Raw genomic sequence first — 72,089 nt, forward strand, 5'->3', positions numbered from 1 at the left:
TATAACCTTAATTAAAACTTGAAGTCTAGACATAACAAAGTTTGATGTAAATCATAACTATATTGATAAATTATCAACCAAAACAATAAATTTATAAAATTAATAAACCTGTCAAATTGTAAAAATAACTTTTAAAACTTAATAAGTTAAGATTAATAATATTATATAAATTAATAAATATATAATTTAATTAATGTAATAAGTATTATTTATTGTTTGATAAAGAGTACAAGTAATTAAATAAAAAATAAAAAATAAAAACATTTATATACGAATTAATATATATGTAGATTAAATTTAAACATCATAATGTATATATAATATAAAATAAGAATTAAGTATAATTTAAAATAACATAAAAAATTACAAGTAATACTTTATAATACAATAAGTACATAATTAATGTCTAATCTTATTTAAAAAGTAACCAAACCATATGTTTGCTTCTAATTATTGCCATTGCTTTTGTAGCCTCCTTAATTGAGGATAAATAAAAAAACCGATTTCAACTTTTCACTATCAGGAGAAAATTATAGGGGAAAGTAAAATTTAAAATTAGATGGTCAAGATTAAACCAATCGTCTTGCATCGATTTTAAAGAATATGTAGTGTCGATCAAAGAATGACGTTTTAAAACTTCAATATACGACGCCTTTGACGTAAAGATACAATTGCTAATAACTAGCAATTGCATCTTAGGGTGCAATAAGTAAGCCAAAGAGAAAATCTAGTATATTTTTTCTAAATATAAAAGTGAGAATCATATATAATTAGTTTGAAACAATATCTCAATCACAAATATAATCATGCCTCGTTACTACAAATCTTAATGTTAAATCATATTAGAAGCATCGAGTCATATTTCTAACCCTAAACTAAATAATTACTTAAACTGTAAACACAACCCTAACTTTAATCAACACAAAAAATCATTTTCAACATCCTAACCCTAACCAAAGTTCAACATCAACCATATTCCTAAATTCTCAATCTAACTTTAAGCCCAATGCTAATCAAAATGATAAACTTGATTATAATAGTAAACATTATGTAATGACTTACCCTAACCATATTTATAATCAAAATAATCAAAGACCCTACTTACAACTTTCAGCCTAACTCTAACTTTAACCCTAAACCAAACTTAAATATTAAATCCCAAGCCTTAAAAAAATCACAACCCATAATCTAAAACCAAACTATCCCTATCCTTAACCATGGTGACTTAAATATTAAACCCCAGGCCTTTAAAAAATCGTAACCCATAAAACTAAAACTGAACCTATCCTTAACCATGGTGTGAACCTAAACTCATATCCTATTTTTAATTGTAAACATCAATCCTAATCTTAGTCATAATTACAACCATGATATCAAAATTAAACCTAATCACAATTCTAGTTCTAAATCTTGATCTCATAATTGGTAATAGTAATGATGATGTAAACCTTAGCCCTCCTAACAATAATTTTAATCCTAGACCCTATAAAATGCTCTTGTCTCATCTTTGAACTTTAGAACCCTGATTAGACTAAAATGTGAAGTCTGAAAACCATAACTATGTTGCTAATTATTTGAAAATTCTATTAATATCAAACAAAATAATAAATTTATAAAATTAGCAAACATGTAAAATCAAAATTAAATTTGAAGTAAAATTAAAATATCAATAATATTATATAAATTAGAATAATTACAATTTAACAATAATCTTAATTCTAAATAAAGTTTGATGTAAATCATAACTATATTGATTAATTATCAACCAAAATAATAATTTATAAAATAAATAAACATGTCAAATTGTAAAAATAGCTTTTAAAACTAGATAAGTTAAAATCAATTATATTATATAAATTAATAAAATTACAATTTAATTGATGTAATAAGTATTATATATTGTTTGATAAAAAGTATAAGTAATTAAATAAAAAATAAAATAAAATAATAATAACATTTATATATGAATTAATAGATATGTAAATTAAATTTAAACTTCATTATGTATATATAATATAAAATAAGAATTAAGTATAATTAAAAATAACATAAAAAATTACAAGTAATAATTTATAATACAATAAGTACATAATTAATATTTAATCTTATTGTACTTGCTGTTGGCTAGTACTATTGCATTTAGTATTGAAGACTAGTGAATTAGTTTTGAACATGTCTACCAATTGTACTCAAGTATTATTACCTCATTTTATTTTTTCTAAAGTTTAAATGTTTTTCATCAATTAAATATATTAATTAAAATAATTTCTCTCCACTATGATTGGTTGAAGGCATTCGGTGTTATAAGAGCCCTTTTTTCGGAGCTCCCTCCATATTGCGTTTTTAAGGGCAACATTTTCAGAATTTAATGATAAATACAAATTCTAATAAAACATTATTGCTTTGATATGAAAACTTACACATTTGAAACTAGCATAAATAAACTAATTGATTTGTTTAATCTTTAACTTCTAAATTTTATCTTTTAAGAATTAATATTTTTGAGAGAATATTCAAGTATTTATTATTTCAAATCTTTTTTTATATTTTCTAAATTTTCAACAACTTCCAATTTGTCTTTCTTTATCAATATTTTCTCATAAAAAAAATTAATAACCATAAACATGAAAGAAATGACAATATTTTTAAAATTTGAGTTTGAAAATTTTGACATTATTACCTAACCTAAATATTTAAGAATTACCAAGCATTCTCTATTTAACAAAATAACAAATAACAAAATACAAAAGAAATTCGATAAAGAAATTCGGTATATAACGAGTGCAATTAACATAATACAAATGAAATTTTCACATATAAAAAACTTTACCATGTGAAATAATTTTTTTAACTTTCAATTTATTTTTATTTAAGTTAAAATTTAACATGGTATGCATTGTATTTTATATAATATTTTACTATGATATATTCTAACTATACAACAATACATTATTCTAATGACAAGTACATGCCACTATGTGACACTTGTTTAAAAAGTAATGAAACCATATGTTTGCTTCTAATTACGACTTTACCATCCATTATTAGATTTCTACAATTCATTTGTAAAATATAAAATATTTTCTAATTTGATTGTGTGTATTTTTTACCAACAACATTTCGAATAAAAAATTTGAAATTACATGATCAAGATTAAACGAAGACAATTTGAAATTACATGATCAAGATCAAATCAATCGTCTTGTATCAATTTTTAAATATGCAACATTAATTGAACAATGAAGTTTTAAAACTTTAGTATAGGACGATGTAATAAAGTCTTTGTTGTTATTGTTAGTTCTTGCCAAGGTAGGAATACTTATGCATTCATGTCAATCCAAATATGACATTAACACTAACCAATCAAATTCAAGAATTTCAAATATTATGTAAGATTTCAAATGTTTATATCTTTTTCTAATTTTTCATTATTTTAATTCCATTCTATTGGTCCATACTATTTTTGGTGGGGGAAAAAATTAATTTTCTTCAACAAAAAATACAAATATTTTCTAACAACTTCATCTTGCATTAATAAATGTATTAATTATAACTTTATCTTTTCCACATTTGTGACAAGTTGATAAGATTTTATTTTTTCAATCATTTTATCTTCCACCTCACACAACATGTCTAATCAATATGAATTATCACAATCTATTAAATATTTTTAATTTTATATTTTAAATATATTTATTATTAATTTTACATTGATGTTTATTTTTGACTATTTGATATAACTTGTTCCTAAAACATAAGTTCAAATTATATATATATATATATATATATATATATATATATATATATATATAATTTCAATATGTTATATCTTTGTATTTGAATTTATTATTTTTTTAAAACTTTGCTCTTTTCATAAAAGTAGTTAAATTATAGGCAAGAGTCTACAACACAAAGGCAAATTGTGAGCCTCTTATCGAAGAGGTCTTGGGTTCGAATCCACCCGTGGTTAATAAAATAATAATTAATAATAATACATAATAATTAATCTAAGAAGTTAAATTATTACTATTATTTTACTTTTATAAAAATAAATTAAATAATATTATTTTTTAATTATATTTTATAATAGTGTTTGTAATATGTATAATTGATAAGTGTTACAATTTTTAAATTATATTATTTATTATTATTAATATTTTTTATTTAAACAATTTATCATTTAGTTTAAATACATTTAAAACTTAAATATATATTTTAATATTAAATTAATAATTATATTTTATATCAAAAAAATACTAAAAAAAAATTCACAAAATAGAAATAAGTCAATTTTAAAAGATATATAAATTATTATTAGGTTTTTATAAACTATGTATTAAAATTAAATAGTTATATTTTATTTCTTATTTACTACATCATATTTATTCATCAACATCAAATTTATATGTATTACATCTATTTATTATTTACAAATGTACATATTAAATTATATAGATATTATTTCATAATTAAATTTAATTATTTTTATGAAAATTTTGGATATACAAAACATTAAATAGTAAATTTTATCTCTCTTCCTCTTCCTCCTCTATATTATCTATCATTTTTTCCTTTGCATACATGTTTATGTTGTTATTGTTGTATACTGTTATTTATCTCTCTATATCTTTATCCTAGTTTTTGTCCAGTGCTAATAATTAAAAATAGTGTGACTTCCATTTGATAATCAAGATGAGAATAATACATAGTTGGGGGAGTTATTCCAACTACTTATGATTGTCTAGTAGCATGCATGGTATGCTTAAACATATAATGTGATACTCCAAATGCTTCATCACTTCTTCAAGTTCTATAATTCAAATATTGGTATGGATATCTTTCCTCATTGCACATAATTTAAGTTGTCAATGTAGAAGGTGCAAATTTGTTTGAAGCATATGTATTGATCAGAGTATGATATTAAGTACTTAGTGCCATATTGAAGACTTTGGCCTCTTATTCTTGGGCTTAAATGCCCCAAAGATATAATAATATAACACGAGAACTTAACAACAAAATATGAGTCATCCTATCATATCACAAGCGCATTTCTAGGACGAAAATTTAACAACAAAATATGAGCAATCCTATCAAATCACAAGTGCATTTCTAAGAAAAAATTAATGCATTCATAATGTTAATTTAGATTGTCACTCATCTACACCTCTACAACCATTATGTGTTAAGAAGGAACTATGACAAATTGCGTCTCTTGTTACTGTTGTTATACTTTTAAAAAAGCTTATTGGAGAAATAGTGCACAATATATACCATTATATATATATATATATATGGAGATGGAAATCTCCGAGTAAACCCTAGGAGAGACGTGTAGAAGGTGTGTGTTTTGAACTCTGTTTTCGGGGCTCAGAGCGGGAGGAGCGAAAATCGAGCTCCAGGCTACCGGCAGGAAATAATGGTAATCTAATCTTTGTTTCCTCAGAAAAGAAAGAATGCGGGTGTTCATTTAACTTTTTATGCTTTTCCTTCTGAAACCCGGTGATATTCGGCTGCAAACAGGGTATTGATTTGGTAGCGGGAGGGAAGAGCAAAAAGACCAAACGCACCGCTCCGAAGAGTGATGATATTTACCTCAAGCTTCTCGTGAAGGTATTTTATTTGTTTTAAAAGCTGTTTTCTCCATTAATTCATCTGTCGAGCTTTTTATTTCTGATTTTGTTGCGTAATTCCTACACTCAATTCTGTTTTGTTCGATGATTTGGAACATTGAGCAGCTTTACAGGTTTCTAGTGAGAAGAACCAGTAGCAACTTCAATGCGGTGGTTTTGAAGAGGTTGTTTATGAGCAAGATTCACAAGGCACCTTTGTCTCTCTCTCGCCTTGTGCGTTATATGGAGGGGAAGGTTAGTAGTATCTGTACGTTTTTAATATGTTTTTCTAATTTTATATGCAGGAATCGGTTAAAATCAGAGTTTTCATTGATCGTTTATAGTCGAAGTAAATTTAGGGTTTATCTTTCTGGTGACGTTTTGTGGTGTGAGTGAATGTGTTAAACCCGGATTTGGTATTTACACAGTTATTATTGGGGCAATCGAGATTGCTTCAAGAAAATTGGGAAACAAATGCTGGATTTGACCAACAATCATGTGAAGACATAGTAGGATAAAGCGTCAGTATACCTTTTTAATGAGCCTTATGTACATAAACTTCAACACGGTAGAGAGTACTATCTTTGAAACAAGATATATTTGTTGTGCTTTATGTACAGGATTAGATCAAAAGTGGGTGTTAGACTAAGAGGTTGAAGCAGAAAATTTATCTAATCCGGACCTGCATGTTTACGGTGCATCCAATTCTATCTTTCAATCATCTAGTTGCTGTGTAACCGGTGCCTCTGATGAAAGCCTCTTATGGTAGATCACTCGACCTTTCAATTGAGACCAAAAGTTATGCTGTAGGTGTTTTAGTTCAAGCACGTTTCTTGTTGACCTATTGCTACTAGAGGTAGATTGTGCAAGTAGGTGATTTAGTTTAATTTGTCAGCCATCAAGGATTTTTATTCGACCATTTCCAATTTTTGAGAACTGTATCTACTTGGACAAAGTGCAAACACCATTGTTGAGCTAGTGTCCATTTAATGTTAATTTCAATTGCAAATATGCAAGTAATTGGTAAACTAGTTGAATGAGCAAGGCCCTCATTATATGGTTTACAAAAGAGATGTTATTAGAAATATTTTAATAATGAATGAATAAAAGACTATTAGAAGCATTCTAATATTTGCAAGATACACAATATTAACCATTGAAAGAATAATTAATGAGATAAACAGAGATAATATTCTAATGACCTCCCTTAATGGTAGTGAAATTTGGGGGCTCACACCTCCCCACTAAACCTTGAAGTACTCGTCCCCAAGACGTCCGTGCATTGGGTATTTGATTACCCAAGTACCCCCACCTTTGACATACTGCAACCACGCTGCCACTGGGGAGGATACTTGAATTTCTATGTTGAATGTTACTATTGGATATGTACTATGTTGAATGTTTAGTTGTTCTTGTTCGTGTTGCAATTTTGCTATGTTCAAGTATGTCAATTTGGTATGTTATACCGAAACATCATGTCATAACAAGTTTTCCAAGTTCTATATGTATAGTATACAACACCCCTTGCCTTACTGCTGCTGTCTCAAAATTGAGGCCCTTTGAACCCCCAACCCAGAAACTCATCTAAATGTACAGATGTCTCGATCTATTCCAGTGTCGGTGTTACACTGCTTAATGGTCAATCTGTCAACTACACTAAGGAGTCCCATGAACTTTGCAATTTTATTTGGAAGGAGTGACTTGGTGAGTATAGATAGTTTGGTTTGCTGTAGGAACATATTGCAAATCCACGGATCCATCTTCAACCAACTGTCGGATGAAGTGATTTTGGTTAGCTCATGGTAAATCGAATTTTTGACAAGTTTGGGCACCCCTTGATTGTTGCAAAAGAGGGGCGACGATATTGTTTGAGACATGGATGTCTTAAAGCATTCTATGATGGCAAATTGCCTCAACCAATTTTGACTGTTCCTCAATATTCAACTTTTGTTGAGAAAAGAGATATTGCCTATTGCTTTTTACAGGTCCAAGTGATAAGATCAATTCCCAAACTGAATACTACACTAACAAATTTATATGGAGGAAGTGACTTGGTGATAATATCGAGAGACTAGTTTGTTGTAGGAACATACTGCAAATCTGTGGATCCCTCTTCAACCAATTGGCGGATGAAGTGACAGTGAATGTCAATATGCTTGGTTAGGTCATGGAAGATTAGATCTTTTGACATGTTTGAGCACCTTTGATTGTCTTATAAGAGGGTGACAATCCTTTTGAGACATATGGATGTCAGAAAGCATTCTATGATGCCAAATTGCCTTACAACCAACTTTGATTGTTCCTTAATAATTAGCTTCATTAAGGAAAGGTATACTACCTATTGCTTCTTATTGGTCCAAGTGATAGCATCAATGCCCAAATTGGATACATACCTAAAATTGGGCTTTTTGTAATCATCAAAGCCTTCCCCAATCAGAGTTAGTGTAACCATTGAGTTGAGGTTGGTTGGTTTGCCCATAGAGGATACTAAAGTTTGGTGTGCTCTTGACATACCACAACATGTTCTCCGGTGTGATTGGAAGTAAGCGCTGCCATAAAGCGATATATGTAACTTAGGACAAAGCTAAGATCAAGTCTAGTGGTGGTGAGAGTCTACTAGTTGCTTAAGTACATATTCATTCTTAATAGGAGTACTTGATTGGGTTGACAACTAGGTGTAGATGAAAGTTTGTAGTTTTGTATTCTAAATTTGTTAAGCAAAGCCTGAGCATACTTAAATCGAGAGATAAAAATGCCATGTGATTATTGCTAAACCTTTACATGTAGGAAATTGTGTAGAAGCCTAAGGTCAGTGATATCAAAAAATTGACATAAATTATGCTTGATTTCTTGAATCAAATGTTGCGAATTTCTAGTGATGATCAAAACATCAACATAAACAACTAGAAGGATGATGTCACTACCAATAGTCTTGACATATTGATTGGAGTCAGAAAGACTCGTAGAAATCTTGATTTATGAGGTTCTTATTGATTTTCATGTACCATGCTCAAGGCTACAAGTGCTTATACAAATTTGAGTACATGGTGTTCTTTACTAGCAACTTTGAATTTAGGAGGTTGCATCATGTATACCTCTTCATGTAAATCGCCATTGTGGAAGGCACTTTTGATGTCCCTTTGATGGACCTTTGTGGCATACTAAGCTACCATGGTTAGGATTAATTTGATAGTGCTCATCTTTGTTGTCAAGGTAGAGGTCTTCTCATAACCAAACACTTAACATTGAGAGAAGCCTTTGGCAACAAGACTAGCCTTTTACTTATCTAAAATACCAACTACCCTGCATTTGACTTTGTAGATCCATTTGCATTCGATGGGTTTCTTTTCTAAAGGAAGATATGAAAGGACCTAAGTGTTATTTTTCAAGAGACTAGGATGTTCAGTTTTTATAGCTTCTTCCAATTCAATATCGCTTTTGCCTCAGTGTGTCTTTGACGCTCATACATACTGTGAGTGTTGGCAATGAGAGCAAAATTTACACAGTTGAAAGGTTTGATCCTACTTTCCAGCAATTCGACCTTTGATGAGCTCATTACCATGAAGATCGCTAGTGGAATTATCATGATAAATTTATAAACAAAAGAACATGGAAATTTAACTACTGAAATGTAAGTAAATAAGAAATTTAAAGAATGTAAAATATCATAGGAAAAATCCTCAACGAGGGAAACAACCCTGCCCCTAGAAGTGTATTCTTTATTAAGATTCTCAAAACAAGATTACAAAACCTCTATACCTCTCTATCTCTTAAATACACAATGACCATATATATTGATCAATGTTTTATGTATTCATCCATAATATCTATATCTAGAAATAACAATACTTATGAAAAATATAAAATCCAATTGCTATGAACACTCTTACAAGAAAGTTGTTCTCAACATGAATGTACACACTCTTATAATTATTGAACAAAATAACTTGTTTGAATTGGACTCTACAGAGATGTATGTCCCTTAACATTTATAATAATCAATACATGCTAAAAAAACCTTTCAATTAGCAGCCAAATAATAATGTTTCTAGCAACAAAACACACACATGATACATGTTTTTGATAATTTGACCAAACTGAAAAATGTGTTAATAGTAATAAATGTCTCCATGTGAAAGAATAGCTGAAGATTGCAAAGCAAGAACCAAATAAGAGATGAAAATAAGAAATAGAATAATTGACAAGAGTATTAAAAATTTATTAATAATATGCCATAAGGCCAAAGACAGTAGCCGAAAGTGATGATTTAATCTCGTTGATGAAAATGAGTGACCAAATGAAACAAGCGCCAAGTTAGCATATAGTAAGAAGGAATATGAACTTACTAAGCTGATGGAAATGAAAGAAGATGCCAAGTTAGCATATTGTTTTCGCATCAAAAGCTCCTCCTCAATCCTATCAAATGGAAACAACCTAAAGATTGAATATCAAATTCAAGTTAAGTTATTTCAATCATTAGTTATCCACACAAGACACACTTACAATCAGCAATTGGCTAGTGGTCTGATATTGTTGAGTCAATCAAGTAAACATTGACAATTACTTTCATTCAAATAAACTACTTCAACATGAAATAAAATCTACTCCAAGTTATTGACATGAATAGCTACGTGACAGATCTTACCTATAATGATCACCTCTGCATTATGTCATCTCTATGTTCTCGACTCTTGCTGTACTTGCAATTGTGTGCTGTGATAAGTTTCATTTACTTTCAAATACGCTTTCGATGATTTTGAAGGTTGATCTGAAACTATATTTCCTTTTATTCCAACCTTGTTAGCTAAACACTTCTTTTTCACTATTTATACTCTTACTTATATTTCGATTCTACTCTTTCACCAATCTGCTCTCAATTCAATGTCTTCTTTTTTTACTTTATTTTCATTTAACTTTATACGCTATTCTTATATTTATCTGCCCCTCATTTGCACTCAGCTTCTCTTTGCAAACGATATATTTCCTTTTTATATCTTACACATAGAAAAGATGTAGCTTTTCAATTCCTAATGAATGTGCCCTTTCCTTGTTTAATCTTTATTTATTATTCAGTTAACACAAACTTCATTGTTTTCCTTTCTCTCTAACGGTGCATTACATTTTTTTTTGCTGAATAAACAAGGTATGTAGCTTTCCTGATTATTGTGCGCTTGCCTCAAACTATTGCTATTTTCGATTCTTTACTTGATTTCATTTAACCATGTTTCAACACTTCATTGCTCACGTGGCACTTTTTTTATATCACCATGCCGCTTACTCAATTCACAGTTCTTTGCTTGACTTACAATATATATGGCTTTTGTTAGTATTGTCTGACGATGACTGTTTGCTATTCAACTTCAAAGTTTTCTATTAATGCAGTCGCTGTTATAGTTCCACATATAAATCAATGGCGTTCTTAATTGAATTGTTGGATATAAAACCTTGGCGATGATATTGTCTTCATAAAGCAATCTGTATTTTAATTCTTTCCAGACCATTTCTTCTTTCATCAGGCTCCATCAAACATTACAAGCTTATTTCCAAATGTACTTGCTGACCCATGATGCCTTGGTGCTTAAAGTATTTATTATATTCATCAGTAATTTGCCCTATATTGTTATGCTATATTTCCATAGGCTTAACTCCCCTGTTTTATTTCTTTGTTCATCACTAATACTTCTTTAGGGTAATACTTCAATTTCTTCTTGAAAACACACACAGCCATATTTATATTTAATAATCGCACTTTGATTAGCCATCCTGCCATATTAAGATGGCTTTGATATCATTACTGTCTATATTTATTTCATTTAGTCACATTATGTCTGCTGCATATTTCTTGTTTTAATAACACCTTGTCATTATAATATGAATTGATTTTTGTCTCCTAGCCTGTTTTAATCTTTGTTGCTGTATTTTCAAATCTCAACGATATGCTTAAACCCTATGTCTTTTCCTATTGTGATTTATCTCTTTATTTGCTGGATAATTTTCAAAATGAATAGTATTTGCACAATCAATATTTTTCATGTTTGCTAAGTGATTGCTTGATTCTTGGTTCCATGACAATGGTGACTTCATGTTGCATCCTTGACTTTTCGAGCATTTCTTTGGCTTCTCATATGTTTGATACTAGTGACAATATCTCGCATCTTTTTCTGCTCATTCATTCTTAACTTTATTCCTTCACTCCATAAAAATTTATGATAGTATTAGTTTCCTGCCATATCAATCCTTGAAGTATCTTTTGATGCCATGGTGTATTGCTTATTACATATTCATTGCTTGACATAATTCAATGCATCTTCCTTCATGCCTTTGACATCAATGACAATATTTCCATCAAGATGGAGTTGCTAACAAGATTACATCTAGTAGAGTTTGTCATCCACAATACCTTGCATTTATATTTAGGAGTAGAAGTAAGTTTAAGTTGAAGAGAAAAGTTGGGAAATCAAAATATTTTTTCATTGAACATTGTGAAGCCAAATTTTTATAATTGAAAAGAGTTGATATCCATTGGAGGAATAACGTAAGTCCCTAAAGTGATTACCAACAAATCACATCATTTCATTAGCAAGTATCCACAATTGAGGAGGAACCTTGAAGTCATTTCGTGGTATAACCTTGCACGTTTAGCATGAGAGATGACCTTATTCAAAAGAGGACTTAGTATTTAGTGTTCCACCTCCAAACATTGGATGTTTGATTTTGCATATTTAGTGTAACAAAACTCACATCAACATGTATCCACAAAATTCTTGCAATTAATTTGACCACTCTAATAAGAAGAAACATGGTGGAATAGCGAATAGATAGCTTGATAGAAGGTATGGCATACAATAGTGTTACCCGTGTAAAAGCTTCATATAATTTTGCTCAATGATTTTCAATGACTTTCTTTTTAACCTAAGTTTTGAACCTTGAACCTTGCCCTCAATTTAGTTCGAAGTTCAAGTTCACTGGTTCCTTTCCCTATCGGGTTTGTAAGTGCAAAACTTTTATTTCCTTTCTTTGAACTTGAACTCTGATCTAATTGAGTTCGAATTTCGAAGTTCATCTCGTGTCCATATGTTTGTCTAGGCTCGATATTAGCAATGAAATCTGTCAAATATTGCGCTTTTTTGAAACTGAACTTTGAACAATCATTTTTCAAACTTCATGATCTGTCATTCATATCTTTCTTGGCAAAGTTAATGATAGTTTCATACAGCTGGATTCCTATAATTATTGTCTTTAAACTTGAAATCTCAAACTTCTAAATAGTTCAAGGTTTCAGTTCACGAGCCCAAGACATTCACGGAGATTGGCAAGTGGTAGTATAGAGATGTGTCAAAATCTTTCTAAAAAGGTTGAAGTGACACCTTGTGATAAATGATTGGTATGAAAAGTGGTGGAAAGATTTGTTATGTGCAAAGGCAAATACTCTCATCAAATGATTTAATGCTCCTGTCAAATCAGTACTTCCTGTAACAAGTTATGATGTGAGTATCCGTTTAAAGGCTTTTTTAGACTGCTTTCCTTTTTCATTATGATACCAGCAATAAGGTAAATACTCATCCTTGTATGGAGTCATAGGCGGTCTGCAACAAAATTGTTCGTGGAAGTACATTGTTTTTTCTCTAACATGGTGAGTTCTTTTTACCTCCTCAATAGTTACTGTTACTTCTTTCACTTCAAGTGAGTAACCTTGTTAAACCTCCTCCATTATCATTTGCTCTTAACTGGTTTTTGAAAAGGACTGTTTAGTTTTGTTTCCATGGCTGGTTCTTTGTCACCTCCCTTACCAATTTCTTGCCCGCACTCAAGGATACCTTCCTTACTGATGAGGACATTAACAAGCTATTGTCTAGATTCTCAAGCCCAAAACCTAGTTCCATTACTGAAAATATAGCCAATAGTGGATTGCTGCAGGCTGTTGGTTTTCCACAATCAATACTTTACCTATAACTGGTTTTAGAATATAGGAATAGATATGATGTTACCCAAAGATGCATTAGGACATATCTTGTAGAAGTTCTTGTCTATGTGAATAGGGTTACGATCATTAGTGCTTCGAGCATTCCGTCGCATGAAGAATATGAAGCTTGGACAATTGGTCTCTTGGACATAAAATTTTTGGCAGACCCAAACACATTCAACAATGCGATTGCTAAAAACTGGTTACTCAAACAAGAGAAAGGAGGGTCTCGTCTTCCTCACCCCTTAACAAGGGAGTACATGATTCCTAATATAAAAGATGTAATTACCCTCCTAAACATGGTCAAAGGTAATCAACATGCTTTTCACTAGGAGAACTAGATGTATTTATTTGTCTAAGCCATCTTGAGTGATAAAAACAAACGCATTGATTGTGCAGAAATCATAGTCGATGGATTGCACGAAGAGCTTTCCTAAGCATCTGGAGTGTTTGGTTTCTATATGAGCTCATACTTGTTCAATGTATTGGCATGTTGTAAAGAATGGGTTGGACTTCCTCATACTAGTTGGGTAAATGATATGCCTATATATGAATATTTCCCCTCCTCGCAAAGAGAAAAGAATTGGGACGATTTCAAGAGAGTGCAAGACACTTTTCTTGCTAAGTTGGTCTTCGAGCTACAAGAGAAGGAGATAAAAAGATTGACCGAGGAGGAAACACATTTCATATTGATCTACGGTAGTTTTGTCACCCAGTTCTCTAAGTTCACATACATTTGAGTTGGCGGGTATGGAGGAAAACCACTTAAATTGCCCAGGCATTGCCTAGACCGTTATGTTCTAATAGAAGTCCGGAGACAGGTAGTAGAGGTTGACACAAGCTGCAAAGTTCAAAGAGGTTTTGGTTCTACCTTTCCCATAGAGCTTGGCCGCTACAAGTGCAAAACTATACAAAATGCCTTTGATCTCAAACATGAACTGAATTTGATGAGCCTAGAGACCTATACTATTCACCTTGACTTTGATGGCAAAGATTTTGCTCAACCCCTATTTGTGTTACCACTGGAGTTCTCACATGTCCCTCATTTAGAAGACTTCTGTGTTGACTGTGATGATGATTATGAAGTTAGGAAGAGGTGGTGGTCTAGACACACCTTGAAGTAGATAAAGGAAACTTCAGATGAATGTAAAAGGCGTAAGGGAAGACAAAGATGAAGAAGTGGTTGATCCTTTTTATATAGCCCAAATTGAAGCCTTTCTTCTGCTAGAAATAGATTGGGATTCTCCCGAGGAAGACGACTTACAGGCTAGAACCGACCCAATCATTGTGAGAACTAAAAAATGGTTAAAAGAGAAAAGGCAGTCTAAAATGAAAAATCAGAGCGAGCCTCACAAGAAGCCTTCATTAGCTCTAGCTCAATTTCGCCTATTCATGGTACTGATAAGGGTGTCACCTTTTCCTCTACAGGCATTCTGAAACTTGAAGTTGAAGTTGCACTTGAGGTTCAAAGATTAGTTCAACATGCAAGACGAGCAAGATGGACTCGCTCTCGCACCAAGAAGGAGAAAGCCCAGAAGGCTATTGTGAAAAATACCAGTATAGACCCAATTGAGGTCGAAGTTATTACAGAATCTTCTAAAGAGAGAATACAAGAAGCCATGGATTAGAGTTATCAACCAACGCCAGGTGATGCTAATGCCCCAGGTTCAATGATTACCAATTATGCTTTCCTTGCCTTACAAACCCCTCCATCGAAAGGCACCTCCTTGGCATCGAATTGGTTCAATCTATCAGTGAACAAGAAAAGGAGTGTGGTGCACATAAGCATTTCAGTCCAGGACATGGTTGGGAAATATTTGGGAAAGACACCTAAAAAAAACAAGCAAAGATAAAAACTATACTTGAGGTTGATGAATAGACAGGGGACTGGGTTGAAGACAAAACTCTAGATGACATCACACCTCAAGACTACACTGTAGAGAAAAGAGTTCTCGGGCCAACCTTCAAAGCTGTGGATATGAAAATCTTGGATGTAGGACATGCTAGGGTCACCAATTGTATCTGGAAGGACTGGAAAGAGAAGAAAGAGCTGAAACAATCTATCCGCATGTTGGCAGAGTACATCCATAATCTACAAAATGCGAAATTTGAATGCCAACCCCAAGCTATTTCCATGATCGGCGTGACTTCCCCAGCTAATTAGCAATTAATCAACCAAGTGAAAAGAGATAGTCTCTAAAGCCTTGATGAATGGCTTGAGTCGGTAGTTTCCCGCGAGGTCAGCTACATAGCTTGTTTAGTTGAGACAAAGGTGAAGGTCGAACAATGATGGCCAATTTGGAAACAAAGTTAAGTGCATGGGTTGAATAAAAAGAGAAATGGAAGGATGTCGTGGCTTACATCGCGAAAGTTCAAGAATATGGGACAAACAAGTTTCTGGTTGAAAGTAGATTTTCGAGAATGATGCAGATTTCTTGTATGTCTCCAGAACCAACCTAGAATGGAGGAACATGGTCATTGAACAATGCCTGGAAGAGTGTTCAAAGCTAGAACTTAATTGGGTGAAAGAAATCTTACACAATGATGTGAAGTGTATCAATGTTTAGATCTTAGGGAACAAAGATTAGTCCATTAAGAACATGAAGGAGATAGAAACAACTTGCCAAGACAAGCTATGAGATCTCAAGGACACCAAAGAAGTCTCTACTGCGATCTTTGCTGTCGTTGCCCTAACATATTCGATGATTATAATCAGTGATGATCATTTGATGATGCATATTAAGAAGCTGGAGCATGCTTGTAGGGGCATCACCATTTGGTAGGTGAGAACAGAACAACTGGGAATTTCGCACCAGAAGGAGATATTGGATTTCGAAGTCACCTATAAGGATTGGAAAGATGCAGGTGGCAATGGGACTTTTGGGCAAGGCTAGCCAGGAAATCCAATCAACATCACAACTGCTTAGGCTTTGGCTGTTTAATCTTTTCAGTTACTTAAGTTAGTAGCCTTATAGTTCTAGGCTTAGCTTTATCAACTCTCACTGGAGTTAGTTTCATAATTGTTTTATAAAGCCTTGCATGGCTATATATTGTAAGATTAAATGTTTTTGGTATCGATACTTTGGTGATTTTGCTTTAACAACTTCAGTTATTGAGGTCGTTTTAGACTGAACCATTTTGTAATGCCGTTTACTTGGATGAAGAAATAGAATTAAAAATCCTTTTGGACTATTGCTACACATCGTTGGTTATTTGAGATCATATAATTTTGGTAATCTTGACTTGTTTCTTAAGGAATGTTCTCTTGATTGTGAGTAATGATTGTGTGCTTTGTTTTGTAAATGTTTGTCTATTTATCTTGTTCAATTGGATTGATCACCCTTGTTCAGTTTGCTTAATACATCCGATTAAGTTTGTTGACTTAGCTTTGAATCAACAATAATTCTGCAATGCTTTTGCATAGTGATGGAAAATCGTTTTATAACCTTAGTTCTTTCTGGTAAAAAGATCTCATCTGTTCAAATCTTTTGAAATAAAGGAGATTATTGTTCATCATTTAAGGAGGGAGTTGTGCCTCAAAACATAAAGAGTTCATTCAAAGGAACTCAATTTTGGTGGAAGTTTTCCTTATCTTTCTCTTTTGTATTTTATTGACAAGAAGGAAAAATTGTTCGCTAACAAGTAGTTAAGGCTGACTAAGTATATGTCGATGCGAGTTTTTGTATCACTTACATAACATATTAGTTATTGAATATCCGATATGGAGTATCAATCATATAATTCTTCTCTTGAAAAGTTATTGCTCATGGGATATGAGAATAACTCCAATGTTCCTTCCTCTTGTGGATACTCACTCAGTTTTATCAATGTGATTTGCTGGTGATCACGTAGGCGGTCTTATGCAAATTGTTGAGGATGACTTGGACTTTGGTGGGATGATGCAGATGGTGGTTCGGTGTAAATGCTTGATGGCGTTGATGGGAAAGTGATGGTGGTGGAGGGTGAATGGTTCTTACGATTGGTGTTTTTTTTTTAACTCTCTCTTGTCCTAAATTCTAAGTCCTAAATTACTTGCTATCCTATACCTACTCCTATGGATGGAAGACTAGCAAATGGACTGGGATCGAACCTCATGAAAGTTAACTAGTGGCCTCACTTCCACAGGTGCAATGATTCAAAGGAATAATAAACTAGTTTGCCACGCAAAGCTTCCCAACAAGCCGCTAGGATGCTAGTGGTTTAGTATTGATCCCTATCAAACACCTACTAATGCTACCATGCAACTATCCATCTACTTTACTCTTACTTAGCAACTTGAAATGAAATTTGCTTCAACAACTTGAAAAGAAATTTACTCTTAACTATTTGGAAGTAGAAACCATGCAATAATACGTTACCATGTAATAATACCAAAGGCCCTTAATCACCATGTAAGTCACAACAATGAGAAAGAAATAGTGAATTTTGGTATTATCTTATGCAACAATTTTCTCCGACCCTTACAAATGAGAGGAAATGGCCTTTTATAGAGGCCAAAATTACAACTAACGGTAGAGATCAAAGGCAAAACCAACGATCGAGATTGAATCCTAGAAACCCTAATTAGGGTTGCCACCCCATTGGCCAATGAGAAGACACCACCTTGTCAATGGACCAATGAAAAAAGTGCAAAAGTGACAACCAATGAGAAGGCACCAAAATGGTGGCCAATCACAATTAGACACTTGTCCTATCCTAGAAGAAAGAGGAATTGCCACTTGGGTTTACATTAAATGATCTTCTAATATGACTCTTCCCTTTTTTTTTGCTCTTTTAGCTAAGGTGATAAACCTAGCTAGCCTTTCGTTGACTTCCTCTATAGGAGGACAAGGTGTGTGCTTCATCTTGAGTTCAACTGATTTCACCATGTTGCTTGCTACTTGTAGTGTCTTCTCATGATCTTTCTCATACTCTTTTGCGAATCCAACAAAAGCATTGAGGGAGGAAAGGGTGTTCAAATGTCTCGTCTTGATAGTAACCTTTCCTAGCTCATCCAATCTCGATCCAAGCTTTGCTTTATTGATGTCCTCTTCTTTGATATCTTCAAAATCAAGTGCTGCTCCGATGTCGCTCATCATGGTTGTAATGGAAATATCGACGCTTGGGCTGTGATGTACAACTGTCTTCTGTATATCTTCTTTGCCAAAGGGGATTGTCCTTCCTTTAGTCTGGCCTTTACCTGTGTCATGTTTACTGTACTGACATTGGTATCAGTTATTCACTTCATTTTCGAGAAGAAAGTTGTTTTGGGCATCATATCCTCTTTGTCTTTCCTAATATTTGTTCCCTTAGGATTCTTGCTTGCACTACCATCCTCCATCTCATCACCCTATTACGGGATGATAAAGTGGTGGACAATTAGACAACCAGAACCAAGGGAGGCAATCCTTAGATTAGAACGAAAGAAAGAAGTCAGCTTAAGCACCACTTTCAACTCTAAATGATTAAAAGTCACCTCTACCAATAGCCGGATCTTGACTCTTTTGGAATTTAGGATCAGACCTTGAAAATTTCAAATCCTCTTGCAAATCATAAATTTAAACACTTGAAACTGTCCACCATTTGTAGACAAAAATCAGACTCCTCATGTATCTTCTCCCAAATAAAGTCACCCAAGTCTGATGTAAAAAAATATAGTCCCCAAATGGAGAAAATCATACCTCCATCATAGATCACCTATGGCACAAAAATCAGGTCTACCCTCAAAAATGCTAAGAGTGGAAAGTTCTGCCTTCAAATCAATTCGCCCAAGCATGGAAAGTCTCCAATTTGTCCTCCAAAGTCACCTAGGGCATAAATCACTTCCCTAATAGAAGGACAAAAATCACCAAATAAAGCAAAAATCTGCCTCCAAGAGAGACCACCAAGCTCTAAAAATGGTTGATTGCAAGCAAAATTGCCCAAAAATGCAAAAATCTGCCTCCCAAAAGAAATCACCTAGGAAGAGAAGAGCTGCTCCAAGTCTAAATTTGCCCAAAATGGGGAGAGGACTGCTCTTGCTAAAATCACCAACACCTTGAGGAGGAAAAGTGAGAAGTGAGGAGGAAATGGGAGAGAGGCCTCCTCTTATACCCAACTTTCCTACTCCCTCCAAGCTAGCGGACTTGGACCCTGGGAGCAAGAAAAACAATAATTAATGCAAAATTATGGCCCACAATTAAATATTTAGCTAAATATTAACTTTACCAAAATAAAAATTGCTTTTTTAAATTGCCAATTAGATCCAAATTGCCAAAAGAAATTAAATAATGCCTTGGAGATGTTGAATACTTCCATTTAATGAGGATTTAGTCATTAATATGTCATTAAAATCGGATTTTGGCTAACCAAAAGCCATTTTTCAATATTAAATTACCAATTTCATTAAGTGGCAAAAAGTTTTCAAGGCAATTTTAATCCATTAAAGCCAATTTTTGCAATTTTTGTCCAAATCGATTTTGGCTATGCCATTAAGTTTTTTTGACAAAAGTAAAATCACTTCTAGAGCCTAAAATCGATTTTGCAATTTGGCTTCATCTCTACAAAATTAATTTATTCACCAAAGAAAAATTTAAGATTTTCCAAAACTCAAATCTAACAAAATTTCCCATTTGAAAATTATTCAAATTTACACAATTATATCCAAATTTTTAAAAAAAGAAGGTCTAAGTACAAATTTACAATTTATCCTGCCAAATGTTGTCTCTTAAAATTTTGTCTAGCGTAAGGATGAAATTGGTTGCTTTGGAAAATCAAGTTGAAAGCTGATGAAAATAAACCTAGCCCTCCCTTTCTAGCCTGAAGGTGTCTAAGACTCAAAATTCTCAAAAAAATCAAAATTGTTGGACAATCCAAAAGTTTGCCAAGGCAATTAAAAAAAGGGGGTCCCTAAATTTTTGGGGCGATGGTGTGAGAACCTCACAACACTATAGGTGCCAAGTGTTGATGTTGCTACAACAAATAAGGGTGAGGCTGAGTATTTTTGTTATAGGGTGTCCTTACAAAAATATGGTAACATGATATGTAAAGGACCAATGATAAAGATATGAGCATTGCCAATTTTTTGAGTAAGTTGATTTGATTAAAGGTTCTGAAAGATAATAATATAAAAGTTATCATGAAGTCAAACTAGATTATGATTAAAAAAGTTTGCAAATAAGTGATAAAAATGACTTCGTTTATGCCTCTTGTCATTGGAAATGAATGTCTGTCCCTAAGAGATTGGGGACAATCAACGATTTTTGGGACCAGTGTTGACTGTTTTTGAGTTTCTAAGGCAATTTCCAAATATTTTGCATGATTAGGGATGGCTTGGAAATGTTTCTAGTTGCTCCCTATCCCCTAAACTGTTTCCATTTTTGTACTTGTCCATTTGGGGTGGAAATGTGTTTCTAGGTAACATTTGTAGTAACAAGTATAGATTTTCAAATAGTAGCGATTGATCATGGCAAGATGAGGAAGTGAAAATAACGAGGGAGAATTGATGGATGGCAAAAGGCCATATAAGGCCAAAAGGGGTGGTTTACCCACTCTTGGGCTTAGGGTAGAGGATTGCTTTGGGCACCTTATTCAAGGAAGGGAAAATACTATAGACTATCTAACTAGGTGCACCACCTCATTTGGATGGCAAAAGGCTATGAGGGCAAAAGGGATGGTATAACTTTTCTTGGGCCTAGTTTAGAGGACTGCTTTGGGCACTTTATAATACAAGGAGGGAGAATCACCATAGCATTCCTTATGAGGTGCACCAACTTATATAGATGGCAGAAGGCTATGAGGCCAAGAGTGATGGTATATCTTAATCGAAACCATTGCCACTCGGTCAGTACAAATCATAGAAAAGAGAAATACTGTTTGTTGGTAGCAAATGAGAGGGAGCTTAATGTTCACCTCGTTGTTAGTACAAAACATAAATTTTAGTCACCGATTTAAGTGTGGATTTGACACTTTGGCCACTTAATTGGAAAGCTAGTATAAGATAATTTGAAACCCTTGAAATGTGGAGTTAGATTCAATTGCAATTTCAAAGAAACTGAAACCAGAATTTTAAATCATTAAAATCAGACCATAAAACATCTATCAAACTCACTTGAACTTGACAAGAATGGGTACATGTAAGTGCCAAAAACCTCAATAATCAGTTTTTAAAACTTAACTGGCAAATACTTCATAAACTTGCCACAAAGAGCAGGTTATAATTCTCCACAAAGTCTGATTTTTAACTCTGAAACACCAGCTAGGGCAGATTTGCACAGCCTCTTCGAGGGACAATTTGACTTGGAATAAATGAAATTTTCATCAACAATTGCAAATTTATCAAACTCACTCGAACTCGACAAGAATGGGTATATGTAAGTGCCAAAAACCTCAATAATCAGTTTTTTAAACTTAACCGGCAAATAGCAGATTATAATTCTCCACATAGTCTGATTTTTAACTCTGAAACACCAGCTAGGGCAGATTTGCAGAGTCTCTTTGAGGGGCAATTTGACTTGGAAAAAATGAAATCTTCATCAACAATTGCAAATAATATCTCAAAATAAATTTCCTAGGTTAGGAAAGAGGTCTAAATCAATACCTAGAATCAGATTTGCCTCCCTTCAGAAAATATGAGCAAAATATGAATTCAGCCACATAGCAAGCACAAATCTAGAAATTATAAATCCCACACCAGCAGTCTGAAAACACTAAAATCACTTCTAAATCACCCAGAATAGATAATCCCACTCCACACCAAAATCTAAAAACTCCCACTGGAAGCTGCAAGATACTAAATCATTCCAAATCTAAAATGTTCTTGAAAGCTTCAAGAACATTGCAACAATCTGCAACTGCTACACCCTTATATTGGTGTACATAGGGTTATGAATAGTCAGCTTGTGCCTATCTTAATCCTTAATTAAGTCATCATTATTATATTGTTATTTAGTTAGGTAGGTCGGCCTAGCTGTTATATAGGGGTGTGTCTATTCATCCTAAGCATAATTAGGTATATATAGGAGGATGTGAGTCTTATTTCAGGATCACATTGTGAAGTGTGTTCTCATTGGAGATATTTGGAGGTTGCCCCCTCGAAGTGGCCTATTATTCTCAGTTATTATCAAGTATTTGCAGAATATTTCATATTATCCTCTTCCATTGTGCAAGTTATTTCATTACAAGTGGTATTAGAGCATGATCTTGGCATTGTAGAGGCAATACTTTTTCTCAATATTGGAGGCAATTTTAGGAAAAGCATAACTTTCAGATTTTAGCAAATTTTTTAAAACATTTTTAAAAGGGTTTTTGAAGACCATTTTAAAGAAGCTACAGTCCAGATTTCAGAGGAATTGGAGCAGATTTGAGCAAATTATTGCATAATTACGATTTCTACACAATTTATTGAGATCTATGTATCTCTCACATCTTGCCGAAGTGGAGTATAACTTGTATTGGGTTTTTGAATGCATAGTGGAGAGCTTACATTCCAACAACTTGGAGAAATTGAAGCAAAGATGAGCGATTTATTTAAAAATTAGGAAAATTCGCTCTCAAGGCAGCAAATTTGCTAATTTTTTAGATTTTTTTTTTGGGTAAGTGGTGTCTTGGCCCTAGTAAGTTATAGTAAAAATTTCAGAGAATTTACATATTATTTGTGTGATTTATTTCAAAAATATTGGTTTCCATCATGACGGGCCTTGCAACAAGAGGCAAAAAGAATCTTGTCACACTTGGGAAATCCTTTGATATGGATTGGGAAACAATAGAGGATAGTAATCCCAATGAGAAAATAAGTAAGTCCAAGGAGGAGGTTAAGAGGGATGTGTGACCTATGAGGAGTATACGAAGCATGTTAAGCGACTATATAAATGAAACAAGGAAGGAGTTCTCAAGCAACCAAGGTGAAACCTTCAAGTCGGCTAATAATGTCACAAATTTTAATACTCCTATGGGATCTAGGAATTTTTTTCCAAAGGTGGATATGCACAAGTTTGATGGTAAGGATCCTCTAACATGGATAAACTAGATGGAGAATTTTTTTGAAATAGATCAAATCCCATATGGACAAAAGGTCATGATGGCTTCCCTATATCTAGAACCAGATTAATTCATTTGGTATCGTTGGCTTTGTACTCATTGGAGGAAAAAGGGTCTCACCGTATCATGGTCAATTTTTACAAAAGAACTCCAAGCACAATATAACAATAGTGTGACAGATAACTTCTTTAGCCAGCTTGCTAAACTTCAACAAACAAGATCAATTAAGGATTATATTCAAATATTTCCAAAATCTATCCTTAAGAGTGTTTACAATTACAGAGGAAAACTTGGATGATTTATTCTTGGGTGGTCTTAAGGATCACATTCAACATGAGGTACACATGTTTAGTCCTAGCTCAGTAAGTGAGTCTTTTACATCGGCACGCAAGGTAGAGGAGAATTATTTGATTCCTAGAAAGCAAGGGGCTAATGTGACAAGAGAGAAAGGATATTCAACACATTCTCTTCCTCTCGGTTCACTCCACAATAAATTGAGGAGAAAAGAGCAAAAGGGTTGTGTTTCAATTGTGATAGCAAATACAGTCAAGGACATAAATGTAGTGAAAAAAAATTGATCTATATTGAAGGTCCAAGTGAGGAACAAGAGGAGGAGCCCATATTAGAGTTGGATAGGGAGGCAATTGAGGAATCGCATGATTCTCAATCAATCATTTCTTGTCATGCACTTTTAGGTTTTAATGCACCACAAACTCTCAAGGTAGTGGGTTTCTTAAGGAAGCAAAAAGTAATAGTGTTGATTGACTCAAGTAGTACTCATAATTTCACTCATAATTTCATCAACAAAATGTTGACAACTCTTCTAAATTGTTTTATACATCTAGCCCCAAAGTTTTAGGTTTTGATTGTAGATGGGGGTACAATTAGTTGTTTGGGGAAGTGTCATAGCATTAAATTATCCATGGGAGATTATGAACTTGATGCCCCAATGTGTGCAATATCCATGGGTGCAACAAATATTGTTTTGGAAGTACAATGGCTTACTAAATTAGGAACAATTGAGATGAACTTCCAAGAACTATTCATGAGATTTCAATAAGAAGGAAAGCTAGTGGACCTAAGGGGGTTGAAGGCAAAATCTCCACAGATGGTAAGCTCTTATCAAATGCAAAAGTTGTTTAAGAAATGAGTGGATGGATTTGTGGCCCAACATTGTTCATTAGAAGTCTCTCAATCTAATGCTCTTACTCAGCGAAATTTACAAGCAATAATTGATTGCCACTCAATGATTCTTGGAGATATGTCTAAAGGACTTCCTCCTAAGAGGGATCATGACCATGCCATACAATTAGTTCCAGGGAGCCAACCACCGAACATTAGGCCTTATAGTTACCCACATATGAAAAAGTGCGTTAGAAAAAATTGTTGAGGAAATGCTAGAGGTAGGGATCATCAAGCATAGCCAAAGTGCCTACTCCTCGCTTGTGGCGATGGTGCACAAGAAGGATGAAACTTGGTGCATGTGTCCAAGATTATAGAGTGCTTAACAAGTACACACCATTAAGGATAAGTTTCCTATTCCAGCCATTGATAATTTGCTAGATGAATTAAATGGAGCTATGTATTTTACCAAGTTAGATCTTAGATCTAGTTATCACTAAATTTGGATTAAGGAGGAAGATATTTGTAAGAGAACATTTTGAACTTATGAGGGTTATTGTGAATTTTTGGTGATGCCATTCGGTCTTACCAATGCACCATCTACATTCCAAAGTTTGATGAATTCCATTTTTAAGAAGTTCTTCAGCAAGTTTGTGTTAGCGTTCTTTGATGATATATTGATTTATAGCAAGACTTGGTAAGTACATTTGCAACATGTAGATCAAGCATTACAAATACTCGAAGATCATCATTTCTATGCTAAGCCATCCAAGTGTGCTTTTGGTCTTAAGGAGGTGGAGTATTTGGGGGACATAGTTTCACATGGAGGAGTAAAGGTGGACCCTAACAAATTTAAGGCTATCATGGAATGGCCTATTCCAAAGACCATTAAGAAGTTGAGGGGTTTCTTGGGATTGACAGGGTACTATAGAAGATTTGTGAAGAATTATGGTCGTATAGCAGCACCCCTTACCACTCTATTGAAGAAGGATTCTTTTCATTGGAATGAATCTGCTAATATAGCATTTGAGCAATTGAAGGAGGCTATGTGTACAACTCCAGTGCTTGACACTTCGGACTTCACCAAGGAATTCATTGTGGAATGTGATGCTTCTGGAAATGGGATAGGAACAATTCTCATGCAAGAAGGTCGACCAATTGCTTTTGAGAGTTGTCAATTAAAGGGTAAAAATCAGCTCAAACCTATTTATGAGAAGGAAATGCTAGCAATCCTTCACACAGTTAAACGATGGAGGCCTTATTTAATGGGTTGACACTTCAAGGTTAAGACAAATCATGATAGCCTAAAATATTTTTCTGAACAAAGACTATCCTCTGCAGAGCAACAAAAATGGGTCACTAAGATGTTCGGATATGACTTTGAGATTGTATATAAGAAAGGGAAGGAAAATATTGTGGTCGATGCAATTTTAGGAAGGATGAAAAAGATGAAGCCCTATCGTGTGCCCTTTCAAAGTTGGAAGGAGTGAGAACTTCGCTTGCAAAAGATTCAAACTATACTAAATGGATGTCAAATCTGCATTTCTGAATGGAATTTTAGAGGCAGAAGTCTACATTGAACATCCTGAAGGATTTGCTGATCCTAACAAGAGCAATATGGTATGTAAGTTACACAAAGCTTTATTTGGTTTGAAGAAAGGCCCCAGAGCATGATATGAAAGGTTACACAATTATTTGGTGAAAATTTGTTTTGCAAGAACTAATGACAATAACAATCAATACCTAAAAAGTGAATCTAAAATTAAGATATTGCTAGCAGAAATTTTTGTTGATAATATCATATTTGGAGGAAAAGATTCATTGTGCAAGTCTTTTGCTAATGAAATGAAGGAGTTCAAGATGTCAATGTTTGGAGAGATCAAATTCTTTATTGGATTGCAAGTTTATCAGATGAATAAAAGCATTTACATTACATAATCAAAGTCTGTCAAGGAGATATTGAAGACTTTTGGTATGGAATATTCAAGACCAATTGGAACACCTATTGTTATTGGTCATAAACTTTCAAAGAATGATGGTTCTACTGAGGTAAATCAAATATTATATAGGTCAATGATTGGAAAACTACAATATATTGTACATAGAAGACCTGATATTACATTATTCATTGTATTATTGCAAGATTTTTTGCTAATCCTAGAGAAAATCACATAATGGCAGTGAAAAGGATTCTGCGATATCTGAAAGGAACAAAAGACTATGGATTATGGTACAAGAAAAATGGCATACATGAGCAGAGGTTTAGATTTTTCGATGGGTTTTAACTCTGTAGCCAATTGAAAGCTTTGGAACACCATGATATTTGTAGAATATAGGACTTGAACTCATGATTCTTGTTGGAGGTGAAGAATTAGGATTTGATGATGCCACCATATCAAACTTGAGGTCCTTCCATTCCATTTGAAGGGGATTTAAGTCAAACAATGTTGCCAAGGTAGTTAAACCACAAAACCCTTACAATCCTCTTTTCTTAGTATGGTACTATACAGGAAGAGTCAAGACCTATTGGGTAGTGATGAGGGTTGGAGCTTTAGGAATTATGATATTGCAAATTTATGAGCAAAAGAATTTCTTGGTGTACCCATAATTTTTTATTTATTAAATCTATGTATAACCTACCAAATTTTAAAAATTTATGTTGCCTCTCTCCAAGCGCTTAGAAATTGCATGCCTGACATAGTGGCATAAATTTTGGCAAATGGATCCTGATTCATGATGTTCTCATAGATTTCAAGGTTGAAGAAACCTCCAAATTTATGAGTAGGATGGTTATGTGTTGGGACCAAGACTAATAGAAGTTTGAACAAACCATTTTGTTCAAAAGTTTTGGTGAAGGAAAGGTAAGAAATGCTCTAGACACATTTTTGAAGCCAAAGTAGAGTGGCAAAATGATGTTGCAACAAGTAATCTCATCCAACAATTAAATAGTTATTCTAGTAGTTTAGATAAGTTTTGTTTGAAGGGGGATATTCTTTGGTATAAAGAGTGCTTGTATTTTTGCAAGAATTCCACTCTTAAACACAAGATTCCGCGAGTTGGTATAAAGGTACATGAGTCCGCAGTTGGTGGTCATTTAGAATTTTTGAAGACATATTATCAGGTCAAGCAAGATTTTTTTAGGGAAGGGCTAAAAGGTGATTTTCAAAAATTTGTGGCTGAATGTTTGGTTTGTCAAAGAAATAAGGAGGAGACAATTAAGCCACTAGGTCTCTTGCAGCTCTTATCTATTCCTAGCTGGTGTTGGGAAGAGGTATCCATGGACTTCATCACATGGCTTCCCAAATCTAAAGGTCATAATGTCATCATGGTAGTAGTTGATGGCCTCACCAAATATGCACATTTCATTGCATTATCACGTCCTTTTACAACAAGTACAGTGGCAAAACTTTTCTTGGAGAAATCCAAAAGCTACATGGTACACCTAAGGTTATTGTCAGTTATCCTGATCCTATCTTTACTAGTCACTTTTGGAAAGATTTATTCTCATGTATGGGTACTCAATTGGCTCATAGTTCTTCATACCATCCTCAATCAGATGGGCATACTGAGGTTATTAATAAATGTTTGGAAGGATACCTACGTTTTTTCACTTCAGAGAAACAATCTCAATGGGTAGATTGGCTACCACTTAGAATGGTGGTACAACACTTATTTTCATAGCTCATAAAGAAAGTGTCCATTTTCGGTACTTCATGGATATCATCCTCCTTCCATCACATCATCTTTAAGGTGTCACCAAGAGTTCAGATAGTAGAGGACCACTTGCTTCATCAACTATAGGTACTTTCTGGACTCGAGAAGCATTTAACTATGGCACAAAATCGAATGAAACAAGTATTAGAATAATCTTTAATGCTCACTCTTGTAGCTTATTGTAAATATTAGAATGTTTCTAATATTAGGTGTAGTCTAGAATAGAATGTTTCTATTCTATTCGATTCTCCTTTTGTATATATTGATCGTTTTGATCTCTGTTTAATATCAAGTATTCTGTCATTTACGTTTGTAACATGGTATCAGAGCCAGTACATTATTTCGAAAACTTATAATTTCTTTTGAAATTATTAGTGCATAAATTTTTGGAAATTATTTTGTGCATTTCTTGGTGCTCGTTCTGAGAAACCCGCCTAGGGTTTTCGGTCTATAGGAAAAATCCTAAATTGAGGTCTGTTGGCAAATCCCAAATTCAGGTTTGTCTACAAATCATCTCTCAAAATCGCGCCTGTTTTTTCTTGGGGGCCCTTGTGAGGTAAGAAAACAGATTTCAGAGCACTTGTTCTGCGTCACTGGAACGGTAGCCTTAGCTGCGACCTCCATTTCTAGTTCTGTTCCTCTGCGACTCTGGCCAAAGATCCTTTTTTCCAACTCCCGACTGATTAAAAAAAAAAGAAAAAAAAGAAATTGTGTCTTTAAGCCTGCACTTGCACGGTTCGCATTTGACAACATCTACCATTGTTTGGAGGTCATAGACTCTTTTTTATGCAACGTCTCAGTCTCTAATCATGCGCTAGGAAGCAGAATCTGCCGTTTTTTAAAGCAATTCGCCATTTTTCTGCAAATATCGACCTCCATAGCTGCCGACTAGGGTTTTCTTCGAAACCCTAGTTTTTGACCTCAAATTTTTTTTGATCACATATTCTTGGTGGGTTTTTTGAGATCTCAAATGGGTCTTAATCATATTTTTGTGGGTGCCTCGTTTTTTGTGCTTCGATTTTCGAGCCAGCGGATCCAAATTTTGACAACATTTTATTTTTGGGTTTTTCAAGGTCTTTTTTGGGTGCTCCAATTTTTCTGGGTCTTTCATTTTCTCACCTCGAAGTTTGTGCCATTTGAGCATCTGTATCAGCAACATCAAAAGTCAGACTCAATTAAACAGCAAGCCTATGCTGCCCAACACTCAGAGCAGAAAGAATCTATCTACCATGCCTTTATGGGCAGCATACTTGCAAATCATGTGAAATCTTCTGCCTGGTACATCGATTTTGGTGCCTCTCGACATTTCACTCATAGGTGTGATTGGTTTGTTGAATTCACTCCCTATTCTGACTCAGTAATCTTTGGAGGCGGCGAAGAATACAATATTATCGGCAAGGGAAATATTCAGATTTAGTCTAGAGGAAGAAAACTCATGTTCCTCAATGTATGTTATGTTCTTGGCATGAAACATAATCTTCTGTCTGTTAGTCAGATTATGAAGCACTCTCCTTAGTTGGATGTCGTTTTCAGTGGAAATAAGTGTTCAATTATTGATCGTGCTTCTTGCACTACCCTTGTTGTCGGTCTTGAAGATCATGATATTTATAGGCTTGAAGATTTAGGCGATTCCCTTGAGCATGCTTTCATTGCCGAATCATCCGCTCTCAGCAATCTCTAGCATCAGCGATATGGTCATTTGAACATTCAGTATCTAGCACAACTTGCTCGAGATAATTTAGTCCATGGCCTACCTAATATTCAGACCCAAAATCATCGCGTTTGCGGAGCTTGTCAAGCAGGGAAGCAACATAGGACACCATTTAAGAATGGTGAATCATGGCAGGCATCTAGAGTGCTCTAGCTAGTCCACATTGATTTATGTGGTCCTATGAATACTCCTTCTATTACTAGGAACATGTATTTTTTACTCTTTGTGGATGATTTCAGTCTCAAAATGTGGGTATATTTTCTGAAGCAAAAATCAGATGCGTTTCCTATATTTCAGCAGTTTAAAGCTCTAGTAGAAAAAGAGTCTGGTTCCTCCATCTGTACTCTTAGAACCGATAATGGGGGAGAATTTTGTTCTTCTTCTTTCTCTGCCTTTTGTACTACTCATGGCATTAGATGTCAGTTCACCACACCTCACACCCCTTAGCAAAATGGTGTTGTAGAGCGTCAAAACCGTACCATCACAGAAATGGCTAGGGCTATGCTAGAACATAGAAATGTTCTCAGAAAATATTGGGCAAAAGCAGTATCCATAGCTGTCTACCTCCTTAACCGGTCACCCACCCTTGTAGTTAATCATAAGACTTCTGAGGAAGCTTGGTCTGGTCGCAAACCTAGGATCAACCATTTGAAAGTTTTTGGCTCTCTAGCATATGTATGGATCCTTGATGCCAAACGCACTAAGTTGGATTCCAAAAGCCAAAAATTTATGTTTACAAGATACAATCATACACATAAGGCCTGTAGATTGATTGATGTAAATACTGATCGTTTAATCTTCAGTCGTGACGTTGTGTTTGACGAGGAACTCGGACCATTTCCGCTCTCTGACTACACACCGCATTTCAAGATTCAGTCTTCAGCAATCTTTGACTTGGGTTCTTCTATTTTATATGAGTCATCTGATGCTACTAATACACCACCTCAGCCACTTCCAGATAATACTGCTCCTGCTCCTCCTCATCCAGCTATTCCGACTGCATCTGATATTGACTCCTCGACTCTTTGGCCAAAATGGTGGGCTCAAACGATTAGTGATCTTCGTCCTAATGAACTCATTGAGGGTAGAACCTCCAGAAATAAGAGCATTCAGCACAACACAGTTAATATAGCTCTTATGGCCAACATCCACAGTATCCTTGAGCCCCAGACATATGCAGAGGAATTCCAGAATGGGAACAAGCAATGGATGCTGAGCTTCAGAGTCTTCAAAAGAACCACACCTGGGTTCTTTCAGATCTCCCTCCTGGGAAGAAATCCATTAGCTGTAAACGGGTCTATAAGTCAAGTACCATGCAAATGGTACCTTGGACAAATACAAAGCCAGACTTGTTGCTCGAGGATTCACCCAGCGCGAAGGCATTGACTATGAGGAGATATTTGCTCCGACAGCCAAGATGAGCACTATTCGCGTTCTTCCTGCCATTGCAGCTTAGTATGGTTGGAAAGTTCATCAGATGGATGTGAAGAGTGCCTTTCTCAATGGTGAATTACAGGAAGAAGTCTACATGACACAGCCCCCAAGTTTTAAGGTTGCCGGTTCAGAACCAAAAGTATGTAGCCTCCAAAAGGCCATCTATGGTCTTAAATAGGCTCCTAGGGCTTGGTACATAAAGATTGATCAGTACTTGGTTAATCAGGGATTTCAGCGCAGCCCATCAGATAGTAATCTGTATATTAAACACTCTGGTAATGATATTCTTTTGCTTGTTGTCTATGTGGATGATTTGATCATTACTGGGAGTTCAGAACATTTAATTTCAGATATCAAACAGGATCTATGCAGAACTTTTGATATGACCGATCTTGGATTGCTTCATTATTGTTTAGGTATTGAGGTTTGGCAGACTGACAACAGTATTTTTTTGTCTCAGTCCAAGTATGCCAGAAATTTGCTTGACAGGTTTCGAATGTAGGATTGCAAACTTGCCTCCACTCTTGTGGAGACTGGTCTGAAATTGTCCGCACAATTTGCTTCTCCTCCTGTAGATGAAACACTCTTCAGGTAGCTAGTAGGTAGTCTCATTTACCTCACTACTACTAGACTTGATCTTAGTTTTGCAGTCAACTACATCTCACGGTTTATGACGAACCGCAAGACTAATCATTGGATTGCAGCGAAATGTGTGTTACGCTATGTACATGGTACTCCAGATTATGGTCTTCTTTACACAAGGAGTACTACTCCTCAGCTCAGTGGATTCACCGATTCTGATTGGGCCGGCTCAGTTGATGACAGGAAATCTACATCTGGTTTTGTGTTCAGTATCGGATCTGTAGCAGTTACTTGGACCAGTAAGAAGCAACAGGCACATGCACTCTCCTCTACAGAAGCATAATATAGAGGAGCTGTCAAGGCGGCTTGTGAAGCAGTTTGGCTCTGTCAGATGCTTGCAGATATGCATATTTCTCAAGCAGGTCCAACTTCTTTGTTTACAGACAATCAGGTAGTACTCAAACTTGCCAAAAACCCAGTGTTTCATGAACGAACCAAGCACATCGAGCTTCATTGCCATTATATTCGACAGTTAGTAGAAGATGGATCTATTTAGTTACTCTATGTCCCTACCTCAGAACAACCAACAGATATTTTCACAAAACCCCTTGGTCTTGACAAGTTTGTTAAATTCAGGGGATCTATTGGTGTAGTAAATAGATTGAGCATTAAGGGGGGGTATTAGAATAATCTTTAATGCTCACTCTTGTAGCTTATTGTAAATATTAGAATGTTTCTAATATTTAGGTGTAGTCTAGAATAGAATGTTTCTATTCTATTCGATTCTCCTTTTGTATATATTGATCATTTTGATCTCTGTTTAATATCAAGTATTCTGCCATTTACGTTTGTAACAACAAGAAGCGAACCAACATCATAATGAAATAAATTTTAAAGTTGGGGATTAGGTCTTCTTGAGATTGCAACCCTATAAACAAATCTCAACGAAGCAACAAAAAAAGAATAATAAGTTGTCTCGAAGATATTATGGACCATTCCAAATCATGCAAAAGATTGGTAGTTTTACCTACAAGCTAGAGTTGCCACCAACAACAAAGATACATCTAGTTTTTCATGTTTCTTGTTTGAAGAAGGTAATTGGGCAGAATATTCCTACTCAAATAGCACTTCCAGAGCTTGATGAAGAAGGAAGAATAATTTTGGAACGAGAGTGCATTCTTCAAACAGGCACAAAGAAGTTGAGGAGTAGAACCCTCACCTAGTATCTCATCCAATAGAAGAATTTACTAGTTGAAGAGGCCACATGGGAGGATGAGGAGTTCATTCAAAAAAATCCACACTCGGTTACCATTGAGGACAATGCTTCTTGGAAGAGAGGGGGCATGCTACGCCCTTAATATTGGTGTACATAGGGTTATGAATAGTCGGCTTGTGGCTATCTTAACCCTTAATTAAGTCATGTTATCGTTATTATAGTATTATTTAGGTAGGTCGACCTAGGTGTTATATAGGGGTGTGTTTATTCATCCTAAGCATAATTAGGTATATATAGGAGGATGCGAGTCTTATTTTAGGATCATATTGTGAAGTGTGTTCTAATTGGAGATATTTGGAGGTTGCAACCTCAAAGTGGCCTATTATTCTCAATTATTATCAAGTATTTGCAAAATATTTCATATTGTTCTCTTTTATTGTGCAAGTTATTTCATTACAACTATGAAGAACAATCAGCTAGGGTGGGTCTTCCATTGCTGAAACTGGTACACTAATCATAGTTTGAAGACTCACAAAACTTGCGACAGACTCGCCATGGACTTGCAAGCCTCGTGGCTTGCTGAGTTGACTCACTACATACTTGTGACCCAAGTCTTGGGGAGTCTAAAAAAAAGACTACAACTATGAAGAACAATCAGCTAGGGTGGGTCTTCCATCGCTGAAACTAGTACACTAATCATAGTTTGAAGACTCACAAAACTCGTGACAGACTCGCCATGGACTTCAAAGCCTCGTGGCTTGCTGAGTTGACTCACTACATACTTGCGACCCAAGTCTTGGGGAGTCTATAAAAAAGATTCATGAGTTTTTGTGAAGGATGGACTCTCCACTTTGCTTCAAAATGGCAAATAGAATTAACATGTTTTTTTTGGTTTTTTTCACCTGTCTTCTTTGTCACTAAGAAGGCCAGATGCGTATGTAGTCACAAAAATGACACTCAACATGTAGTTAAATGTGGTATTGAAGGTCCTAGTTTTATCTAGGTAGCAACCCAAGATCTTTTAATGTGTATGTAGTCACAAAAATGGCATGCAACATGGAGTTCAATGTGGTTTTGAAGGTACTAATTTTATTTGGGCGGCAACCCAAGATTTTGTAAGGGTCACTGCCCCCATATCCCTTGTGCATTGCCCTTGGACACCATTAGGGGCATTGCCCCAAGATTTGCGATAACGGTGTTGCCATCAAACCCTCATTTCATTTTTGAAGTACACAACTTTGAGTTTGCATAGTATGAGTCATTGTTTACACTCTTGCCATTAGAATTAAAATCTTTTTTTTGTTTTTTCCACCCATTTTCTGTCACTAAGAAGGCCATATGTGTATTTAGTCACAAAAATGATGTTCAACATGGAGTTCAATGTGGTTTTGAAGGTCCTACTTTGGTCTAGGCAGCAACCCAAGATCTCGTAAGGGTGGCTGCCCCCAATCCCCATGTGCATTGCCTCTTGACGCCATTAGGGACATTGCCCCAAGATGCGTGCCAAGGGTGTTGCTCCCAAGCCCTCATTTGGTTTTTGAAGTACACAACTTTGAGTTTGCATAGTATGAGTCATTGCTTACACTCTTGCCATTAACCTTTATTCATGAACAAATACAGATATTACTCTTGTATTTGGTATGCATTGCTATCTTTATTATTATTCCATGTATGTAATCTATCAAATGTAGTTGTAAATAGTTGAGGCTTTTTGTGGTATTGGAATTATGGCTCTTACATTTTCTAGGTGCATAAGTTTCTTTTTTGATTTTTTGTAAAATTGTGGTGTCATCTTTGTTGGGTCCTATATGAGTTTTTTGGTCGAGCCAAGTTTGCAAACAATGCAATGAGGGATATTGTCCTCAACCAGTGCGAGATTACAATCCGACATCATAACAATATGCCAACTATAATAACCCTAAATAAGAGCTCCACATGAGTGTAAATAATAAGATACAGAGAAGTTGGGTCAACCAACTTCTAATTTGAATTCATTTCTCTTTTTGCCAAATTCAAATGAAATGTAATTTAGCCACTGGAGGATTGACCCATTTCAAATCCCTTATGAGGACGCTGTGATTGTATATCATTTATTGATTTCGATGATCATGATCTCTTTAATCGGTAGATATTTATATCCACACCAATAGTCAAGACATAGGCGAACATGTCTATTCATCCATGAAGAGACGCGATATAATAATTAACAATTCACTAAAGGACCTAATCCTTAAGTGGTAGTGATTAGTTAATAAACAAATCCTAATATGATCTCCAATCTATATAAGGTAATTGATGATTTGCTCGATCAATACATGATCAATATTATAGCAAAAATGTAATGCTCGATCCAAGAGAAATATAATTTGATTGCTCAGATTATAATACTTAGTCTGATAATGATAAAATCAGATTACCACAAGGATGATCTCTGTGGTATAAATTTAATGTCTATGCATATATGTGTGATGCATGTAAACTAGTTTACCATGTGAATTGGTATGCATACATGCACCCACATGTGCATACAATTGCCATGCTAGTATATCCTTGAGTTCTGACCAACACTATCATATCTTAACACTCCCTCTTAGCTAGGGAAGATAACTCAGTATGAACTAGTTTAGATATCACCTAACACATGATATCAAGTATACAAAACATCAAGTCACATGACATTCATATATTCTAGTTATGGTATGTGCACTGATATCACGTTGCATGATGTCAACCATAACCTATCATGGCATGTCCACGAATATTATGTCACATAATATCCACCATGATTATCTCATTTAGAACATAGTGATACACAACCGACATGAAGTCAACATGATATCTATCAATAAGTTGAAGAGATATTAACTATCAAGCCATTTCAATGAATATCAAGTTAGCATGATATTTGTCATGATAGTGAACATTGTAAAGTCATCACCTTACAATGTTGAATATAAGTATACATTATCAAAAAGATCGTCACCTTTTAGCAATGTTCACAGGAGGCCCATAAAGTTATGGAGTCACACACATGAAAATAATTTTTTTTTTTTTACGCAGAGTTACCATTGATTCTCTCATGTGGTGTTGTCATGTCATCATGACATCTATCATGAACCACATCAGTGGGTGGATCTAGTATGCTTCAATCCATAGGGTGGAAATAATGACTTTCTCCTCAAATTTCTCTCTCAAACAAAAGAATATACAAGTATACATTGTCAGAAAGATTGTCACCTTTTAGTAGTGTACACCGGAGGCCCATAAAGTCATGGAGTCACACACATGACAATAATTTTTTTTTACACAGAGTTACCATGGATCCTCTCATGTGGTGTTGTCATGTCATCACACTCATGACATCCATGAACTACATCAGAGGGTGGATCCAGTATGGCTCAATCCATAGGGTGGAAATAATGACTCTCCTCAAATTTCTCTCAAACAAAAGAATATGCAAGGATACAAGTAGGTCACTAATGCTGAAGTTCCTTTTCAGCTAAGGCTTAGAACTTCTCATTAGTAAGAGGTTTGGCGAGAATGCCAACCATCTGTTCTTCAATGATAATGTCCCTCAACTGAAAGTTAGAGAGACCATCTCAACATGGTCTACTCCTTGTAAATCAATATCATTGGATGTCAACAGATATAGATCCTTAGGTTGCTTCCTCTCTTTGTCCAAGGTTGTCACTAATGAACTATCAGGCCTCCCTCTTGATACTTATCATCTCAATGATCAAGGTTATTTGCTTCAAGAGCCTCACTTTATCCAACGCGATCATTTGTTTAACTAATGTTTTCTAGATCAAAACTTTTTTGGAGATTTTATCATAAGATTGAGTTCTGCACAATATTTGGTAGCATATGTAAAATACCATTTTTTTTTCTGTATAAACACCTCCAGAGACGAAGGAAACGATTAAGGCAAACAGCTCTTTATAGTTTGTATACAAATAAGAGAGAGACTATAATGAGTAGATAAATGATACAAGTTGCTTCAATGCATTAGAAAATGCCTCCATTTAAGCATTGGTCAAGCAATGGGAATGGAACATTGGTATTATTCCCCCCCGCAATGTAATATTCTCATCCAGTTGTTCTGCATACAAATTATGCAATTGATCTTGCACTTCATATGTCCTTTGTGCAATTTCAAAGCATATATCTCCAAAAACACACAAAACAATTGTTTCCACAAAGACAGACCTTTAGCCAAAGCATGACTGGCTTCTACTTGTAACCTTTTTTCTATATAGTTTGAGCAAAATAGAAAACATGCCCATACTGCCATGACGTTTTCATTTCACTATATACATCTCTACCCATGCGTGCTTATTTGGGAGCTTTGATCTTTTCATAGACTTGGAAGATGATTGCAAGTACAAGGATGATACCAACAAGGCCATGGTACTATGCCCATACACATGCTATTTGCTAACTTGGGAAAATTTATTTCAACCTTTCTCAAAATTTATGGCTCAAACTGGTGCAAACCTTCATTTCGTAGAACTTCAATAAAGTCCATCCTTAGACAATTCATTATTGCACACCAGAGATATATTCTTCACTATAATATGCACATTACATATACCTTTATTGGGATACGAACGTGAATCTTTATTAATTATTAACATTGTGTATAAAATCTTTCTACCTGCAAGCTACATTTAATTGAATCTCAATAGCCTCTCTCACCAAATCTATTTAGTGCTGCATATTCTGCAGCCATCATTGCAGCCATGGTCTCCGTGAGCCCATGTTTCATTAAGGCATTTGTGTAAAATCCCAGATCCTGCAAGTGGTATCCTGATTTCCAGTGGCAAAATGCTGACCATCTCTATGCCATGCAGATGCAGAGGAATAATCCAAGTGCCCTCTAAAAGCAGCAACCACCTGTTCAGCGTTTAAAAACTAACTTGAATACCTTCATATTTTTGAGCACGTCAAATATCCAGTTGATAGATGACCATTGATATCATATGGGTTTGGTGCGCTCATCCCTGTCCACTTGGCAGTATTTTCGTGGCTGTACCTTCTTGGTGAGAATGAGTATTGCATTTGGTCCCCTCGGTATACTTTACTCCACATCATCGTGGGTTGACCAAAGATGTTGCCTTTTTCTTTATGTGTTTTCTGTCTTCCTCTCTGCTTACGTAGCATTCATATTATGCAGAGAATATTTCTCTCTTGTAATCTCGTTCTTCATTCTGTTTGACATCAGACGTGGTGGAATCCACATTGGATGGATTGGACGTTGTCATTTCATTAGCTCTTGAAACTTGTTGGGTTTCCATTTATTATCTCAGATTATGAATTGTCAAGTATCCCTGTTCAGAAAGACCTTTCTCTACTTTCATGATCAGTGCACCCTTACGTAGCCTTTAATTTCAATATCTTAGTTTACTGCTTCAGACCTTCATCAATGAACTTGTGAATCTCAGTTTACTATTCATACTTGACATCTGTCAATTGATAGTCAATACCTTGAGAATGAATAGTCTTTTGCTTCCCACAATTAATTCACATTTTAATCGACCATCATAATCCCAAATTCTAATTGTTGCATAAATGAATTTATTGAATAGATGATATTTCTGTCGTTTACTTCGCACTCTTGAAATAAGATAAATTTATTTGGCTCTTTGCCACACCAGTGCATTCACCTTCATGACTTGGTCAAGACGATGTAGTCACCACAAGTACGCCTGTGGGTATTCAATGGTAAGCTACTACAGGAACAATTTTCATATGAATGATGAGTGTCTGCAGTGAGATCACTTCGTACAGGGAGCTTCTGAGAGTTGGTATGACAGCAGCAAAACTGAGTTCTGGAAAAGGAAGCTGTCAGATTTGTTGAAATTTTGGATGAATCCAGCCACTTTCTTGTGCTAGGCCAGACCATTCACCTTCGTCCACACAAGGTGGAATGACTTTGCCTACTTTACCCACTTAGGGCATCTGCAATGTGTGGCAGATGGGAGAAATCATATCTGCATTTAGTCATGTCTTGCTTTAATGTGGTTGGGAATATATACATTGTGGCTTTCATCGCATGAATTCAGGTATAGAAGATCAGTATAGACATTATTTCTTGTATAATCTTTTATCCCAAGAGTTTGAATCTTCTCTGATACCATGTGATTGTAAATCAAACTTGTTATCACAGACAGTCATGGTAATCACTCTATTTCAGATTTTATAGACACTAATTCACCATGTGCTTTCTTGCAGGTAATAATCCATATATGATGAATACAAACTTATTCAATTCTTAAAAACTAAATACAAAGTCTGAATATAATTGTACTGCACTCCCAATCTGAAGAGATGTATATCATTTATTGATTTCGATAATCACAATCTCTTGAATCGGTAGATATTTATATCCACACCAATAGTCAAGACATAGGCGGACATGTCTATTCATCCATGAAGAGACACGATTTTATAATTATCAATCCACTAAAGGACCCGATCCTTGATTGGTAGTGATTAGTTAATAACCGAATCATAATATGATCTCCAATCTATATAAGGTAATTGATGATTTGCTCGATCAATACATGATCGATAATATAGTAATAATATAATGCTTGATCCTAGAGATATATAATCTGATCGCTCAGATTTTTATACTCAGTCTGATAATGATAAAATCAGATTACTACAAGCATGATCTATGCAGTATAAATTTAATGTCTGTGCATATGTGTGTGATGCATGTAAACGAGTTCACCATGTGGAGTGGTATACATACATGCACCCACATGTGCATGCAATTGCCATGCTAGTATATCCTTGAGTTCTGCCTAACACTATCATATCTTAACACTCCCTGTTAGCTAGGGAAGATAACTAAGTATGAACTAGTTTAGATATCACCTAGCATGTGATATCAAGGAGTATACAAAACATCAAGTCACATGACATTCTTATATTCTAGTTATGGTATGTGCACTGATGTCATGTCGCGTGATGTCTACCATAACCTATCATGGCATGTCCATGGATATTACATCACATAATATCCACCATGATTATCTCATTATGAACATATCGATACTCTCCCTTAATGGTCAAACCAACCTCAAAACAAAAATTTGCAATAGTCGTCTTTCTTTGCTTCTAGGTGTTGTAGTTCTTTCTGTCGAATTGTTGACTGGCTTCCAAGAGAAGATTGGTGAGAGATGCCATGACACATTTTTCAATGCAAAAAATGTGAGTATTTGAAAATGCATGAAGTTCGAGGCAGATTAATTGAAGACCTAGAAAAATGAATAGACACGCATAAGAGAGCTTGAAAAGCCTTCAAAGAATTTGCTGGCTGGAAAATTGACACACTGAAAACAATGCACCTAGACCCAACTTAGTTGGCTTATGAAAAACCCACAAAGAATCTGCAAATAAAACAAATTTTTGACTTGAAATGAAGGGTGAATATCGTAGCCGAAATGTTTAGAAACCTTAGGTGGCCATGGACAAATGAAGCTGTTTGTAACAAGAAAAAGGGCCAAAATGATGGTCGAAAACCCCTGTTACCAGCAGAATAAGGGAGCTGGGTTTACCCTAGACACTGAAAATATCAGAATGTGTATCTTTGAGCAAAGGAGCATCTGTGAGTGAGCGACTCAATTAATAGGACCTGAGTTGTAGAAAAAAACTGAGAGTTGCAGTGAAGATGCCAAGAAATTGTGCATGCAAACAAATTTATGAACACACCCGGGTAAAAAGATTTTGGAAATCTTAAGAGTTAAAATTTCATGAACAAAAAAAAATTTCAAAACCTATTTTGGAAAATAATTCCAGAAATTTCAATAATGAAGCAATTATTTTTCGGAAAAAATAGCTTTGATACCATATTATGGTAAAATAATGTACGTGTTATTAAATAAAGATTATGAATGATCTATATATATAAATATACACAATAATGTTCCTATAACAAACAAAGAGAGGAAATAGAAACATTTTGAAGAGAGAAACAAAAAGAGAAAATATCCATATTGAACAAAGAGAGAATATTGAAACATAGAAGAGGAGTGACCATTAGAAATAGAAATCAATCTACGGAAGAGAGAGAAAGAAAAATAGAGAGATTTAACTCTAATAACCCCTGGAAAGTTCCCTTGGATAAATAATAGAGGCTCATAAAAATTAAATAAATTTCCTTCACTTGGGCATCCCTTTAAGATGACAAGATGCCACTCTTTTAAAAAAGAATGTGTTGTTAGGTGAAGGGAGGGATATTTGTAAAAGCACTTTATAAGATTTGGAGAATGAAATAAAGTAAAACTCTTGTAAATACAATTGAAACATGTTAACTGAAATCACATCCCTTTGATATGCTAAGATGCCACTCTTTTAAAATAATGTGTTCTTAGGCCAAGGGAGGGATATTTTTAAAATCACTTTATGAGACTTAGTGAATGAAATAAAGAGAACTCCTGTAAAAACAATAGAAACTCAACAAGTCCGACTGAAATCCATTGCACTGAACTAAGGAAGGATTTGGGACCAAGGCCAAGAGCTGAAAATCGCTCTTACTAAAAAATAGTAGTTTGCCAAAAATAGTATTTCCGAAAACACTGAAAATCACTGATAGAGTTCACCTCAAGACATTGATTTTCCTAAATATAACTGCTCCATTTGAAAAGGTTAATTTCTAAAGTTCAAAAACAATATATTTGATTATTTATTATTTTTATTAATAATGATAAAAATAATAAAATATGAAATAATTATTTACAACTTTCAAAGGCTAATTGATTATGCAAATGAAAGCATTGTTATATGATTTGGAAATTCATTTTAGGAGTTCTCTCAAATTTGTTTTGGGGAATGGATACCTGGGATATACTGTTTTTGGCAGTGAAAGATCTATTCTATGTGGTCCTGGAAGAATCATCTCAGATTCTTCAGATGAACTTTAATGGAGTTTATGAATATCAATGGACATTAAATACTATGTTGCAAAGGTTCTTATTTTATTAGAATTCCAAAAAAGAAAATTTAAGTTGGGAAGGACTCATTAATATTGTCAGGCAAAGAAGCATTAATGGTGAATTTACAATTTTCTTGTTGTCTGTTTGAAATGTTCAACTCTCTTTGTGAATGATTCTGGATATATTTAGTAAGCAAGACTATAGTTGAAATTAAATTTCATTGGGGGAGCTTAATATTATTTCTGGGCAATATATTCTGGATCCTATAATTCCTGATAGCTAAAGTTGTTCTATTGTAATAAAGGTGGGACCTGATTTATTATTGGGTATTAAGATTTTCAAATGTTTAACATTTGCGCTGGAGCCATTATTTTTGGTACACATGTTATGGAAAAATATTTATAAGGCCACATATTACATATTTCTGGAAAGCTGTTGCATTTGTGAAGGAATTACTACTGGAAAATTATTAATGTAAGCCATGGCTAGTTTGAAAGTTGGAAGTAAATTATGCTTCGAACTACTAGCTCCAGTTGCATGGTAATCTTAATAAATTCGAGTGTAGGCTATGGTATTGGCTGAATACTTATATGGATAGATATAAGTGCCCGCATTAAATATTCAGGTCATCACCGAGCTAATACTGATGCAAGGGACATTAATCTGAGAAATAGCCGTGATAAATAATTGCCACACAGGATAATATTGTACTGTCTCTGAAGCTGGGCATTGGATACAGGCTGTAAAGATATCAGAACTTTACCATCAATGGTTTCTGAAGATTAGAATTGCACATATGCTATAACAGGTTGAAAAGCCAGGTATCATTTGCAGTAGCAGATTCTAAAGGCAGAGTTATTTAAATTGAGCATAGCAGTCGTACAGTGTTAGTATTGTGGGGAAGCCTGGAGGTGTGTAAATCTTCATTCATAGTTCAGAGAGCAGATGTGAGTTATGTGTGATGAGTTGCTTAGTGATCAGGACCAGTATCAGTAATTGCACAAGGTGTTGCTTAGATTGCTGCCATTCAAGTATGCATTGAATCCATCCAGCTGTTAATCTATTCCTATGGGGGTTGTCTTTTGCTATAGTTTGAAACTTCCATTGTAATCTTTTCCCTGTATCTGCTACTGTTTTCTGTGACTATAAATGGTGAGTGTTTATTGGAAATCATTATCAAATGGTCCTTTCTCTGTTATTTATTTATTTATAAATATGTCAACATTGAATTTCTAGACATTGGGATATTTCTAAAACAACTGAAACCATAAATGACATACTAGCAAACTGTTTGTCAAAACTCCTCCAAGGAAATTGCAATTTATATAGTTTGCAGCAGAATTGTGTTAGGTTAAGTCAGGGATATTGCAACCAAATCCACTTTGCCTAGGCTAACCTAAGAATAGGCTAATTAAAAGCTTAAATTGAGTTACGTGAAAGAAAAGGACATTACAGACAAGGCTGGAAATAGGCTTGAAAGGAGCTATGAAAGTAAGCAAGGCCCCCAAAAGAGAGTGAATTTGTGAAGGGTTACAATTTTCAACAATGCAGTTTCACTTGTTAAAGTTTGGTAGCTACAGGAAATATCTGTGTACCTTTGATTGCATCTGGATTATAGTTGAGATATTTGCTGCGTAATTCTCTGTTGTGTCATTATGATCAGGCTGCAAAGAGTCTTCATTTATGAACGATCTTTCATTTGTAGAGCCACACCTTTCGAAGATCATGAAGAGTCTTCAGCATTGTTAATGAAGAGACTGCACGTTGACATTTTAGAGCGAAGACAATGAAAGGTCAAGACACCGAAGGGGTCTTCACTTTGTAATGGCAAGATAATGAAGGGTCAAGGCAATTTTATATATTCTTCAGGACGAATTTATCTGTGATTGATATAGGTATCTCGTGTTGAATATTACTTTAGTCTGGTACTTGCCTTTGGTTATATTATATTTCAGACTTCTGCTTATTCACAATAAAGTGATTTTATTGTGTGGCAGGTTTTTTCTCCTTAAAGTTGGAGGGCTTTCCTAGGATAAATTGCTGTCTTAGTGTTCATTATTTTGTTTTTGCTGTTTATGTCATGTCTGGTCCAAACATTAGCAATTTAAAATGAGATCTGAAAGTAAAGCAAAGGGCCAAAACAAGGGGTGTGAAATTGTAAAGGTTTACAATTTACAACACTGCAGTTTCAATATTGTTGTAATCGACAAAGATAGATTTCCTACCCAACACAATCTATCCATGCAAGTTGTCCAAGATAGTAAACATGCCTGCACAATCTACTTCAACTTATGCCCTTGGTTGACTGGAATCACATTTCTGTCTTGCAAGGGTTGAGAACTATTTGTGGAAAAAGTTATCTGATCTCTCTTCAATGCAGTGGAACTAGAGTACTAGTTGGACATTCTATCCTTACATTTTTAATCCAATGGAAAATTGTAAAAAGATTTTGTGCACATCTCTTGATTAGAAATCTCATCATATAATTCTTATGTACTATCTGAAAAGATGAATTTAGATAAGATTTACTGTTGGGGTACAATTGGAAACTTCAAGTGGCCATTATGTTGAAATGCTATTTAAGGAATTTTGTTAAAATGCTTACGAGTATGGAATGCTTTTTGTTTTTCCTTTATCCTTTTATAGATTTAGTGGATGGACAACATGTTAAGTAGTCGAATAACCTCATTGTTTGGTTTTTCAGGAGGGCAGTATTGCTGTGTTGGTTGGTACTGTAACTGATGATAGAAGACTTTATGAGCTACCAGCATTGAAGGTTGCAGCTCTTCGATTCACAGAAACAGCAAGGGCTAGAATTTTGAAAGCAGGAGGGGAATGCTTGACTTTTGATCAACTTGCTTTGCTTGCACCACTGGGACAGAACACGGTACTAAAGTAGAGCATAGCTCTGTCAATGCATTTTGATTAATGAACATTGAATATGGATTGTTTTTTAGGAATCTATCATTAATGTGGTCATTGTCTTTAATAAGATTGTTATTTGTTTAGTAGCAATAATTGAATTTTTAATGTTGTCAGGTCCTTTTGCGTGGACCCAAGAGTCACCGTGAGGCTGTGAAGCATTTTGGGAAGGCACCTGGTGTCCCACACAGTCACACCAAGCCTTTTGTCCGCTCTAAAGGAAGGAAATTTGAGAAAGCTCGTGGAAGGAGAAAGAGCCGTGGGTACAAGGTTTAAATCATTTAATAGGTAATTTCCATTCTGATCTACTTAAGAAGTATTAAGCAAAGGTAAGTTTTCACTCATTAGTTCATACTAACCTCAATTTGTCTGTTGCAGGTTTTTTGTGGCAATTTTATTAAATTACGGAGATGTAGGCTTACTACTCCTTATGTGGTAATTATAAGAGCAGTAACGGTATATGATTGCTTCGATAACTTTAAAGGTTAATTTTAGCTGAGTAAAAGAACTTTGTTGGCAAGTTTTTGGCATTTTAATGCTTCTGTTGTGTCAAGAATTGAATTCTTGCAACCTTTGGTACAGTTTTGTCAAATTTATATTGTAGCTCTTTAAAAATTTTACGGTATTCTGAAACCTATGTTTTTAGAATGAATTTTAAAATGTGATTCCTTTTGGCTTCAAGATTTTGTTTGTAGTGGTGCCTATAGAAATTAATTGTACTAGGTCCCTTTGAGACTTTCTAAGCAAATGCAGTCTTTTGACATGGCTCAAGGTTCTTTTGGCACAGTTTTGTCAAATTCATATTGTATCCCTTTAGTGGTCACGGTATTCTGAAAACTATGTTTTTAGAATGGATTCTAAAATGTGATTCCTTTTGGCTCCAAGGTTTTGCTCTTAGTGGTGCGTAGAGAATTTAATAATACTGGGTCCCTTTGAAACTCTATAAGCAAATGCAGTCTTTTGACATAGCTAAAGGTTCTTGTTGCAATGTTAGATTGTGCTGTATCTAAAATTTTAGCATTTAACTTTGGTATTGTTAAGCTTACGTTTACGTCCCAATGATTGGATATCCATTGTGATTAGTGGAAGGATTTCTCAATGTCTTGAAAAATTAGAGTAGAGGTAGTATTGGCCATGACAGAGTAGTTTTGGTTGTCTTGGTAATTAGAATATGAGAGAAGCTTTTGTTGTACAAGGCATTGATGACTTGTCACAACACCTATGTTTCTATCTACCCTAGGATAATAATAACTAGGTTTTTTGGCTCAGCACGTGCTAGGATCTATACAAAAACCTGATAGACAGACAAGTCAACAGTACCTACTGTTCAGTTAGTGCTGTTGTTTATTGTAATACATTAAAAGTCATTACTTCAGTTTTCTTGGTTGACAATGTAAGATACAGTAGCTGATGTCTCTTGGTGTTTGCATGGAGCATATACACAAATAGTTCTATATTCAGGCAATTCACTTACTGTTGGTGTTTCTGTTATTTGGGGCTTTTACCAAATGAGGCTGTATATTGCTACAAAGTGAGGGAGGATAGTGGTGTTGTATAACATTTTGGATACTGTAAGCTTCTTTACCTCAACCAATTTGTCAATATTATGTATTCTTGCTTGATGATTAGACAAGTTTCCAAGTTATTGTTGGCCATTTTTGCCTCCCATTCAGCCCATTATTGATATTCGATCGGAGAGACGTTCAATGGGCTAGGTTCTTTGTAGAGGATTAACATCGCTAAGGTTGGCGGCTAACATTTTTTTTTGGCTCGGTGTCTTCATTGACCGAGTTGGCTCGGTTTGTTCTTGGTTAGGTTGACTCGTGCTATGAGAGAATGACTTGTGTTTTCACGAGCTATCTACCCATCTTCCTGAAAGTGCGAGATGCTTCTACGTGTAACCATTCCAGCATTTCCTCATGCTGTAGTGCTTCCTCAAGGCTCTGGACCCGGAATTGTGCCACACGATAGAGGGTCCCATCTTTGGTGCTTAGGTTAACCCAATATGCACATGCACAGATCCACGACGGAGACTCGATGAAAGATTAAAAGATTGCCGTCCATTTTGTCAAACGAAAAAACATATGATGCTGCCATGCGTTGCCATTCCAACGTTTCCTTATGTTGCATTGTTCCTTAAACGCTCTGAAGCCCAAAATCGCATCATGCTGCCATGCGTTGCCTTTTCGACGTTTCCTCACTCCGCAGTGCTTCCGCAAGGCTCTGAGACTCAGAATTGAGCCACATGGCGGAGGTCCCCACCTTTTGTGCTATTCGCTTCCTTCGTTGGGAGGAGTCTCCTCACTTCATCTTAGCCGTCCGTTGGAATAAAGCTCATGTACATTGACGATTGCGTTGTAATCTCTTGTTGGGGAGATTCTCGCTGCATCTGGGCCTTCCATTTTGAAGGGAAGATCTTCATCAACGACCAACGTTCATTTTTTGGGAATACCAGATCCCCCCCACGGTCAACCCTGCTTTTGCTAGCGGATAACACGTCTTGTTATCTTGCCCCGCGATTTTTTCTGCCACGACATGCCATCAGGGCCAATTCTTCAATTTTGAGCGACTTGTTGGGCCCTTTTTGCATGACGCCATTGCACTTCATGCCTCTTTAATGCATGTAATGATAAGATTTTTGGTGATTTGATCTCTTGCGTTTGAATGCATCGTTCTTGGCTCTTCCTGTCACTTCTACGAACAATTGCTCTCTATGATCAAATTTCTTTCTAATTCTCAGTTATTGCTCTCCTGCAACTCAACTCCACCTGGTCAGGATTTGAACTCAAATGTAAACATTAGAGAACTCCATAAAGATAAGTTGTAAATATTTCTTGAGGGTCTTTTTTGTCTATATTTTGCAGTAGCATTATGCACTACAACTTTTGCAATAAATATTTTCCTTACCTTTTCTTGCCATTCATTATTTGTGCATGTCTATTGCCTTGTTTTGAATATTTCTTTCCTACTTCTTAGAGTTATATATTGTGTTTAACCTTCTAATAATTGTTGTATTGTGAAGATATCCTTCCTTTCAACATTTAATCAATTCCAAACTTGCATGTGAGTTCTTTGAAGGTGGATTATAGTGTAGATCTATGTATTCGAGTGTTTGATTGATGTTTTGTGCAATTGTGGGCAGAGTTGTAACCATGTTCTATCTCGGTGCATCACCCACCTTCCCTTTTTGCATTTAATTTCTGTTCTCCTTCTCCCTTTTCCTCTCAAGCTGTAGTTTAGATGCACCTTGATAGTGAAGAAACCGACCTTCTCTAGGGATTCAACGTTAGAGCACAAGTCCCACACTTGGAGGGTGTTTCCATGTTACACAAAGTCGCTTGAGGGTCATACCTCAAGCAAGGGTGTAGACTTTTGTGTCAATAGTTACCTTATATTGAACTTATCTCTTAACATCAATGAGCTTAGTATGTGATAATGTTTCAATTAATGACAATACCTATCGAGTTACATTAGCCAAATTGTCAACAATCTCCCCCTTTGTCATTAATGGCAACATAGGGAAAAATTGGCTAAGTATAAATGATTCACTTCACAAAATCTCAGAACTCCAAAATTGTGGCCAAATCAAAATTTTAAAATGTGGATCATCTTATTTATACCATCTATCCATACTTAATATGTTTTGTACATATGCTTCCCCTTAGAATATAATCTTTACCTGCTTGCATATATCTACTACTTTCCCTTATATAACTTCAATGTTTTACAAAAAAAATTGATTGACCATTACTCCTCGTTTGACATCAATGACAAAGGTGAAAAACTCTACAAACAAATAAAAAAATTGATTTTCAAAGTTGTACCTCGAAGTGAAAGCCTAACACAATTTGGAAAGTTTCTCTTTCAAGTTTGAAACTACATGTCCCATATAGCATTTACTTGTTCCCCTACATGAATGACCACACAAATGCCATTAGTTGAAAGTTCTCCATTAAGATCCACAGGTACAAAATTATCATAAGATCTTTGTCATGTCCCCTTTTCAAATAATTAAAAATAATAATCTTTTCTAAAGCAGGCAGGCCCAAAAAAGGTGAAGTTTCGGAAAAAGGGGATAATCTTTGGAAGCTAATGGACTAATAAATGAAAATTATTATTAAAATATGTTTCATTAACCCCTCTTGCACGTGAGTTAGGATTATGCCTTCTTTTAAGGGGTTTTGAGGCATTTTGGGCTCATTCCAGAACTTGATTTTTGCGCATTGCTTTGTTGTTCTTCAGAGGCTGCCAAACCTGTGAAGGAGACCCAAGAACGGGAGTTTGCAGGTTTCCAGGAAGGCTAAGGACGGGAGTTTGAAGTCATTCCATGTGCATGCTCATGCAGAGTTTGCCATTGTGTTGAACAATGCAGATTTGTGATTTTTCGGGTGTGCTTTTGTAAGAGTTTGGTGTTTTCGGTTGAGTATTTCATATCAGTTTGGGTTGCTGCTGTATTTCAGAGTTTTAGATGTTAAAATAGAGTTGAATATATGTATTTGGTCGTGATTATACTTCTGTGATAGATTATTAGTGTGTTTATGGTGTTTTCGAGCTATTCTATGTTGTTTTCGGGAGCTCGATGAGCATTGTTTTTATCTTCCGTTTCAGAGCTGTTGTGTAAATGTTATACATATTTGAAAATGTCATTTTGTAAGCTGTTATGTTGCTGAAATTTTTATAAAAATGTCCACTTTCAGATTTACTAATAATATGTGAAGCTGTGAAGTTTTTGGCACTATTTTCGGCATACTCGATTTGGGGTTTATTGAGAAATTGGTGGATCTTTGAAAGATTGGTTGTTTGATTTTAAAGATCTGATTAGAGGCTTGAAATATCATATAAAATCAGAAAAGAGACATTTCAACCTTTTGACATTAGCGAATGTATCTATCTATTTTTGCAGTATGTCAATCTGGGTGTCAAATGGTCTTTGAAAAGATTAAATCTCCCAATATTCTTTCCTTGTCATGCTTCAGAACTTGCAATCATTATTTTGGAGACTTTAACATGCAGACTAGAGACCTACAACCTTCTCTGCATGATCGCAGGTCTGATCCCATGTGTACGACTGCTTCTTAGCCTGGTTCTGTGGGTTTGCTTCGGCTCTTCGAGGATTGTAAGGGGCCTTTCACCAGGTGTGGTCCTAATTTGTTACAGCTTTTTGAGTCTTCTGACTTAGTGATCTTGAATGGACTCTCTTGTTTTCTTGTATTCGAACTCTTCACTTGTTGGCCACATAGTGGTGGTGCTAGTGTTGTTGACTATATTTTCTCTGCTGCCTCCATCCCTCTCATTTGCCATTGTACCATCTCTCACTTTCCTCTGGTTGATCATGCCCTCCTTAGCATCACCCTTCGGGGACCCTGACACCTTCTCCTTGTTTATTTGCTTTTTCTTGCCCCCCTCTTCCTTCTGAATGCAAGAGCATCTTGGGTTTGCTTGCAATCCTGCATGTTTGGAGGGATTTTGGTTAAGTGTTGAGGAGCATCGAGTTTGGATTTTGGTGGAGTAATGCTTTCATGGTTAGGGATGTGTTGGAGACACATTGAGAAACCTTTCCTCATAATTGCATAGAGGTTGGATGGATTGAGTTGAAGTTTGAGTCGTTTTTACCTTGCTGCTGGAACTATGTTTTCTGGTTTTTGGGTGCTTGTTGCAAGCACTGTAACTAATTTTGCGCAATGAATGAGAGGATGCACACTTTAAGGATTCAAGAGGGCCTAGAGTACTATCTATGGTCCAAGGCACAAGTCCTAATTTATTGTAAGTTAGGAGATATGACAATTCTTCTGGAGAATTGATTTCTGGTAGTGTTGTGTGACAAGTTGCTTTGCATAACTTTCAGTATGGATGCACAGATATTCTTAATGGATCAGCCTTTGTGCATTTTAGGGGTTGTAGAGGACCTGATGTTATACCTTTGGTTCAAAGCACAAATTCTAATTCAATGAGAGCTTATGAGATATCACAATTTTACTTGAATATCAATTTTTGGACATTTAATTGCTGTTGCAGGCCGATTTGTGGCTCTTCAAGTATTTAATTTTAGTTGTTAGCATTCTGGGCCGACTTGTGGCTTAGATAAGTAGGGGTTTTATGGAGTCTTTTAGTCATTGAGTTGGGATGGAAGGAAGAATAGATATGAATTTGAAGAGCTAGAGCTGTAGCTTAGGAACTAGAGGATCTCTTGGTGGACTTGAGGGTACAAGTATGGATTCTTTTTGGTGTTCTTATCCAGTTGTGTATGTAGACTAGCTAAGATTGGTTTTGTAAGTTGGATCTTGTTGGATCTTGTAGAACTGATTTTGTAATTGCTGTTTGTATTTGGCTCTAACTTGAAAGGCCTTATAGTTGGGCATATTGCATGTAATCAGTTATATATCTCTGAACAAATTATTGTAATTTGGTATTAGATCTTGCATTGTTGCTTCTTCTTCTTGTGTTTTTGTTGTGTGGTTATATTGCTGGGGGTTAGGACATCTTCCTTGGGGATCCTCTTGTCTTGCATTGCATCACCTCCCCCCATGCTCGCACTGCTTTTCGCTTCTTCGATGGTGACGTGAAGCTCTTCATCCATCACTTCAAATGACTTCTCCCCCAGGACCCCTTCCCCGACTCCAGGGATGTCACCTACATGTTCCACTCACTTGCGTCTGCCTTGTGGAAGTTTGCCCTTCTCTCCATTCCCCATTGCACCTTGTTGCTCTCCCCTCGCCCCACTTGCAAGTGTTGCCCCATGAACCAGTGGTTTGATGAGGACTGTAAATCCTTTCATCGCATGCTTCACTCTGCTCCACCTACTACTTCTTCCTCTTCATCTTAGTTGAGGCTTGACTATTGCCGCTTTCTTCGCCATAAAAAAACATAAGTTCACTTTACAAGCAGTGTAAGTCTCTTTGTGCGATGTTTTTCCAACCTTCACTCCCTTGCCTCCCACACCTCCACACTCAATGATATTCCTGGACAACCCCCTCTCCATCTCATCTTCCACCCCACTCGTTGTCACCTCTTCTCCTTTTCCCACATTAGTGAGGCAGTTAGAGCTATGAACAGTAGCAAAACACTAGATGAGGAAGGATTTCAAGTTGAATTCTTCAAGTTGGGTATCTCTGTCTTGCGTCACTTTCTTACAATGCTTTTCAATCGAGTGGTTTGTGTGGGCTTACGCCACTCTTGGTTACAACATATTATTTATTTGATCCATAAATTTGGGCCAATCTCTAACCCCGAAAACTATAGGACCATCATGGTTGGGCATACATTGGCCAAACTCTATGCGACTGTGCTGAACGGTATCCTATCTAGTGAGCTCGATCAATGACATTGTTGGGCTAGAGGTCAGGTTGGTTTTCATTCAGATTTTCATACCATCGATCACATTTTGACTTTACGGGCCATTATTGAGGAGGCTCGCCACTGCTCGGTGAAAGTTTATTGCTATTTTGTTGACTTCCACAAAGCTTTCGACTCCGTTCCTTGGGCGGCTCTCTTTCAACGTCTTAAGGACATCAGGATCTTAGAGATTCTTCTTATAGCTATTATGAGGTTATACGAGTGCATTGAGGGTAGATTCAGGACTCCATAGGGCTTGTTTGATCCTATCCAGAGCAGTATTAGGGTGAAACAGGGCTGTCCTCTCTCCTCCACTCTCTTTGGCATCTACATCGACAAGCTTGAGGCTTTTCTTCATGATTGCTCGCTACCTAGCGATGGCTTTTATTTATATCAGGTGTTGATCTCTATTCTCCTATTTGTTGATGATGTGATTCTCCTAGCATCTTCTCCCGATGGTCTTCATTGGCTCCTTGATGGCTTGGCCTCTTTTTGCGACTCACGTGAGCTAGTTGTAAGTCTGGGAAAGACTCAGGTTATGGTCTTCAATTGTTTGAGGACATCCCATCTCCATTTTTACTTCTAGGGTACTACGATCGAAATTGTGTCGTCATATACTTGGGGATTAAGTTTTTTGGACCTTGATTTAACCTAAGACCAGTCATGTAGCCCAAAGTCAACAAGGGGCTCGCCTCCCTTGCAATTCTTGAGCGACGATGCTTTCGACACCACTTCCAGGATACCACGACTAAGATGTCTCTTCTTGACTCCTTGGTCAAGTCGACTGTCCTCTATGGCTTTATTGGTTGGGGCCCCTCCCTGTTGGAGTCTGACTGGGCCTCTATTGAGAGAGTCCAAACTCTTTTCCTTCGGCACATTATTAGGTGTCACTAGTTCACACCACACAACATTGTTTTGGCTGAGTTTGGTGCTTACCCTTTCAAATTGGGGACCATCTATGATTTAGTTTGGCTCCTTCACCATCTTTGGAGCTTTGCCGATTCCTCCGACGATCATCATAGATATTCCTACTTGGCTTATTGTTCCTCTATGGAGGTTGTGGGTTCAGACTTTGGTCAGAGGTCTTGTTGTTGGTACACCCAGGTCTTTTCTCTCTTGGGCTTGATTGGTATTAGTTTGGATCGTCTTCCCCCCCTTCCAGTTTTTTCTGGACGCTCTAACCCATCTTCTTCCACCTCAACGGGAGTTGAATGAGCATGTTAGACTTGACATCTACATACAGTATGTTATCACAACTTGGAGGAATCCCCTTAGGTGGGCTTTGTTCGCGCATGGCCTTCTATTCTGAGCACTTTCTTGATATCTAGGATGGGATCATTTTACGTCCCTGGTGCCTCACTCGTCGTTGGAACATCTCCTTGGGATCTTTTAGGGTGGGTTCTCACCGACTACTTATTTAGACTAATCACCAGATTGGTAGGGAGGATAGGATCTGTTGGCTTTGTCAACTTAGGGAGGATGAGATTGACGATCACTTTATTTTTCATTGCCCCATTTACTATGAGATCTGAGGGAGATTCTACAGTTTGTTTAGAGTGTTGGTCACTTCCCTCATTCTTCAGATATATTGACCAACACTGTCTTGCACTCTATCTTCAGGAGACCATGCAATTTTGTGTGCACATATATAGCTCCAGCTTTGCTCGACATCGACCCCTATCTCAGAGGCAACCTTCTAGAGTACCTAATTGCCCTAATGTCCAGCTTTCCATTTTGGACTATTTCTTACCTCTGAGGAGTTCTTAGCTGTTGTTATTCCTTTTCCTTGGTTTTTTTGTTGTTTTGCTTTCACGTTCTTTTTGCGGACACTGTTTGGTGTTCCCTCTGCTGGTGTTTGCCCTTTGTATTGTTTCCAGTCCCTTAGACCCTTGTTGGTCTCTTGTTGGATATTAATGCATTTATCTTATCTATCCAATGCTAGTTTTAATACCTTTTGAGTGTTTGTGGACTTCTTTTCTGATTTCTTAATTGCCTTAGTAAATGCAAAAGCTTATACTTTCTGTAATGAGCTCTATTGAATTTTGGCTTAGAATGATCGAACCATGGTTATAAACATTTTGTCATACAGTTGCTATACAAAATAGTCTTTAAGTGAGCAACTATGTTGGCATTTAGAAAATTACGGTTTTTCGAAAACTGATACTGGTAGTTTAGAACTCCATTAAATACATAATCAAATAACATGGACATAACACAATACCAACGTCTCTTTTAAAAAGGTTTCTAAACTTATGACAAGATTACATTCGAGAATTTGAGATATTAAATATGCATAGTTTAAGCAATTTCGGGTGGTGAGGAGAGATGATAGACCTGTGTATTTCTATGTGTGCTGATGGTGGTTGAAATTTGAAATGGAGTGAAGATTCGATGCTACTCCCAAACTCAACCTTGTCTACCATTTGCTGATGAGTTTGTGTTTGAAATCCAATGCACTGTGATATCACCAGGTCGTCAAGACTCTACAACGTTTCAAATAGTGCTGTGTATGTCGTGAGGTGGATTATGGTTGCTGTGCAAGTGAAACGGGTTCTCTTCTACGTTGTATGTCGTGTGGTGCACTGTGACAACCATGCTGAAGGTCGGTGTTCTTGTAGTTATGCCATCATTCCCAACGTTCTTTGCCTACCGTGGGAGATGTATCCGCAACCTTACTGTATTTTGAAACCTTCTTTATCTCCTGCATTCTACTTGCTCTCACGCTACCTCTTGATTACTTCCAGAACTCGCGAGTGCGTGCTTCCTCCACTCCAACTCGATGTGATGTTTGGGAACTATAACTCTGCATGCCTTTATAAATTCGACAATAATATGTTCGAAGTAATGGAACGTAAAGTACTTATTGTATAGAGCTGACTTACTGTGATTTTGAATTCCAATATCCATGAAAAATCTAAGAAATAATCTTTTCTAAGTGGTCGGGGTTACGTCTAGCTCCTCTTTATTCTCCCATGGGTTTTCGTGCTTAAGAGTGTCTAGTCACATCAAAGCAACCTTTTGGATTTGTCAGTAACATATATTCATTGTGTGCCAATCCCAAGAGGAAGTCTCTTCCTTATAACCTAAAAGTGAGGGAAAAGTGTTGGGATAAGAGATGTGGGATAAAACTCCTATTTCGTCCTATAGTCACTTGAGTCACCTTATAAAGTAAATGACTTCTTAAAACATAGAGTAACTTATTAAACCACTTTCAATAAATTAAGTGACAAGATAAATTTCCCTTGTGACTGGCAGACAACTTGACTGGTGATGCCGTTAATCTATTCGGATGTGGAGATAAGATTAAACCAACGCCATCGAACTAGTGCAGGAGAGGGGACATGACAGTCCTCCCTTCCTGGGATTGCTTGTCCTCAAGGAATCTTAATGTTGGATTCTGCAAAATAGATTCACCTTCCCAAGTGGCGTCTTCGTACGACAAATCTTTCCAGCGGATTAGATATTCTTTAATGGACTTGTTTCATAGCTTCCTTTCCCGGGTCTCAATCACCTCTATTGGCTCCAAAACAAGCTTACCCTCCTCATCTAGTGGAGGCAAACCCTCTGAAGGAACAATCTGTTGACCAATTGCCTTCTTGAGGCATGAGACGTGAAATACGTTGTGGATTCAACTTTCACCAGGAAAATTTAACTCGTAAGCAACCTTACCAACTCTCCTGGAGATGTAATAGGGTCCGTAAAATTTGGGCTTAAGCTTTTATGACCCTCTTTTCTTCAGGGAGCTCTGTCTTTATGGTTGTAGACAAAGATAAACCCTATCACCAATCTCAAAGCTCCGCTTTGTACGTTGTTGATCAACATATAACTTCTGTTGGTTCTGAGCCTATTGAATATTATCTCTAAGAGATATGAGAATATCCTGCTGATCTTGGACCCAATCTTTGGCTAAGGGAGCCCTGTTGTCTTGCCAAGCCAAATCAATGAAAGAGAGAAGCTCGTAGCCATAAAGAGCATGAAAAGGAGTCATCCAAATAGACATATGATGTGTAATTATAACAATACTCCCCCAAATACAACCACTTAACCCAAGCTCTTTGTTGACTTGCAATGTAGTTTCTCAAATACCCTTCCACTCATTTAGTTTCTCAAATACCCTTCCACTCTTTGCTGACTTGCAATGTAGTTTCTCAAATACCCTTCCACTCTTTGCTGACTTGCAATATAGTTTCTCAAATACCCTTCCACTCATTTATTCACTATTTCGGTTTGACCATTCGTTTCTCGGTGATAGCTAGTACTGGGAGTCAACTCTGTACCTGTCAATATGAAAACCTCCTACCAAAAGGTGCTGAGAAACCTGCTGTCCCTGTCACTCACAATATTCCTGTGTAATTCATGAAGACAAAAAACCTCTCGAAAGAACAACTCAATCGCTTGACAAGCTGATTAGTCTGCAACAATAGCAAAGAAGTGTGCAAACTTAGTCAATCTGTCTACCACCACAAAAATGCAATCTTTGCCCTGGACCCTTAGCAACCCGATGATAACATCCGTGGAGATACTCTCCCACCTTTGTGTTGGAATAGGGAGAGTTTGAAGTAAACTTACGAGAAAGCCCTGTTCTAACTTGTTCTGCTGACAAGTCTGGCACTCTCTAACATGCTACATACATCATCCTTTAGCCCCTTCCATGAGAATCTCTCTCTAATTTGCCTGTAGGTTTTGAAAAAACTTAAGTGCCTTGTTGAAGGTGCATCATGTATAATGTGCATAATATCCCATTTAAGTTTAGATTTAGGTACTAGGTAGATTCTATTCTTATAATATATAATATCATTCATTACCTTGTACTGATCATTCTGAAGTATACCATTCATAATCTAACATGCGTGAGTATTTTTAGAATACTCCACTAACAACTGTGATCTCCAATCTACTGAAATCTCGGAAATGATACAACACTCTATCACTAGGGGTCTTCGGGAAAGTGCATCAATAACTATATATTATTTTTCCCTTTGACGTATTCAATGTCAAAATCGTATGCTTGGACCTTGCTGACCCATTTGTGCCGTCTTTCGTTCAACTCCTCTTGTCCCAGGAAGTAACGTAAACTGTTATGATCAATCTTCACTATAAATTTACTTCCCACCAAGTATTGTCTAAACTTGGCTAAGTCATGCATTATGGCCAACATCTCTTTATCATATGTAGAATATAATAGCTCGTTGCCCCTAAGTTTCCTGCTCTCAAAAGCTATGGGATGACGGTCTTGCATTAAAACTGCACTGATTCTGCTCCCTGAAGCATCACACTCCAAAACAAAGGTCTAGAAAAATCAGGAAGTGCTAGAGTCAGGCATGTGCTCATCACTTGTTTTAGTCTATCAAAGACTACCTCTAAATCCTCTATCCATCTAAATGCCCCTTTTCGTGTTAGATCGGTAAGGGGGGCTGCTACCTGGGAAAAACCTTTGGCGAATCGCTTGTAATAAGAACAAATGCCAAGGAAGCCCCGCAACTTAGATACATCTCTTTGTGGTGACCAATCAAGGATTACCTGTATCTTTTCCTGATGTACCTTAATTCCCTCTGCACTAATCACGTGACTCAGATAGAGAATCTTAGTTAATCCAAATTCGCTCTTGATTCCTTTGCGAATAAAGAGTGTTCTTCCATGAGGCTAAGGATCTCATCTAGGTGCTGCAAATGCTCCTCCCAAGTCCTGCTAAAGATCAATATGTCATCAAAGAAAACAAACACACTCTTTTGTAGTTGCTTTTTGAAGGTGTGGTTCATGCATGATTGAAGAGTGGTTGGTGCGTTAGTGAGCCCAAATGGCATTACCGAAAACTCCGTAATGGGATCTGAAAATTGTCTTATGCACATCCTTTCTCGGACTCATATTTGATGGTATCCTGATCAAAGATCTATCTTCAAGAAATAAACAACTCCATGAAGCTCATCTAATAACTCATCAATGCGGGGAATCAGATGCCTGTTTTTAATGGTTCTCTTATTAAGGGCGCTATAATCAATACACATTCGAAGGGTGCCATCCTTCTTCTTAACCAACACCACTAAAGAGGCAAAAAGGGCTGGAATTGGGCTTGATATGCCCCATATCAAGAATTTACTTAATTGTCTTCTCTATTTTTTCTTTGTAATGCTTGGGGTGACGATAAGGAGTGGTAATGACGGGTTTGGCGCCCTCTAGCCCAATGATATGCTCAAACCCTCTATCTAGTGAAATACCTGGGGTTAAATCTTCAAATACCCTCCTGTGCTTGTCTATTACCATCTGGATGTCACAATGATACTGTTGTATTGTATCCTGTGTCTCCTTAGAAGAGATGAAACATTGTGTCGCCCATTAAATATCATCATGCCTCAAAATGGCTTCCATTTTGTGAGCTGTTATCAACCTGGATCCGCTATCTGGTATGGCTTTTAGGACTACCAACTGATCACCTTGTGAGAATTTCAAATGCATGGTCTCGTTAATAAATGTGTACTTGCAGAGAGTCTTTAATCACTATCTACCTAGAATGGCATCCAACCCATCCAAATCAACAACATAAAAATCAATCTCTAAAAGATAATCATCAAATTGTATCTGAAGATTGGATACTTTCTCTGTGCAACTCAAAACTTCCCCACTTGCTACCTTCACTTCGAACTCAGGTATGTCGACTGTCTGCAATCCTTTCTTAGATACCATCCGTGTGCTGATAAAATTATGGGATGCTCCTATATCCAAAAGGCAAACAACGTGTTGTCCTCTAACAACACCCTTCACCTTGAAAGGATGACATGCTTGATCACTAGAAAGGGTGGCTATAACAGGGGGCTGTTCGATAGTGACTTTCTTCTTTTTATCTTTAAGGGGTTGCTCCTCAACCTGTACCTCCTCAATGTCCTCAACATCATTACCGTTCTGCTGCTCTCCTTCATCCTCTGAAAGAACCTCAACACAGTGAATTTTGCCTTTACGAAGGCATTTGCGATCAGGAGTCCAAGGTTCCTTGCAAGTGAAGCACAATTTCTTCCTCCTAAGTTCATTACGTGTCTCAAAATCCAATATGGGAGGATTTGGTTTTTGTTCCCTTTGGACGAGGTAGACCCTTTATAGGGTTTCTTTAGAGGCTATAATAGTGAAGAAGGTGAATCTAAATCATGGGCGATCTTAATTGCATCATCCAAGGCGTTTGGTTTAAGGACCTTAACCAAACCCCTGAATCTGTCCTGTAACCCTTCTATGAACAACATCACCTTACGCTGCTCTATCATATCCGGTACCATCACTGATATACGTTGAAACTCATCAATGAAGTTATCCAAGGACCCACTCTGTCGTAATTGAGCCAAATCCCTGTAATAAGCTTCAATATCCTTCTTGTCAAAACGAGTAATCAACTTGGAGTTGAAAATCTCGTATGAAGTGATGAGGCCTTGATCCTGAGTGACTAAATTGTGATGCCACCAATCATACGGTCGTCCCTCAATGTACATTGTGACAAATCTAATGGCTTTCGCCTCTGCCATGAGTTTAAGTGTCAAATAGGTATCAAGCTTGTGAATCCAAGCTCTAGCGGATGTCTTATTGTTGCCATCAAAGGTAGGGAGAGTTAACTTGTTCATAGCATGTTTTAGGTCCCTGTTTGGTGCTCTTGGTCTCCTATCCAGCTGCCATCTATCAGCCTACCTTTTTTTTGATTTAGGTATTGGACAAAGGTCAAATTTTGTTTAATAGGACCTGGAAACAAATCCCATTCATCATATAATGCCATAACGTTGTCCGGTAGTAAATTTGGTGTTCCTGGGGTTGCTACCTTTTTCTTTTGCATTAAACACTGGCATTAAAGGCCTTCTAATGTTACGTGTGGTGGCTTTAATAGCTCGGGGTGATCCAGTTGCATTATGTCCTCCATCATGATGTCTTGGGGCTCTCTTATTAACAAGAGCTAATTGCTGCATATTAATTGCAAGTTGTTGAAGTGCATTAGCTATGTTATTCTGACCATCTCTAATAGCTCACAATGTTTCCCGTATTTCCCTGTCCTGTTTAGTTTCATTATGTTCCATTTGAATGTTTTTTTACCTATATTGCTTGTCCAAAATGATCAACCTATTTAGTAAGTTCAGTCTGTTCACCTTTTCCAAATATTAGTTCGTCATCCACTAAATAACTATCTCCAATCTCAATATGTTATGAAGAATCTACTTGTTCTAGTTGTAGATGATTGAATTTATAGTGTCTTTTACTCATTCATGGCTCTCATTTTTGGATAAAAATTGGTCTGCAAATAGTCTGTTATTTCCCACAAGATGGTAGGTCCTGTGGCTCTGATACCATTGGAATGAGCTCTACTGAATTTTGGCTCAGAATGATCGGACCATGGTTACAGACATTTTGTCATATAGTTCTATACGAAATAGTCTTAAAGGGAAACTATGTTTGCATTCAGAAAATTACTGTTTTTTCGAAAACTGATATAGGCAGTTCAGAACTCCATTAAATATATAATCAATAACATGGACATAACCAACGTCTCTTATAAAAAGGTTTCTAAACTGATAATAGGATTACATTCTAGAATTTGAGATATTAAATATGCATAGTTTAAGCAATTTCGGTTGGTGAGGAGAGATGACAGACTCGTGTATTTCTATGTGTTCTGATGGTGGTCAAAATTTGAAATAGAGTGAAGATTTGATGCTACTCCCAAACTTAACCCAATCTATTGTTTGTTGATGTGTTTGTGTTTGAAATCCAATGCACTGTGATATCACCATGTCGTCTAGACTCTACAACGTTTCAAATACTGCTATGTATGCCGTGAGGTGGATTATGGTTGCCGTGCAAGTGAAACGAGTTTCCTTCTACTCTGTGTATGCCATGTGGTGGACTGTGGTGGCCATGTAAATGAGCTCGAACTTCCTTCTCATTCGTGTTTGTTGAAGGTCGGTGTTCCCGTAGTTATGCCATGATTCCCAACGTTCTTTGCTTGCCGTGGGAGATTTACACTCAACCTTACTGTATCTTGAAACCTTCTCTATCACCTACATTCTACTTGCTCTCACGCTACCTGCTGATCACTTCTAGAACTCATGAGTGTTTGCTTCCTCCACTCCAACTTGATGTGATGTCTAGGAACTATAACTTTGCATGCCTTTATAAATTCGAAAGTAATATCTTCTAAGTTATGCAACGTAAAGTACTTACTGTATAGAGCTAAGTTATTGTGATTCTAAATTCCAATATTCGTATTTGAAAAATTTGAGGAACATTCTTTCCTGAGTAGTCGGGGTTACGTCTAGCTCCTCTTTATTCTTCTAAGGGTTTTCGTCCTCAAGAGTGTCTAGTCACATTAAAGCAACTTTTTGGATTTCTTAATAACATATATTCATTGTGTGCCAATCCCAAGACGAAGTCTCTTACTTATAACCTCGAAGTGGGGGAAATGTGTTGGGATAAGAGATGTGGGATTAAACTCCAATTTCGTTCTATAGTCACTTAAGTCACCTTATAAAGTAAATGACTTTTTAAAACATATAGTAACTTATTAAAGCACTTTCAATAAATTAAGTGACAACTTAAGAAAAAATTCCCTTGTGACTGGCATACATCTTGACTGGTGATGCCGTTCTGGATAGATTAACCCGACGCCATCAAACTAGTGTGGGAGAGGGGACATGACACTTTCATAAAACTTTTCTAATCCATATCCTCTTTCATGAATTTCGTAATATCTCCTCCAATGCTAGGACTGGCTAGTAATCTTTGAAATGTGGGGAATGGAGTGCTAGCAATACCTTCACCTTTATCCATTTATCCATTGTTTTTGTTGGCATTTGCACAAGAGATATGGTCAAAATGTTATGGATTGCTTCCTTCGATCTCTATTCTACCTTTGACCTTTGCATTTCTAATCTCTAATTTGTTAAGTCCTTTTTCTTTGTTTGCGGTCTCGATTCTAATGAAACTTTCTTTGTGGAGTTAGATCCCGTGGGTAATGAAGATCCTTCCTCATTTTCCATAGCTGGCATAGTGTCCTCCGTCATCCTTATCTCGTTGAATAATTTGATCTTGTTGATTACTTTTTCTTCTTGATCAAATCACAAAACCAATCCTAGGCAAGGAAATCTAATAGCTCAATCTACCTCAAGGATAATACAACTACTCATAAAGAAAGAATAAGCATAGTTGAAAAGACAATCAACCAAACCAACATTACAAATTGAAGGATACAATCTTTCCAACAAAAATCGTAAAGAGATTTGAAAACCACCACCTCTAAACACGAAGTTGATTTGTTAAGAAGAAGAAGAAAGCCCAACTGTAGACTTCAAGACACTCCTTAGTATGTTGTCCAAGTCTCTTTCATATTTTTAATATTTGCTTGGCATTCTTGTTGGATGTTACTTTTGCTGATGGTTGGATGTTATTTATTAATGGTGCATTTTTATTGATGATTTTCATTTATTCATTGGTTACTATTCCTTCGTAACTTGGCATTCATATTGGAAGTTGATATTCTTTTAGTGATTGCATTTTTTTGGTTTTGATACTTGTTTTGTACTTGGTATCTAGTTGTTGACTTCGGTTTGTGATGTTGGTTTGGTTGATTGTCTTTTCAACTATGATTATTCTTTCTTTATGAGTAGTTGTATTACCCTTGAGGTAGATTGAGCTATTAGGTTTCCTTGCCTAGGATTGATTTTATGATTTGATATCCTTATGTGGATCGTACATTATCTCCCCTGCACAGTGAGAGTGGAAGCGTAATTAGATGACTAAGTGGTCAGGAGGTAGTGGCTTCTTACCATTTGGACTTATTACCATTTGGGTCCCCATCATATTGAGATATGTTCGATGTTCTTTTGATGCAATTGTACCATTCATTTTCTTATCTTAAGAGACTTTCTATTCAGATGTTGCATCTATGTAATCAAGTATCTTGTACTTGTATCTTGATATCCAACGGGGTGATGTATTGTATTCTTTTATACTTGTATTCATTATCACATATCTTGTGACATGTGTAGTGGATGTTATTTGGATGTACCTTATCATATTAGTTTTACTTATGTATTTGCTTATGAGATTATGTATATGTTATTCATTTATGATTTTGGACTTATATTTAAGATTTAAACTAATGAATAAAAATTCTCAAATGTGACTCAATGTGAAGGAACCCTTGAGGAATAAAATTTGTATTGTAATTGTATATGTGTATTGTAGTTGTATGTGTGTGATTTTTGTGTATGAGTATATTGCTTCCACATTGTTTTTTATTAAGAAAAACAAGTTTTGAAGGGTACCTGAAACCCTGTACAAAGCTAAAGATATTCAATAAGCACTATCTTTAAAGAAAACAACGAACCTAGGTGAAACAGGTTACCAACCTAGCAGAGAGGCAACCCCGGTGACATAAAAGACAATCACCAACCGACTCAAAACTTAAAAAGGCCTATCACAACAAGGGAACATACTATTTACTCTTTGATTTAGAGCCTCCCTTGCAGGACTTGAGATTCATATCTAGAGGAGGAACATAGGACTTAGATTTCTTTCTTTTTATAGTGGTCCATACGTCCTCCACCTTTGTGGCCTATAGTTGCCAAAGCCCTGAAGACACTGAAGAGACAAGAGGAGCATAAGCAACCATTATAGCTTTCTCATTTGGAGAAATCGAATTATGCAAGCCCACAAGAAGAGTAGAATAAACAATAGAGTCAGGGACGAGATCCTCACCGACAGTGAGGACAAGATCCATACCAACAGTCTAGACATCCACAACAGCCTCAGGCAACAAAGTTGTAGAAAGGACAGAATCCTGACAAGTAGAAAGGACATGATCTTGACCAGAAGATCGGACATCCTCAACAGCCACAGAAGTGGCTGCAAGAGAAGAGCCCCCCATTGGCCCCTGAACCAGATCTTGAGACTTATGCACCGTATAGTGCTCAAAAGAGGCCCCTAATTACGAGGAAGGTGATCGCTTCGAAACATTCTTAATAGAGCATTGAGCTGCCAAGTGACCTGACACGTGACATTTCCTGCAACAGAAGGGGATTCCTTCATAATCCAAAATTTGTGTCCAAGAGCCCCACGAGGAAGACAGGAAAATCCTCTTAGGAAGACCCTTTGGGACATCTAACTCCCCAAGGATTCATGCATAAGTTGAATGGAGAATATTAGAAGTAGCCGAGTCCACAAACATAAAATCTCCAATAGCGTCCCCCACAGATTTCAAAACATAATCTAGCCAAAGATGCATGGGGAGATACAGAAGTCGAACCCAAATAGGGATTTTATTGAAGGACTTCGTAAACGGATCAAAATCCATATGCCACAGTTTGGCCATAAGAGAGTAACGATCACACAAGATAGACTTCCTATATTCAACAGTTGCAAACTTAACAATGAAGAGCCCTTTAGTAATCGGGAAAATCTGAACACCATAATCTAAAATTGGTTTCCAATGCTTGGAGATCCAAGCATGAAGGTCAGAAAGGGAGGGCTAGAACCTCCGAAAACGAAAGATAGTAGCTAAGGAAGAGAACTCCTCTGTCGTATTGCAGATTTCATCAACAATTTCTTGATCTAAAACAACCCTTACAAGATTAGAAACACTCACAGGTGAAGCCTCCCAGGAACGTAAAGACCCAGAAGAGAGACCAACAAAAAGAGCAGCTCCATGCAAACCGGCCTCAAAGGCAGCAACATTAGCATAGGAGGTTGCCTTACCCTAAGGGAAAGCAACACCAAAATCAAGAGAAGCCCTAGCCCGAAAAGCAGAAGCCGAAGCGACCACCATAAAGTTGGATGCAGGAGCAGAAGCCGAAGCGATTGCAAGAGCCGAAGCTAGATGCTGGAGCTGGAGTTGGACACAGGAGCCGAAGCCGAAGCCGAAGCCAGATGCAGATATTGCTTCTGCATTATTATGTTGATGTTGTATAAACCTTTAAAAAAATTGATTTAGTAAACATTGTAACATAATAGGTTAATTTCTTTTGAATTCCCATGTGAGGTGTTACACGATATTTTAGAATAAAAAATGCGCAAGTTGGTTGGATGTGGTGTGCTTTTCTAGTAGCCAGAAAGTAAAAGCATAAAGGAAAACATGAAAGTTGTTGAATGGTTATGAAGAAGATTACACACATAATGACAATAACAAGCTAATTGTTTTGGCTATGATAGACAGATTCACAGAGAGTACAATAACTAGGTGGTCCAAGAATTGCTCAATAATTTAATGAGTCTATTATTATTTTGGCATGCAAACTAAGCTTTGAAAACTACCAAAAATTAGATAATAAGTGGCTATATAATGTGAATCATCATTTAAAATAAAATATAATTTGACGAGAGGATTTGATAGGATTAGCGTATCGTGTTGTAATTTTCTTTTTGTTGGATAATTATAAATGATGGTTGATTGTTTCTCCATAGGTGTGGCCCTCGTTTGCTAAACTTTCTTAAATTTATGTTATTGTAAAATTTGGTTGGTGAAATTTTTGTATTTTTAATATTATGAAATGAATATTTAATGTCGGTTTCTCTTTTGTAATTCATATGTTCTCTTTAAATTGTTTACCTTGAGGTATCATCTACTCAAAATGTAGAATCCAATATGATCATGGTTTCTCTATGCTTTCCCTAGTATAAATTAGGTAATTTGTTCAACATAGTTCTTACCATCTCTTGAACTAGTTCATCTCTTGAACTATTCTATTTTTCCTTCAACTCTTGTTTGTTGGGAAATCGTTGTATTCCATATATTAGTAGAATAAATAAATTTAGCTCTATAAGATCTTACACTTGATAATGTGTCCAACCTTACTCACTTCCATTTCTTTCAATATTTTGAACTTTTCAAAGTGTTTAGATTTTTATTTCAAGAAATTAACTTATGATATCTCAAAAAAAATTGTAAAACGCTTTTCTCATCGTAGAGTCTTTAATATATATAGTCATTGACCCACTTCAATGGTTTTGTAGTCAAATACTCGTTAATAAGAAAACAACCATCTCATTTACTCTTATGTAAATAATGCATGGAGGTTGATAGGCCAACATTGGGGTAATGAATAAACTTGCTGAAATTGGGTCTAAATGCCAATCTGGACATTGTAAGTTTGTGATTACTTCTAAAAAAAAACTCAAGCATTGTAAAATATTTGTCTCGTTGTAGGCTCTCTATCGTCATTGACCCACTTCAATGCATTTGTAGTCAAATACCCCCTAATTAGAAAACATCCCTCTTTTACTCTTATGTAAATAATGCATGGAGGTTGATAGGCTAACACTGGGGTAATGAATAAACTTGGTTGAATTTGGTGTAAATGCTAAGCCAAAGATCATATGCTTGTCAAAGGTGTTGAGGGCAATCTACACAAGACATGTAGGTAGCAAGCCAAGTGGGAATGAAATGCAACTAGAAAGCTAAAACTATGTTCTTCATAAATGAGTGTAAACAAATTTGTACATAATAACCTTTGAAGTTTCACAAACAAGAAACTAATTAAACATATTTGAAAGTTTTATTTAGGTACATTCACATGTGATCATAAGATTATTTTATATAAGAGGATCATGTAATTGCTGCAACATAGCTAATAAATGAAAACTATTTATTGTTATCCACCTCCCAAAGAATGGGCATCAAATAGATAGTTTTCTAAGATAACCATTTATTTTAATGTTCCAAAATGATTGCTAATCATAGACTATGTAGCTATATGGTATTGGCTAAAATGTAAATTAAAATGAAAATCTTATCAAGCGGACACTTAGGAAGTTAAAAAAAAAAAGCTGTGTCCACAATAAGATTTACGTTTTGATTGACTTTTTAGATTTTATCTAATTATATGGCCTAGGTCCAGAAGTACTTGTTAGATTAACATGTCTTGTGGAGAATAACAATAAATCAAAGTATTTACAGGAGAACCATTAGCATCGAGTAAGAGTATTGGTAGTGATATATGCTTTGAGTTGATAATGTTCTATTTTCCTTATTTTTCAGGCCCATTTTCAGGAATGATAATTTCTGGTAGTCAACAATTTTATTGTTTAAAGGTTGTTAGAGATTATTAAGACCAATCAATGGAGAGTAGCAATGTTTGTTGTAGCAGTAACTATTTTTGAATGATTACATATATTTAGTCATATACATCATAAATGGTATGATAGGCAATGGATATGATAATGAATATAAAGGTGTGTGAAATAGGTTAAAACGTGGTAAAAAAATGAAATAAGAACAATCATAGACACCATAATTGGTATAATATGGTAGTAAATGGGATGTGATGATGGATATAAGTTGTGCAAAATAGGTTTCAATTATGACAAAAAAGGGATCAAAATGTATTTCAGAAGGGACTTCACAATTTTTGTCATGCTAACTATTTTTCTATAGAGATCTTAATAGGATGATTACAATTGATGTGAACCATCCTTCTATGCTATAACAAACTTTCATCTTTCTATCACAATCCCATTCTAGTAGCTACTTGACTTCATGACAAAAGTTGAGACCAATAATGCAGCCCTAAAAGAAATTGTTCTTGCGGCATCCTCACTCTCCCTTAAGCTTTGTAATCAGTTGAAAGAGGTTGAATTTGAGAATCAAACTCTTCGTGATACCGTGCAACCCATACGCGAGACACTTAACAATTTGAAACAACACATTCACAACTCTCTCATAGGTATATAGATGGATTTGAAGGAGTAACTTGACTGTTGCCTACAACAGAAATCGGTCACTAACCTCGAAAAAATTCAAGACGCAATGCAATGCACAACGCAATTGATGGATATCCATGACTTGGAGATGAAGCAAGAGGAACTCGATAAAAAACAATGCTCCCTAGAGACCAAAACAAAACAACAATTGAAATCATGGGCATCTGTTTGCAACAATTCTTCTTCTTCCCCTCCCCTTTCTGCTACTCTCTTAGGTGTCGAGAAGCTGGTCTAGAATAAGACATCGGATGAAAGGGTTAGGCGTGCCCGTGAGCTAAACTTTAGGGTCCGCGGTCTCCCTCTTCCTTGCCTCGAGCCTCGTGCAACAGGCTACTCCTTTCTTAAAGACCAACTGGATATCACTGACATCTCACTTGATTGTGTCTGGGTTGGGCATGACAATACCCTCTTTATCTGGTTCCTTTCACTTGCTGATCGCCTTCGGGCTCTTAGGGCATAGAGGAAACTCTTCTCTCTCCCCATCAAGATTTATCTTGATGAGGATCTCACTAGATTGCAGGTGGCAGAACTTAAGGAGGCTTGGGCTCTCGTTGTGGCTGCTAGACAAGAGGGTAAATGGGTAGTTATTAGAAACCAAAAGGTTGTGATTCAAGAAACTTTCCCTCTTGGTTGGGAGTCGAGATCGAAGTAGGTCCTAAAGGCTACATACATTTCCTAGTGATGCTTAGAGCTCAACCTCAGGGAGGCCTCCCAGCTCAGAGACTATACTTTATAGATCTTGTTTCCTCGGAGCTAGACCTCAAATCAGCTCATCATCTCATCATTGACTTCTTTCCTTCCATGTCCACTTCTAGGGGCATGAAACGACCACATGCACTCTACTTCATACACACCAGATTGGTCAGACCTTGACATGGGCCTCTTACACAGTGACATTCTACCCCCACTGCTACACAGAGACAACGACGATGTGAGGCCCTAACCCTTATTTTCCCTAGGCCTTATCCTTTTTCACGAGATTTCTTTGTACGTAGAAAGGATTGATGATCTCTCTCTCTCTCTCTCTTCTTCTTGTTTTCTGCAGACACCTTTTGTTGGTGTTCCCACTGTTGTTTTATTCTCTGTACTATTGTATCTTTCAGTCCCATAGACCCTAATTGGTCACTTGTTGAACATTAATATCATTATCTTATCTTATTATCTTATCACACAAGGCATTTCGTTCCATTGACTAAATTGGTATAAATTCTACTCACTTTTTGCATGAAATATGGTCTCTACAATCATTGATCCTTGTGACATCTAGTCCTTTTTTTGATAGGAAATATGTGATGACCTAGTTCTAGACTATATAAATTTCAACTTATTTTTTCTATTGAACTTTAGTAGACTAATTTCAATATTCTCTAATATCTCTTATTGGCATACGATGTTCACTTATATCCTTTATCATAAAAAAAGGTGTCTTTTTGTTAATTTTAATTATTATTATTTAATAATATAATTGTGATTAGATTTTCAATATTATTAAAATTTAAAATATTATTATATATACTTATATATAATTTTTTAAAAAATATTGATTAATAATAATAATATTTTAGTATTTTATATAATATTTAATTATCATTTAAATCATTTTAATTCAATAATATTGTTATTTTTATAATATAATATATTATGTGATATTATGTTAAAATTATTTTAGCTGGCATTTCACAGTCCCCCCCTCTCAAATTTGCTTGTCCTCAAGCAATTGATTTGATTTTTGATTATTCATAGCTTAGAGTCATTCTCTTCCTTGCATATACATTAAACACTTGCAAAAAATACATATTAGTATATGATGGCCTATTCAAGAACATATGAAATGAAGACACAATGCAAAGACAAAGTAGACACGAATGCATGAAGATACAAAGAAGATATGAAGCAAACACAATAATGCATGAATACACGATGTAGACACAAAGTATACATGTTAAAAATTTGTTAGATTGATTTTTACAATTTGAAATAAGAAAAGGTTAAGGAAATGTTTTACCAACTTCAATTGTAAATATCACTTTCCTTTCCTTCATTTGGAAATCATAAGTTCTTGAAAATGCCTAATTCCGTAGTGAATGGTAGATTTACAACAACTCGAGTTTGGACATGATCTACATGGGGTTCCTATATTAGGATTCTATTTTCCCGACATGAGCGATTTACTTCTCCCCTTGCTACTCCCTATCCACTCGCTATGTGGTTAATTTTTGTAGTGGGTGGTAGATTTACCACTATTCGAGTTTGGACACGATCTACTTGGGGTTCTCTTGCCCAAAAATGAGCAATTTACTCCTCCCCATTTCAAGACTACCTATCCACTCAGTACGTTGTTAATTCTATAGTGGGTGGTATATTTACTACTACTGGAGTTTTGACACGATCTACTTGGGATTTTCTTGCCCAAGTGAGCAATTTACTCCTCCCCCTGTGCACACTCCCTATCTGTTATGAATTTTGAACACAAAAAAATCTATGAATTTGATCCTTAATTAATTTTATTTATAACCTAAATCTTATGTCCCCTTAAGACCTTAATTAATTTTATTTATAATTCTAAATTTAAGTATGAATTTGATCCTTGAGGTTGCAACTTATTGTTAGAATCTGAAAAGATTAATAACCCAGAAAACTACTGCAAAGAGTAAATATCTAAACTGTGAATGCAAATGATACAAAATCAAAATAGCAACACAGAGTTAGTCTCCAAGAGAGTAATGCAAATGCTAGAAGCAAAATAGCATTAAGAGAATGCAAAAATAAGAGATGCAAATACAAGCCCGGTAGCACGCTTATATAGGCTAGGAAGAGGGAGGAGGTGGCAACACCAACCAATGAGCAACCATCTATCGGACTAAAGATAGCAAAGTATCTTCCTAAGATAGCTAATGGATGCTCACATGTAGGAAGGTGACACCTCACAACCATTCACCTAATAAGACATACTTTATTAACCTAAGCGAGATTATTAAAAGTGTAGGAAAAACCTAGCAAAATAGGAAAAATAAAAAACTACACTAACACCCCCCCATAAGTGAAGCTTAGGTGGATGTAGAAATGGGTCTCGTCAAGTCAAGCCTGATGAGGTACCCATGTACATAAGATTTCCCAAAAGAGAGAGAAAAGAGACCCCCCCACACAAAAAAAAGTCAAGACTCCGAGTGAGAGGAAGAGGCCCCCCCAAAAAATGAAGCATCCCGCACCCCCAAAAAAGCTTGCAAATGAAGGAACTTGCTCTCAGTGAAGGGTTTGGTGAAGATATCAGCAACTTGCTCGGAAGTCGGACAATAGCGAAGCTCAATGACATGACCATGGATGAGCTCTCGGATGTGGTGGATGTGGACCTCTATGTGTTTGGTCCACTGATGATGAACTGGATTCTGTGAGATCTGAATGGCACTCTGGTTGTCACAAAATATGACTGATGGCCATCTGATCTGGATACCAAACTCAGTGAGAAGATGTTGAAGCCAAATGGCCTCAGTGGTGGCATTTACAGCCCCTCGATACTCAGCCTTAGTAGAAGACAGAGTAATAGCAGACTGCTTTTTGCTCGACCAACAAACAAGACTTGACCCAAGTGAGAAGCTATACCCTGAAGTAGACTTGCGATCCTCAGAATCACCTGCCCAATTTGAATCTATGTAGCCCACCAAATCAAGCTCAATATCTGCTGCATAGTAAATTCCACAACTATGAGAACCCTGAATGTAGTGAAGGATCCGCTTGGCTGCTTTCCAGTGTAACTCATGGGGCTCCTGCATGAATCGAGAGACCATGCCTACAGCATAGGAGATGTCAGGTCTCGTATGAGTCAGATAAA

The 72,089-nt window shown here is 36.0% G+C and overlaps 1 protein-coding gene across 1 annotated transcript; it reads left to right on the forward strand.

The window, feature by feature from the left end:
• The first annotated feature begins 5,309 nt into the window (after window positions 1-5,309).
• Window positions 5,310-45,892, forward strand: LOC149545175 (large ribosomal subunit protein eL18x). The gene is made up of 6 exons (XM_089790552.1): window positions 5,310-5,419; window positions 5,521-5,610; window positions 5,736-5,864; window positions 44,994-45,176; window positions 45,329-45,499; window positions 45,590-45,892. Exons 1-5 carry the CDS (start codon window positions 5,417-5,419, stop codon window positions 45,485-45,487), a joined length of 564 nt encoding a protein of 187 aa, XP_089646678.1. The 5' UTR covers window positions 5,310-5,416; the 3' UTR covers window positions 45,488-45,499; window positions 45,590-45,892.
• Window positions 45,893-72,089: the final 26,197 nt, after the last annotated feature.

Source organism: Cupressus sempervirens, chromosome 7, assembly GCF_028749045.1.
Source record: "Cupressus sempervirens isolate cs-2001-9-10 chromosome 7, ASM2874904v1, whole genome shotgun sequence".
Taxonomy (NCBI): Eukaryota; Viridiplantae; Streptophyta; class Pinopsida; order Cupressales; family Cupressaceae; genus Cupressus; species Cupressus sempervirens.

Excerpts from the sequence above, each read along its gene's own strand:
- LOC149545175 (XM_089790552.1), top strand. Across the intron at positions 5,611-5,735 it reads ACCTCAAGCTTCTCGTGAAG|CTTTACAGGTTTCTAGTGAG; the intron begins GTATTTTATTTG and ends AACATTGAGCAG. Across the intron at positions 5,865-44,993 it reads TGCGTTATATGGAGGGGAAG|GAGGGCAGTATTGCTGTGTT; the intron begins GTTAGTAGTATC and ends TTGGTTTTTCAG.